The following is a 72,089-nucleotide window of genomic DNA, read 5'->3' as shown; positions in this document are numbered from 1 at the left end:
ATCACCGCTCCATTTTCTGTCAACCAATCCATCCCTAGGATGACTGATATGTCTTTCATGGGTATGATGAATAGGTCCGCGAAATACACACAGTCACATATGGTTAGGACTTGTGCTTCTTTCACGTGGGTTACTAAGATCGTCCCCCCCGCAGATAGAATAGTTATAGGGGTTTCTAACTTAGAACATCTAAGCCCGAATTTTTCCACAAATTCCAATGCAAGAAATGATGTGGTTGCTCCAGTATCAAATAATACTTTGCCAGGATGAGTAAGAATGCTTAGCGTACCTAAGACTGTTTGATCCGACTCTTCCGCTTGTTCCAAAGATGTGCAATTCAGCTTTCCATAAGGCTTTCCCCTCTTATTGTTGTTGTTGTTGTAGTTGCGGTTGTTGTTGTTGTTGTTGTTGTTGCGGTTGCTGTTGTTGTTTCCACCTCGTCCTCCAGAGCTCTGCCCGCTCCAGGATGACTTGTTTGGACACTCCGGCTTGATGTGTCCTTCCTTCCCACAACCATAGCAGATGATTCTGGGCTTCTGACAATCCTTCTGCAAATGACCCTTTAGGCCACAATTGTTGCAGATGATCTGGTTAATTGGGTTCTGACTCTGACCTCCCCGGTTGTATTGATTACCAGTAGTAGGTCGGTATCGGGGTTTGAAACTCCGATCAGGTATTGGTTTACTGATTGGGTACTTCCTTGGCTCTATACGAGCCCTCTTCCTTCTGTCCTCCTGGACTTGCCTGTAGTCATCCTCGAAAGTGATTGCCGAGTCAATCAGTTCCTGGAATTCGGCAGTCCGTGCCAACCTCAGTTGCATCTTCATGTATGGATTCATGCCTTTCATGAACCGCTTCTTCCGCTTCTCCTCTGTGTCTACATCCTCAGGTGCATACCTGGATAACCTATTGAAATCCCGAACATACTGCATGATTGGTGCAGTATTCTGTCTCAGTTCTTCAAATTCCCTCTTCTTCAGCTCCACCACGCTGTCCGGAACATGAGCATCCCGAAACTTCTTCTTGAACTCCTCCCAGGTAAGTACCTTATCTGGAGGATATACTGCTACAAGATTCTCCCACCATGACGCCGCTGGTCCTGACAACAGATAAGTGGTATATCTAATCTTCTCCTCATCGTTGCAACCCACGGTCTTCAACTTCCTTTCCGTATCCATAAGCCAATCCTCAGCATCCATTGGTTCTGGAGCTGATGTAAATGGTAGTGGTCTTGCATTTTGGAAGTCCGATAGTGTCACTCCCTTACCTTCATTACCCCTATCATTGATGACATGGGTAAAGAAATCTTGCATGTTCTTGCTCTGGCTTTCCTGGTAACGCCTCCTATCTTCCTCCATTGATCTCATATACTGTTGGAAGTCTGGGTGCAACATTGTGTGTGGTGGTGGTGGTGCATTCTCTGCTCTAGCTGCTGCATCTGCCTCCTCTTTTTCTCTTGCTTCCCGCTCTCTGCGAGCCTCTTCGGTTTCTACTAACGCCATTTCCCCCTAGTCCTGTAACAAAGAGCGATTACTCATAATTACACCATGCGAATGTGTTCTGAGCTCAACTCATTGCCCAGAACTAGTCACACAATAAACTCAAGAAGCAAATCCAAAACAAACATTTATTATGTATATACACCGTATAATACATAACACACTCACAAACTTTTATTACATGTGGTATATATATAAACCACTTATTTGGCTCAAAGCCCAAGCCAACGGGAATTTAAAATACGCTCTATTACAATACCACCTAGATTACTTTATTCTTCCCTGGAGCTCTACTCCTCATCGTCTTCATTCGCCTCCGCATACATTCCTGGGGTCCATCCGGTACAGCGACTTGTCTTTCGGACACCATCCGGAACAAAGGTCCTTCCAGTAGGTATGTAATCTGAATCGGACGAAGTGCCGAGACAGAGATCAGTCATGCCTAAGTAGCTAGACAATGACTCGTACATATCCCTAGTAGGATACATACCTCCTTCTTCCGTCATCCATGAAGGATTTCTATTCACCTGACCCCTCATCTTCTTCTTCTTCTTCTTTTTCTTGGTTCCAGAACTCTCACCTACTTCGTACTGTGATGGTTTAGATAATCCCATCTCCAAATCTAAAGAAATGGAATCAGTACCTTTCTCTTCCTGCCCGTAGTGTTGGTTAACCCCACCACTCTCATCTCCTGTATCACATGGAATTGGCTCCTCCTCATCACCGAAAGGTTCCCCGAAACGCCAACCCGTCGAGTTTTCGATCGGCGACTCCGAGCAGTTTATGTTCCATGAGTGATCTCCCCCATATCCCGTATCATACAATGCTGACACGTGTGGATAGTGCGGGACAAAGTTGGGTGTAAGTGGATCTTTCTTGGGCAACTGGTCACTCAAATCTACATAGCTGTCTAGGCTAAAGAACGGTGTAGTATGTTGTGGTTGTGCCCTCAAATCATGCATCTGAGCTTGGACTTTATCAGGGTCCGTGAACTCAGCTAGCATGTGGTCAATCTCACCTCTCATCTTCATGTGTAAAAGATACATCGTAGTCAATAAAGACTTACAGCTATCCATGTGCTGTGCTGCAGCTTCAGGACTTCTGTGTGCTAACACCAAATGATTAAGAGTGGGATCCTCATCTTCCTCGGCATGAGGTATATGAGAAAACTCTGAACATAGGAGTTCTACTGACTTGTGCTGCCTTATCTCAAGGATTGCCTTGAATAGGCCCATATGGTAGGCTGTGGTGATAGTTTTGGCTTCTCCGTATGGCATTATACGACTCATCAGCAGTTTTTCCGGTAGTTGGACCGATACTCTGCACTTGGCTAGGATTTCCCCATCATAGTAGGTATACTTGATAACAGGTATCCGTGGATCACAATGAAGTTCCTTTAGCATCCCACACAGGAGAGCTGTTATTGGTCCATCATAATCACCGAGCCAACCCTCAACCTTCCTCAAAGTCCTCTTAGGAAACGTGTACGCCATTATGGCTGTATACAAAAGCAGAATATTAGTAGTGATACTGCATCATAATAGCTATAATAAAGAATTATCGCACTAAAATATATGGTTTTGCTATTCTCAAGTGAATAACCACCATATTTCTAGAGAATCCTTTACTATTTCTACTAGACTCCTACAGGTTTCTTCCCTATACTAGGTTTTTCCAACCTAAGGTCGCAACATTTGCTCTGATACCAGCTGCGGTGACCCAGCATACCACTGCATGTTGTAGTATACAAGTCGTTGATATGATCTTTGCGAAGGGACTTCTTCACAATTTGCCATATCCCTCAGAGTGGTACAACAGAAACATTGCAGGTCATAACACTCCATACTTTATTACAAACATTGTCTTAACAAGTTGGTATTCTCACAGGTCCTATGAGAACACCCTAAGATACTACTTAAGTGCGATTACAACTCATAACAAATATAAAGAGCTCAACAACTTATTTAGGTAAGTTCTACGTTGCTCGGCTCTATGATGCTACGGTGTGTCACTACTCCTCCACCTCCGTGTCATCTGGTCCGTAGACTATTCCATAGTCTACGACTTCCACTCCGCCGGTAAGATCAGGTTCTTCGTAGACCAGCTCGTAGCTTCCTTCTGGTGCTCCATCGTTGATAGCCTCCACTTCCGGATCACAGTCTAGCAAGGGTGTCGAAAGAAAGTGAGTACAGAGGTACTCAGCAAGTTCTAAAAGAATAAAAAGGTGTTTGATGCACTAGCTACGACCATTGATCAGGAAATCGCAGGTCAATGCATGTTTTGAAAACATTTCTTCAAAAGGTTGCTTTTATTATGAAAACTATGCCCGTCAGTCTTCACAGTTGACCGTAACTTCGTGGAGTTCCTTTCTGCCCGCGTTCGCTTCCTTCCGGAACAAGGAGTGACGACCACAATTTGATACACTCTGCAGAGGTGCGTTACTTTTCCCACAAGAGATCTCACCCTTTTTGCCATCCGCAGGGACTTGCCCCCGTTCACACTTCCTTTGGTGTGAGGCCAGGTATAAAGATCCAAGCCCACACCGCCTTCTCCGCGACTGCAAACCCACCCTTTTGTCCACCCGCACACCTCCAGTAGACTTCCCCCGATAATACGGCTTTACTCATGGTGTACTTTGGACAATCCTTCATAGATCGTAGAGCCATCATCACTAATGGATGGGGATTTAAAAGGCTATCCCAACCTACGGCAGTGCCTCCAACACCCCGCCGGCTCTACCAATCCGTTGGCGTGCAGAAGGGAAAAGATACGACTGGCTTCCCCAGAGCCATTATAGATCTCATGGTCAACGCGATTTGTACGGCGCTAGAATCACTGGACGGCATTGGTAATTTAATCCTAGGGTGATATAACCCATTGCAATGGAACCTCCACCATATCAACACATACCATGGTTCCATTGCCAGCCACATAGTCATATTCATAGTTGGAAAATAACATTTCATTTGCGATGCAGGAATGATAAGTATATAGCTTTGCATTAAAGTAGTAGAAAATAATCAAGTTGACATGAGCAAGGGTGAACTTGCCTGTGGACTGCGAGATAGTGCAGTTCAATGCAGTTGATGGAACCTGGACCTCGGGTTCTGTAAGAAGCATCATTGTCCGGTAAGGACAATGTTATAAAATCCAAATAATGCAATCATGGATGGATTATTTTATGTTGAATCCCTTTACCCCAATGAGTTATTACAATTTAGGGTTGTATTAAAGATTTATGTCTTTGACGGTAATTTACAATTGATTTAAAAAGTATTAATCATTGTAATTCACACAAAGTACAACAATTCAAAGTAAAATGATTTTACTTAATGATTACCTTAGTCATTCCAAAAATAATTTGAAATTATAGAGTAACCTCTATAGTTTTTGGAATAAAAAGGAATATAGTATTTTTTTCTGGGAAAATACCCTTTTTTAAAAGAAATGACTTGGAATAGTAGAATTTCATTTTAAAATGTTTGAAAATAAGTATTTGAACTTATTTGAGATTTTTCCTTGAATTTTAATTACAAGGAAATAATAATTTTAAATTCCAAGCTATTATTTAAATTCTTAAAATTCATAATTTTGAATTTGTCTCATAAGTTCATTTCATATTTTATTCTTGTTAAGATTTATTTTTCATTCATTAATCCAATTTTTAATGGATTTTTAGAGTTGTATTTGATTTATTAAAATTTAGTAAAGTTCTGGCCTTTTATTAAATGTTAAAAGACCAAAATACCCCTCTGGACCTCTATTGGGCCCAGCCCAATAACTTAACCCAGGGACGGCCCAATAAGGCTGGCCCCCTTTTGGGTTCGGTGGCGCCGAAGCGGCCCACCTCACTCTCCTCACTCGGCCCTCTCACTCGCTCGTCTAACCCTAACCGTCTGGCGACTCCCGTGGCGATGGCGTCGCCGCCATGGCCGCCGCCCTGCTCCGGCCATCGCCGTGCTCCTCCGCCGTAGCCACCTACCGATCCTGAACCGCCGCGAGCAGATCTATCGATCTGTCCGCGCAGTTTTTCCCTTCTCGTCCTCTCCTGGCGAATCGCCTCCGATCTGGATCTCGTGGAGAATCGCCTCGACGAACTCCGGCGAGATCTCGTCCTCGCCGACGATGGGTACGTGCCTGGGGTTGACCTGGCGCGGGTGCTGCTTGCAGTACTCGTGCCGTCGCCTCAGGTGCTGCTACGGTGGTGTTGGTTCGTGTCTGGGTTCGCCGGCGTAACGTCGGCGCCTACCCTGGACTTGCAGCTGTTAGGGCCGCGCGAGCACTGCCTCGCCATGCCCTAGCCTCTGCTTCCAGGCGCAAGTAAGTGTGCATCCCTCTTCTCTTCTGTGCGCCTCCCCTTGTTACTGTTCTTCTTCCTCCTCATGCTCTGCTGCTCTCTGGTGATCCTATGATCACACAGAGCCATGCTATTCCTACGCAATTTGCCTGTGCTTCTGTTAATTGCAAGTTTATGGCCCAATTACCATTTACTGGTACTGGCACATGCTGCTATGCTTGCTGTTCATGCTGTGCTTACATCTCTGCTGCTCCTAGCATGCTCTACAATTGCCATGCTCTACTGTGCTTGCTCAAGAGCTAACTATGCCATGCTATGATTGGTTATGACTTGCTTATGCTTACTGGACTATCATGCTTGCTTGTCTAGGTGTACTTGTGTTGCATCTGTGACACTTGTGTGTGTGCCAGTGGTGCCTGTGATATGCTTCAGTACTACCTCTGCAAGCTAATGATCCATTGGATCATTCCTTGCTTGTTGGCTAACCTCTCTGTGTAACTTGGCTTGCTATAATTGATCATTTGATCAATTGATTGTCAGTGATAGCTTACTGGCTAATACTGTGGCTAAATGATTCAATTATCTGGTGATGCTGATGCTCAAGCATCACTGTGCTGTTGCTTACTTGTGCTGTTGCTTATCTTAGCTATCTAGACTTGCTCTAGTGGCTATGAATTAAATTGTGTTGCTTAACAGTATGCTACTGTCATGCTTAGCATGGATCTGTGATAAGTTCATGCTTGTATTACTTAACTTATGATGAACTGCTTATGCAGTGATGATTTAAATGACTTGCTTGTATATGAATTTGCTGTTCATGATTCTTTTACAAGCAATTAGAGTCTGAATCCATTTCTGGATAGTGATGTGATCTATTTGGCTTTCTTTTAATTGGTGCTAAGTGTGATGTGACCTCAGTAGCCTTGCTACTGACTGGTTGCTCACCTATTTGATTGGATCTTGTGGGCTACTCAACTTTGCTTGCATATTTGGGGATCATACTAACTATGAATGCCAATATGCTTGCCTGTGATGAAATCTAGGGTTTTACTGATGGTTATGTGCCTAGGATTTTCTGTGTAGTCTATACTAGCTGCTATTTATTGCAATCCATCTACTGGTGCTATCTGTGCATCAGATCTTGCTTCTGTGCACAAGATCTGTATCTGGATGGTTTCTAGTTTGGTGGCTTTTTTTAGACTAGCAGTGATCCTTGGTGAAAACCAAGTGATGATTCACCCTGTTGAGCATCTGCTCAACCCCATGACTATGTTCATGCATATGATGGATTAGATCCATTGGATCTTTTCCAGGAACTAGGTATACCTTGTTCCAGCTCCTAGAAAGAAATGTTTTGTTGATGCAGACTTGGGTTTGTTCACAGCCCTTCACCTCCAGATCTTGGATGATCTTCACAGGTCACCATGATTTCTGGTGGCTTAAGTGGTTGTGTGGTTTGGTTCTGTTCTTGCTCAAGAACTGGATGAACTGAGCTTGTTCTTGCTTCACCCTTACCTGGTGAATCTTATCTGGTCGACTGGTTATGATTTCTAGGGTTTGTGCTCCTTTTATATGAACCCTGCTTCTTTCCTTGCATTGACACACAAGCCTGGCTTGCTTGGTGACTAAGCTGATGCATGGCCTTGCTGTTGCTGCCCAGCACACTTGAGCTGTGTGCTCTCATATGCTGAAACTTGAGCCCCTGGTGTGTGCTCAGGTTTGGTCTGCTGCTGCCCTTATCTTGTGCTGTCCTTGGTTTTGGACAAGCACAAGTGTGCTGTGACAGTTTGCACTGTCCAAACTGAATCTTGTGTTATTTGCTAACTGTCCAAACTGAATCTTTGGCTAACACTAGCATTCTGGCTAGGATTTGTTCTTTGTTTTGCAGGTTTTGAAGATGAATATGACCATGAAGATATACTCCAAGTCATTTAGTCTAGGTTTTAGTTTAGGAGCAATATTGTAATCTTTATTTATTTCTGTTTATTATTCATCCATTCTTGTATCAAGAATATTGTAAAGACTTTGTAATCTGTGTTGGAATATCAATAAAGCCCAAGTTTTTGTTTATGAACTTTTGCTTTATGTAATATTTATATTCTGGAATAAATATTGTATTTATTATTCACTTTGAAATTCAAAGTTGTTTGAATTCATAAGTTGTGTTTTAAATTATGAATTCTATTTTATATTGTTCAATGCTTATTGTTAAATGTATTAACACTTGTCAAATGAAATCAATTCCCCAAATCAACAAGATACAAAAGAGATCATGTCGAAATTTCCCTAACTCACATTGCCTAACCCTAAGTGCAAAAATGAGAGAGAACCTCGATCCCTCTTAGGTTTAGTTGCAATAAAGCGCGAAAATTTCCCCCGTTTTGCAATGAAATGCACATCCCATTTCTAAATCTACCCTTCGTTGTTCCTATGTTCTGGGTTATTACAAGCATCAATGTTTTATCCCTAGTGGCAACAGCACAACACAACCTTAGAACTTTCTGTCACTGTCCCAGGTGTCAATGCAGGCATGAACCCACTATCGAGCATAAGTACTCCCTCTTGGAGTTACAAGCATCTACTTGGCCAGAGCATCTACTAGTAACGGAAAGCATGCAAGATCATAAACAACACGTAGATATAACTTTGATAATCAACATAACAAGTATTCTCTATTCATCGGATCCCAACAAACGCAACATATAGAATTACAGATAGATGATCTTGATCATGTTAGGCAGCTCACAAGATCCGACAATGATAGCACAATGGGGAGAAGACAACCATCTAGCTACAGCTATGGACCCATAGTCCAGGGGTAGACTACTCACTCATCACTCCGGAGGCGACCATGGCGGTGTAGAGTCCTCCGGGAGATGAATCCCCTCTCCGGCAGGGTGCCGGAGGCGATCTCCTGGATCCCCCGAGATGGGATCGGCGGTGGCGGCGTCTCAGTAAGGTTTTCCGTATCGTGGCTCTCCGTACTGGGGGTTTCGTCACGGAGGCTATTTGTAGGCGGAAGGGCAGGTCAAGAGGCGGCACGGGGGGCCCACACCATAGGCCGGCGCGGCCAGGGGTGGGGCCGCGCCGCCCTAGGGTTTGGCCACCCCGTGGCCCCTCTTCGTCTCTCCTTCGGACTTCTGGAAGCTTCGTGGAAAAATAGGCCCCTGGGCTTTGATTTCGTCCAATTCCGAGAATATTTTGTTACTAGGATTTCTGAAACCAAAAACAGCAGAAAACAAGAAGCGGCACTTCGGCATCTTGTTAATAGGTTAGTTCCAGAAAATGCACGAATATGACATAAAGTGTGCATAAAACATGTAGATAACATCAATAATGTGGCATGGATCATAAGAAATAATCGATACGTCGGAGACGTATCAGCATCCCCAAGCTTAGTTCTGCTCGTCCCGAGCAGGTAAAACGATAACACAGATAATTTCTGGAGTGACATGCCATCATAATCTTGATCATACTATTTGTAAAGCATATGTAGCGAATGCAGCGATCAAAACAATGTATATGACATGAGTAAACAAGTGAATCATATAGCAAAGACTTTTCATGAATAGCACTTCAAGACAAGCATCAATAAGTCTTGCATAAGAGTTAACTCATAAAGCAATAATTCAAAGTAAAGGTATTGAAGCAACACAAAAGAAGATTAAGTTTCAGCGGTTGCTTTCAACTTGTAACATGTATATCTCATGGATATTGTCAACATAGAGTAATATAATAAGTGCAATAAGCAAGTATGTAGGAATCAATGCATAGTTCACACAAGTGTTCGCTTCTTGAGGTGGAGAGAAATAGGTGAACTGACTCAACATTGAAAGTAAAAGAATGGTCCTCCATAGAGGAAAAGCATCGATTGCTATATTTGTGCTAGAGCTTTGATTTTGAAAACATGAAACAATTTTGTCAACGGTAGTAATAAAGCATATGCATCATGTAAATTATATCTTATAAGTTGCAAGCCTCATGCATAGTGTACTAATAGTGCCCGCACCTTGTCCTAATTAGCTTGGACTACCGGATCATCACAATGCACTATTTTTACCAAGTGTCACAAAGGGGTACCTCTATGCCGCCTGTACAAAGGTCTAAGGAGAAAGCTTGCATTGGATTTCTCGCTATTGATTATTCTTCAACTTAGACATCCATACCGGGACAACATAGACAACAGATAATGGACTCCTCTTTTATGCATAAGCATGTAACAACAATTAATAATTTTCTCATTTGAGATTGAGGATATATGTCCAAAACTGAAACTTCCACCATGGATCATGGCTTTAGTTAGCGGCCCAATGTTCTTCTCTAACATATGCATGCTTAACCATAAGGTGGTAGATCTCTCTTACTTCAGACAAGACGGACATGCATAGCAACTCACATGAAATTCAACAATGAATAGTTGATGGCTTCCCCAGTGAACATGGTTATCGCACAACAAGCAACTTAATAAGAGATAAAGTGCATAATTACATATTCAATACCACAATAGTTTTTAAGCTATTTGTCCCATGAGCTATATATTGCAAAGGTGAATGATGGAATTTTAAAGGTAGCACTCAAGCAATATACTTTGGAATGGCGGAAAATACCATGTAGTAGGTAGGTATGGTGGACACAAATGGCATAGTGGTTGGCTCAAGTATTTTGGATGCATGAGAAGTATTCCCTCTCGATACAAGGTTTAGGCTAGCAAGGTTTATTTGAAACAAACACAAGGATGAACCGGTGCAGAAAAACTCACATAAAAGACATATTGAAAACATTATAAGACTCTACACCGTCTTCCTTGTTGTTCAAACTCAATACTAGAAATTATCTAGACCTTAGAGAAACCAAATATGCAAACCAAATTTAAGCATGCTCTATGTATTTCTTCATTAATGGGTGCAAAGCATATGATGCAAGAGCTTAATAATGAGCACAACAATTGCCAAGTATCACATTACCCAAGACATTTATAGCAATTACTACATGTATCATTTTCAAATTCCAACCATATAACAATTTAACGAAGGAGAAACTTCGCCATGAATACTATGAGTAGAAACCAAGGACATACTTGTCCATATGCTACAGCGGAGCGTGTCTCTCTCCCATAAAGTGAATGCTAGGATCCATTTTATTCAAACAAAACAAAAACAAAAACAAACCGACGCTCCAAGAAAAAGCACATAAGATGTGATGGAATAAAAATATAGTTTCAGGGGAGGAACCTGATAATGTTGTCGATGAAGATGGGGATGCCTTGGGCATCCCCAAGCTTAGACGCTTGAGTCTTCTTGATATATGCAGGGGTGAACCACCGGGGCATCCCCAAGCTTAGAGCTTTCACTCTCCTTGATCATGTTGCATCATACTCCTCTCTTGATCCTTGAAAACTTCCTCCACACCAAACTCGAAACAACTCATTAGAGGGTTAGTGCACAATATAAATTGACATATTCAGAGGTGACACAATCATTCTTAACACTTCTGGACATTGCATAATGCTACTGGATATTAGTGGATCAAAGAAATTCATCCAACATAGCAAAAGAGGCAATGCGAAATAAAAGGCAGAATCTGTCAAAACAGAACAGTTCGTATTGACGAATTTTAAAATGGCACCAGACTTGCTCAAATGAAAATGCTCAAATTGAATGAAAGTTGCGTACATATCTGAGGATCATGCACGTAAATTGGCATAATTTTCTGAGTTACCTACAGAGGGATTTTGCCCAGATTCGTGACAGCAAAGAAATCTGGAACTGCGCAGTAATCCAAATCTAGTACTTACTTTTCTATCAACGGCTTAACTTGGCACAACAAAACACAAAACTAAGATAAGGAGAGGTTGCTACAGTAGTAAACAACTTCCAAGACACAAAATAAAAACAAAGTACTGTAGGAAAAAAAAACATGGGTTGTCTCCCATAAGCGCTTTTCTTTAACGCCTTTCAGCTAGGCGCAGAAAGTGTGTATCAAGTATTATCAAGAGATGGTGCATTCTCAGCGGGGTGTGGAGTTTTCTCAACCAGGCATAATATATTAGATACATAAGTTTTAGCATCTCCCTTTTCATTAGTCTTAGGCGTGCTACTCTCATCAAACAAATTTTCAGGAACAAGCCAAGCATAGTTATTTTCTAGTGCATCATTCATAGCTAAGAGTTTACATGGTATTGGTGCTTTGATCTCCCCACCATCATCAATATTATTAGTGTATCTTATTCTATCCATGTCCATCCTTTCAAGGAGACTAACAAAATTAGTATGAGAACCAAGCATATTAAATTTAGCAAAGACCTTTCTAGCTTCTCTTGCTAGACCACCAAATTCTCTAAGAAGGGTTTCTAAAACAAAATCTTTCTTTTCCCCTTCTTCCATATCACCAAGTGTGAGAAACATGTGTTGGATTATAGGATTAAGATTAACAAATTTAGTCTCCAACAGGCGAACTAAATGCGCGGCAGCAATTTCATAAGTAGGCGCAAGGTCTACCAAGTGTCTATCTTCAAAATTTTCAATGGTACTAACATGATTGAAAAATTCTTCTATATTATTTCTCCCAACTATAGACCCACGTCCTACCGGTATGTCTTTTGTGGTAAAATTAAAAGGAAACATGATGAATCAAGTAAAGTAAATGCAAGTAAACTAATTTTTTTGTGTTTTTGATATAGCAAACAAGATAGCAAATAAAGTAAAACTAGCAACTAATTTTTTTGTATTTTGATTTAGTGCAGCAAACAAAGTAGTAAATAAAACTAAGCAAGAAAAAAACAAAGTAAAGAGATTGAGAAGTGGAGACTCCCCTTGCAGCGTGTCTTGATCTCCCCGGCAACGGCGCCAGAAATTTGCTTGATGCGTGTGGTTGGCACGTCCGTTGGGAACCCCAAGAGGAAGGTGTGATGCGCACAGCGGCAAGTTTCCCTCAGTAAGAAACCAAGGTTTAATCGGACCAGTAGGAGTCAAGAAGCACGTTGAAGGTTGATGGCGGCGAGATGTAGTGCGGCGCAACACCGTAGATTCGGCGCCAACGTGGAACCTGCACAACACAACCAAAGTACTTTGCCCCAACGAAACAAAGTGAGGTTGTCAATCTCACCGGCTTGCTGTAACAAAGGATTAACCGTATTGTGTGGAAGATGATTGTTTGCAGAAAACAGTAGAACAAGTATTGCGATAGATTGTATTTCGGTATAGAGAATTGGACCGGGGTCCACAGTTCACTAGAGGTGTCTCTCCCATAAGATAAACAGCATGTTGGGTGAACAAATTACAGTTGGGCAATTGACAAATAAAGAGGGCATGACCATGCACATACATATCATGATGAGTATAGTGAGATTTAATTGGGCATTACGACAAAGTACATAGACCGCCATCCAACTGCATCTATGCCTAAAAAGTCCACCTTCAAAGTTATCATCCGAACCCCCTCCGGTATTAAGTTGCAAAGCAAATGACAATTGCATTAAGTATGGTGCGTAATGTAATCAAAAACTACATCCTTAGACATAGCATCAATGTTTTATCCCTAGTGGCAACAGCCCAACACAACCTTAGAACTTTCATCCTTTGTCCCTGTGTCAATGCAGGCATGAACCCACTATCGAGCATAAGTACTCCCTCTTGGAGTTACAAGCATCTACTTGGCCAGAGCATCTACTAGTAACGGAAAGCATGCAAGATCATAAACAACACGTAGATATAACTTTGATAATCAACATAACAAGTATTCTCTATTCATCGGATCCCAACAAACGCAACATATAGAATTACAGATAGATGATCTTGATCATGTTAGGCAGCTCACAAGATCCGACAATGATAGCACAATGGGGAGAAGACAACCATCTAGCTACAGCTATGGACCCATAGTCCAGGGGTAGACTACTCACTCATCACTCCGGAGGCGACCATGGCGGTGTAGAGTCCTCCGGGAGATGAATCCCCTCTCCGGCAGGGTGCCGGAGGCGATCTCCTGGATCCCCCGAGATGGGATCGGCGGTGGCGGCGTCTCAGTAAGGTTTTCCGTATCGTGGCTCTCCGTACTGGGGGTTTCGTCACGGAGGCTATTTGTAGGCGGAAGGGCAGGTCAAGAGGCGGCACGGGGGGCCCACACCATAGGCCGGCGCGGCCAGGGGTGGGGCCGCGCCGCCCTAGGGTTTGGCCACCCCGTGGCCCCTCTTCGTCTCTCCTTCGGACTTCTGGAAGCTTCGTGGAAAAATAGGCCCCTGGGCTTTGATTTCGTCCAATTCCGAGAATATTTCGTTACTAGGATTTCTGAAACCAAAAACAGAAACAAAGAATCGGCACTTCGGCATCTTGTTAATAGGTTAGTTCCAGAAAATGCACGAATATGACATAAAGTGTGCATAAAACATGTAGATAACATCAATAATGTGGCATGGATCATAAGAAATTATCGATACGTCGGAGACGTATCACCTCTCAATACAAAGAAGCGGGAAAAACTCCAATATCGAAAACGCAACAAGTATTTCATGTGGAATCCGTTTTCGACGAACTAGATATTGTCATGAGAATAAACACAAGCTCTAAAACACCATGTGGATAATATCCAAATAACAACCAAGGAAGATGATGCAAGGATGCAAAGGTTTGACCTCTCTCCAAATGATACTACCGAGTTACTCACTCGAGAACCCTTGATAGTGCGGCAACTAACCTATAACCCAGTCTTTTAACTAAACCACGAGACCGGTAAGAAAGAAACTCTATCAAGACCAAACCTTAACCTTGCGCATTCCACTTGAGGTTGATGATGACGATCTTGACTGCAACAAGATGGAACGTCTTTCTTGATTGTGCTTGCTTGATGAAGTATTGTGGATTGCTCCCCCACACTTCACTACGGGAGCTCTTCTTTGGTGCATATTCACATATCCATGAACACCACATAAATGGCAAGCTTCAAGCATATGATATCTTCGAGTTGGCTCATCTTGAACTTGCACCTCATTTCTCTTATTGCAACCTTGAAGCCAACATACGGTTCAAGCATTGCCTATGGACAACTCCTACACATATGACTCAATGCAAACATTAGTACATATGGATTGTCATTAATTACCAAAACCACACATGTGGACACTATGCACTTTCACCATGGAAATAGGCAAGATCTGTAGACTTTGCCGTGTAATTCCCACTTGCATGACGCTTCCAAACTATCATGTCATCCCCAATCGATATCTAAGTGTGCTCACTTTGTTGCCATAGGTAGAGGTATTGGCCAATTTCATGGATGCCGATGATGTCATGAATGTCTTGGGCCCGTTGGTTCGCTATCAAGCCATCAAACACCGTCCTCGTTTTGTGTCTGTTGTTGGGGATGCATGCATATAGTTCTGGTATGATTTCTAGAATGTCATGGCTTTGTATCCAACGGTATTCCCGAAATTTTGCAGTCATGGCATTGCCAAGAGTCATGGTTGTCGAGGCAAAGAACAAGTCCCTCTCCTTAGTGGTGAGTTGCAGATCAAGGACGCACCATGCTCAATTATTCTCAGTGAGGCTCAGCAATTGCCAGCATGTGAAAGGCCAAGCTTGCGTATTCCAGGTCTTGGACTACGAGGTTGTCATGGGAGGTTGTTTTATTGTTTGATTCCTACGTGGCCTACATGCGGCATGGGTATACTCCTAACATTGGATCAACCACAATAACGATAAAGCAAATTTCATTGGCATTATTTTATACTAGTCATCTTTACTTATCGATTTTTTTGTCAATGCAACATCCAATTAGTATTTTGTCTCCATATTTAAACGAATTTTTTTTGTACCACACTTTCTATGACAATCTTTTCATATAGATGTTTATTTAAAATTGTATTTTGCAGCATAAGCAAATGTTTATTTTGTTTTCTTGACATTTTGTATGAGACATACCTAATAACTCTTTTGCTAAATGAGATTTCCCTTTCCTTATATTTAGTGAATATACATCACTTTGTGGAGTAATGTATTTGGAATGTGTTATAGTGTATTTTTATTGGTTTGCAACCTTTTGTACCTTTAAATATTTTTGTACCTTTAAATATTCTGGTAGAGAGTTCCAGTGCATGTGTTTTAACACATATATTGCCACGATTTCTATAGTTGTGATGTTTATCTTAATTAGTTGTCATTAAAGAAAATTATAGCTCATTCTTCGTTCTTTTGTGCACAAATACAACTTTTTTTTTATCATCACTAGTGTTAAATAGTTGGTTGGCTCACACGTTTGATTCATACTTGATAGCACAATGGAATTGCTTGTAACAAGCACACTTGGTAGCAAAATGCAATTTAATCTATGGTGTACATAAAACCTCAAGGCATGAATATACTACTGTTGTACAATAACTTAGCTTTATAGTATATCTTCTATCTTTCTATTCTTAATAGGTGATCCCATTTTCCTGCACATGCAAGGTATCCACCTCATCATCCACCTCCAAGCAATCATAGCTTGCCACCTAAGATAATTTGCCACCTAATCAAAAGAAAAAAAAAGCTACACGATTCTGCGCCAATCTCCACAATAGCAAAGCAATTATCGGGCAGGCCATCCAACATGCATCAATTAATAGTAATTTTTTGAAGTTCACGATCCTTCAGTTTTTTCTACCCGTTATCAAACCTCCACAGATCATACGCACTTCAATACTCCAATATTATGCACAGGCTCTTCCCCTTCCCACCATCTTATGCTATAAATCTGCTCTGCAGTAATCGCCTCCTCTTCATTCACTCCAATCCTCATATATCTCCTTCTCTTTCTAACCCCACCATGAATCTACTTTGCGCACCTGCGTCGCGCCTCTGGTCATACGGGAGCCGCCATGTCATTGCTTCAACCGCCAGCCGCCTCACCGTCTAGGCCTCGGTTACAGCAGACGCACTTGCCACCTCTATCTACCTGTTCGTATGTGGCCGTGCTAGATTGGCTATCATCGCAATCATCCGTAACGATTGAGAATTTTCCATGTTTGACAGTAACTACTTTTCCTCTTTTAGTTGTGAAAACCTGGAGTTATTGAGCAGGTGCGCAGGGGATGCGACAGGATGTTATTTACACAACCTCAACGCTATGCGGGGAGTAGGACAGGGATTTATCTAGATAAACTCCATCACTGTAGGTGCAGAGAATAGTCGATGTATCATATGGTTTGAGAGGTTGGCATTGACGAATCGGCATTGACTACACGAAGTATGATTCCTTCAGTTTTACTCTTCACTTTTCTGTGTGAAAATTGAGAGTTTTTTTTACATACGAGTCCACTGCTGCAGGTGCAAGGTTTACCCGATTACTTATACTATATCAATTTTGGGTATTTTTTTTGGCAATTCTCCTACTTTTCCTATCTATATTAGTTATCCAGGTTGGGCATAATTCAGTAATAAAGTTGCACCTATATACATCGCCTTCAGAAGTATCAGAAGCTGTACAAGCTAGGTACGTATCAAAAGTTTTTTCTTTTTTACATTTGTTGCCAACCTTTTCTTGATCTATCACACAATCTGACCAGTGCCCATTACATTTGCAATGCCTTATAAAGAAGGCTTCGATGCAACTAACTACGGAGTATTTTGTTTTTATCTTTTTTGTCTATACAACTGTTGTCTTTCAATTATAAGAGCTAAAGAACCATCTTTTTTTTTTATCATGCCTTTGGATGTTCAAACAAAATCACGTGGGTCCTCATACTTTTGTGCGTGGCTGCATTCATGTATTGCAGGTGTCTTTGCCTCTGGTCGATTTCAAATGTTTCATAAATATCTGGTGTACTCTTCCAAAGCAAATGAAATCGCCTCTGAGATTATGACCCATATGTCGGGCTTCAGCTTTTTGCTACTCCCATTCTCTGTTATTTTAATGCTCATTTAATCTTCTGACGTTCCTTCTTTGTAATGCCTACTGCATGTGTCTATCAACGCCAATGGCAAATACTTTATCCCCCAGTGCTGCTGAACATACCCCATTCCTTTTTGAATAATGCATCTCATCTCGCTTTTAATAGTCTAAAGCTTAGATTGTTGCAAACAAAGATTGAAGCAAACATATGCACGTATTTGCCAAGCATGCATAATTTTCCCAGGCATGCAAGTCGGGCCAATATTCATATGCTTCTCTTTGAGTTATATTGGAACATAACTTTGGACCTTTAGACCATACCTCGAACTCCGGATGCCTTTCTTGGTGGCTACATTCCTGGAATTTAGGTGTGCTTTTTTTATAATTACCTATAAACCTCATTTGAAGTCATTTTAAGACAACAAAATGTCCATATATTCATATAAGAATTGTTTGACTGCTCATACAAACCAAGCAGGGTCGAAATGTCATGTTCATGCTAATCTAGCAAAATGTGTGTGCTCAGCATTGCGGATGTGAATGACATCAAATGTTCACAAGGTCCATCAATTTATTTATTTATTATGTTCAACATGATATGTATATCCCCTCAAAGCATTTTATGTAAGATACAAATCCCGCAGCAACACGCGGGGTATCATCTAGTTTCTAAATAGTTGGTCCCAATTTCCTGGTCTCTCGTGAGGCCACGTCACCTCTTTTCCCACCAGGTTTGTAAAGCATCGCTCCAGACGGGCTTCTCCTCGCTTCCTCACCCGATACTATACATGGGCTGACACCTGACAGTCCGTTTCTGGCCTCGCAACGTCACTTGCCGACTCGCTCGACCAAGGAAAGAAACAATCTATCCGTTTATCCAAAAAAAAAACAGTTGTCCGTCTTCCTCATCGCACAGCGGCCGTGACGGTTCGTCCTCCTCCCCTAAAATTTTGCAGCTTTCCAATCACGACCTCGACCTCCTCCTCACAAATGCTGATGAAAACACCTCATACTAAATCCCAGTAATTATGATTGGAAACTGCTCGATGCAGCTCATCCGCCGCCGCCCTCCTCCAGCTTAAAAAGCAAGCCGTGCCATCCGCTTGAGGCACTCAAGTCTGCCCCCGCCACCACCACTACCACCGGCCTCCATGCTGGTAGATGACCACTCTCCATTCAAGTTCCTTCTGTATTTCTTTTCAATGCCTCAATATGTCTTCCAAATCTGAAATATTGAGCTCCGGCCGGAAATCTGCCTGCCCAGATTTTATTGGATCGATTTTGTATGCTGTTAACTCAGCACCACCTGATTTCTCGGTCTGCTCGGTGAAGATATCTTCAGATTTATTGATTGCTCTGTCTCCTCGCTGACTTCTCTCTCTCCTCGCTCAAGCTAGGAAATACCAGCTATCATGGCATGTACTGGATGCAGATACTACATAGCACCTACTTTTATTGGTACGCGAAATCTTGAATTATCTCCTGCTCTTAAATTTTGTTTTACATTGGCTGAGCACATGTACCTATTGTTTGTTATCTCCCATGAGTTAATTAATTAGTTACATTGTAATCTTCTCTCCTGCAATATTCCGTCAAATGCATGTGTTCAAACATATATTCGCTGCAGACCACAAGAATGGTACCTCTTCTTTTCAGTTCACCTGTGTGCGGTTGTAAAGATGGATGCTCCCAAAAATCCTCCAAGTCATCCTGGTAGGCATTTCATCTCACGCAGCAGTGGATATGTCTCTCTTTTGTCAATAAATTTAAAACATAATTTTTTTTTATCTTCCAGGAACTATCTTCGAACCCATAAGGACCAAGTCATTCATCATGTAAACATTGTGGTTCTGTACTGTTGTGCCTCTTCAAACATATATAATGATGTACTTATTCCATCAGATTCAACAACAATTTCGAATGATGACTATTTTTTTCAGCCACTCTACAGCCAAAAGAAGCATTGAATTTACTGAACATGAAACACCAAACAAAGCAAGGTACAAGAAGACTAAAGTTTTTCATTAAGAAAGAGTATGTATGTCCCATCATATCACATACCAAGTATCACATTTGTCATTCTTATTTGTTTATCGTCAAACAGCATTTCCGACAAGAATGTTGCAGCAAACATCTAACAAAGGCAGGAGGATAAAGAATAAAATAACATAAGTATGCTCATTTTCATATCCAAGCAAAATTATCAAAAAGTTTAGTGTATCGTTAACCTGAGCACACAAGCATTATCTTTTCTAATAGTGCTATTTTTCAAATCAGATGCAGGGCATCATCAAGCACGCATGGAAAACTCAATATTGCGATGGCTTCTACCTAAATTAGCTATGTAGTTGCTTACATGAAGAGTTACTGATTAATGCATTCACTCGCTTCTATTGTAATTCGGAATAACTCAGAATGGTCTGTATGCGCTATTTTCTGGACCTATTAGTGTGGTTTTAGACCTTTGGGATGACAGAATTAATAGGATGCTTACATTTTCTGTATGCTCTATTTTCTGGTGTTGTACCTTACAAAAAAAACACTAGGAATATAGAGTGTTTATGCACCCTTTGCTGGTCAGTTGTCTACTATCCCTGATGCAGCAAGGAAAGGTACCGCAGGGCCCCAAGACGGAGCTGCTGACAAATACATGTGTGCTGCTCCAGCGGCCATCATCATCCGGCTTTGGTTGGTAATGTCCCTTAGCATCGTGGTGAGCATTTGGTGTGTGCATAACATAAGTACCTTAATTATTCTTCTAGGAAAACTGTCACGGATACTTTCTTTCGTTTGGCAACCATTTTAAAGCTGCTGTAATACCAATTTAAGGCACCAGAACACCCCTCTACATAACAAGAACAATAGCAATTCATTTTTCCATATCAACATACAAATACAACTTTCGATACACACACTTCTCCCATCAGTGATACATGGATCAACAACGAGGCAAAAACATGTGCCTACTCAGCCAACGATACCGACTATAAAATAATAAAATACGCTCCTTTAAATCAAAGTTTTCATAAAGCTACGTATATAAATTTGTATTCTGATTTCAAAAAAAAATTGTATTCTGTACATCGCTATAACATCTCGCTGCAACGCGCGGGGTATCATCTAGTATTCAATATGTGTAAGCCCCCCTCCCTACACAAAGGAGCACCCTCTCTTGTGGCCCTAGGAGGCCTGCATGGAACTGCAGGGAAAAGAAAAATGAGTTATTTTGTGTATTTCTGCTTTTAGCTCAAGTATTGTACTCCATCGATTCATAATAAACGGTGGAGATTTGGTACTAATTTAGTACAACTTATGTATTAAGATCCTGAAACTTATATCGGACCGGAGGGAGTAGCTTTGTTACTTATGTGTTTTACGTATGTGGACCCATAGGCCCGCCTAGGCCCAAGGCCCAAGCCGGACCCAGATCTGCAGGTCGCCGTCACAGGGGAACCACCGCCGGGTTGACCACCTCCTCGACCTCCGTCGTCGCACCGAGCCCATTGCAGGGGGCCACAACACCGTGCTGTCGCCGAAGTGCTGGAGCTCGTCACCACCGCCACATGGAAGGATGCGCCACCCGGGAAGAAGCCCCGATGCCGCCGTCTCCGCCCGGGCTTTGCCCGTCGGTGACCTCTGGCGGCGGTGGGGAAGAGGGGGAGGGGGAGAGCCTTAGAGGCGCCGGCGCAGTTGCCCCCATGTCGCCTAGGGTTGGGCGACACGGGGGGGGGAGGGGGGAGTAGCTTTAGTTTGCTTGGCCGCTGTTTTTTTTTTGCATGCAAGGGGGTGGAGAATATAGAGATAAATGGCCGGTTCAACGCATTAATTTGATGCTAACAACTACCTTTAGACTTATAATTCTGAAATACTACCTCCGTCTCGGTTCACAGGGCCTAATCTGAAAAAACATTTGTCCCACAATAGCTTTTCACTAAGACCTGCATGCATTTAATTAAAATTAGTAACCTCCTCTAATTACTCCCCACCTTCTCTTTCTTCTTTATTTTAGCTCGCCAAAATAACCTAGTGCATGCGGGTGGGTGGAAATCAAACGAGTTTTCATGTGGGGCTGGGTGCATGCGTGGTGTGAAAGAGATTGAGTTTGGCTCTTTGGCTGCATGCACAGTGTGAAAGGGATCGATCTTCTCCTAGTTATTTGCACCATTTGCACCATTTAACGTCCAATCAAATGCTGCCTTGGTTCTGATGCAAAATTACGTGAGCCCTGTGAACCGGGACGGAGGGAGTATCTGGTTTTAGCCTCCAGCCCTACATTCCCATCGAGATGGAGTAATAGGGAAGCTGATTGTGTGACACACGAGCTAACTAGAGAAGCTTTTATTTCTAGTACTAGTAATTGAGGCATTTGGGATGGTAATCCCCTAGTTTTAATCTAAAGGTCCTAGTTAATGATGTAATTATGTTTAATGATCAATAAAGCTAGTCTCGTGGCATCTCCTAAAAATAAAATAAAAAATAAAGCACCCAGCTCTTGTGCTCCATCACCCGACAAATTAAGGTAAACATAGTAGTACTAGTAATACTTTTCAATTCAAATTATTGTGACGATAAGCCATGATACTGTACTAGTACTATCATATTATGTGAGAAAAATCAAATTTCGAAAGTCAAAATTCCCATCTGCCCTTTCCATCCGCCCTACCTGTCAGCGACAACGTGTGCTGCTCCGTCTTGCTTGACATCTGCTCTCCACCACGACACGACTCTTCTTCCTCCTCTACATCAGCCAGCCACCGCTCCACCATCCCGGCGCCCACACGCAGCGGAGCTCCACCAGACGCAGCGCCATGGCGTCCATCGACCCGGAGACCGCGCTCGCCTACAAGTTCCCCGAGGTAACCAACCCGGTCGCGTGCACCTCCTCCCCTCCCCTCCCCGTCCGTTCCCCCCGAGTCCGCGCCTCACCTTCTCTCCCCCGCGCAGGTCTCCTTCGCCTACGACGACAGGTGCGGGCGCCGCTCACCGCGTCTCCTCTGCTTGATCCGATCGCCCCCCCCTGCTCACCTCGTCTCCGTGCCCCCTGCAGGGACGTGGCGCTCTACGCGCTCGGGGTGGGGGCCTGCGGCACGGACGCCGTCGACGACAAGGAGCTCCACTTCCTGCACCACATCGACGGCCAGCGCCACATTAAGGTCCCTCCCTCGCTCAATCCCCTCTCGTTGCTGTGCGACTTGGTTAGTTGGTCGACGTGACGCTCTGATTGCGGCGATTCCGTTGTTGGAATTCATTTTTGGGGAGAAATGGCTGCGCATCATTTTACAAAAATTGTGGAATTGTTGATGAAGAGTACTACATGCTAGGATTGAGATGGCTCGTACTTAATCAAGGGGGAATTGATGATGCGAATAATCCTTTCACTTTCTCTGTTTACAGTCCACATTAAATTGGAATTTGCCAGCTCACACTTACCCCAACATTTTCGCCAATGCCCGGTAGACCGACCGTGGACTGCTATCCGTGAGGGTGTTATCTTGCTTGCTTTGCTTAGGCATGAGATTATTACGTACTGTAGCTGATACGCATCGACCTTAGGTTGTTTTCTAATAGCTCGAAAGCTCATTTTGGGTCTTATGTTGACCTTTCATGTCAGTAAGTCGTCCTAATAAGTTAATTAGATGTACGAGGAGCTGCACGTTCTTCTGGCTGCTGAGCATAATCTTGTTGTGGAGAAAGAATGTTAAATTAATTCATGTTATCATGGAAATCATTAAGCTTCCCTATGAATGCGAGTTATGATTTCACTTTATTTTGGTTCTGGGACTACAAGTCCAATAAAATATACACTTGTTAGACAACACTTGGTGATTGCCATTGACTTGAGAGTAAAATTAAGATAATTATATAGCCAATAAATCAAGGAAACTGTACTGATGAATTATGTTGAGTCATCTGAGGAATCCATCTGGTTGTCATCTAATAAATATAACAAGTCAAAGATGCATCTTCAATTCTTCATGTTACGCCTTCTCTAAGCCCAACTGATCTCGGTACTATGGCATCCTTTCACATGCATCTTCATGTTACACCTTCTCTAAGCCGATCTGATCTCGGCACTCTGCCATCCTTTCACATGCATATTTGCGTTTCTTTTAACCTGACACAGTTAGTCTAGCATCTGTTCCACATGGCATCCCAAAAATTGTGCATGAAATGTTGAAAGATCGAGTTGTAGTCACTATGATGAAAGCAATGTTCTATCATACTTATGCTCATGGTTTTGTTATATATATTAAATTGCAGGCTCTTCCTACATTTGTTTCTTTATTTCCACTCAAGAACAGCAATGGACGCGGGATTGTTAACGTGCCTGGCATTCAGTAAGACTTACCTGAAGCAGTCTCTTTTGAGTTTTAGTTTCCATTTACTCTGTGGTTACACACTTCCCCTAATTTGTACAATTCTTATTGCTTCTTATTTTTCAGTTCCCTAGATTTTTCTTTTTAGGATTTTTGCAGCTAACATTATAGTTGGTTACATTTTTTTTTTATGGAAGTTGATGTATTATGTTAAAAGTACTTTAGCTTATTTTCTTTATTTTTTCAGCTTCGATGAAAGCCTTCTATTGCATGGTCAACAGTACATAGAGATCTACAAGCCAATTCCTTCATGTGCTAGTGTAAGTAGCTTACCATCATTGTCAAAAGGTTTTGTTTTAAGATCCCTGTGCTTGGAGGCTATGCATGATATAGGTGATGTCTGATTGACCCAGTATTTATTCACTTGTTCTGGTGTAGAAGTGGCTTGAATAATTCCTAGTGACTGCATTGTCAAATTGTTTTTCCATGTGGATATATGAACATGAGCCATTTCTTCACTGATAGTTAAGCTCTTCTAGTTGACTTTACATGTGCATGCATGTTAGTTATGATTTGATGATATTGTACCTTACTGCTGAGGTTGTTCTCTAAATTAAAAGATAGAACATGCTCAGATTGCTTGTTAATTAATTAGGCATTAATGGAAAAACTATTGGTATACTGGTACTGTGGTACATACTGGAGATTGCTTCAAGTTATTGGTTTTATGATGGAATATTTTTCAGAGTTCTCATCCCTAGTGTCCACTAATTGAAACAATTTCCTGTTGTTTTTCTTTCTTCAGGTTGTAAACAAGGTTAAAGTAGCTGGTTTGCATGACAAAGGTACAAGAAATGTGCTTATTCCATAGTGCATATACAATCGATGATTTGTGCTCCTTGCCTTTTTCATTCTGAAAATTACGGTTTCATCTTTTATGAGTTTTATGATTGCTTTGATACATGTATTGCTATATATGGATGTCAGTTGGTGGAACTATGACTAAGTTTGTACATGTTATCTTCCAGACCAACAATAGTCTTTACAATCATGAAAAAAAAAATCTGCAGCTTTGCTTAAATACATGGGTGTAATAAATGCACAACCTACTATCATGCTGTGTTGAGCCTTCAGCTTCGTATTTGTATATTTTAATTTGTAAGGGTTAAGTGCTCTGTTGAAAAACAATCTCATCTTGTCCATTTGATCCTATGCTACTACCAATTGCTTCTTTTCAGCTTGTCTCTCAGCTATCAGTGTCCATCCACTCCTGCAGGAGAGTGTGGTCAAAGTGCTATACCCTTGAGTCACCATCGTTGACATTCTTTTAATCCTATGACCACTTACTTGAAGTAGTACAAAAACAACCCTAAGGGATTATATTCAAATTTGTAATTTTTTTTTTGAGGCAGCATTTTAATGTGCAGGGAAGGCAACTATTCTCGAGATCGAAACTACCACCCACCTCAAAGATTCTGGTGAAGTGTTATGTATGAATAGGTCTGTGATATGGCTCTAAGGTTCAAGCCTTCCAATTTTATTTCTGTAAAACTCTAACGAAGCAATGCTGTTAACGCAGGAGTACTATTTTCTTGCGTGGTGCTGGAGGTTTTTCGGATTCTTCTCGGCCATATTCGTATACGACTTATCCTGCCAACCAGATTTCTCGCATATCTATTCCGGATTCCGCACCTTCCGCGGTGTATGAAGACCCGATCCAACAATCTCAGGCATGCTACTAACTCTGCCTCTTGTACTATTTCTTTGTGCAAGTATTTGTGATTGTTGGTAAGAAAATACACCTTGTGCCTTGGAGAAACTATGGAAACCATACAAGTATGTATTGTGTAACTATGGTCTGTGTTGGTTTACGTGCTCAACTGCTCATCTTACACTAATGATCCCAAGTTCCATGATGTCATCTTGTTAATATGTAATTGTTCTGCCAAGCCTGATTGCTTTTCATTTTCAATCCAGGCACTCTTATACAGGTTATCTGGGGATTATAATCCTTTGCATTCAGACCCTATGATTGCACAGGTTGCAGGGTATGTTACTTCAGTGAAATCATCTTTATGTTGTTATTGTTTCTGAATTCTTACATCGAGAATGCATTGCACTTTCCATGTTTTCGCAACATACATTGTAGAGGTAGTTAACTAGCCAATATTGGGGACCTAAAGAGTAATGTTCACCAGGAAATCAAACCATGTTTTTTCTCTTACAAATAGGCAGACAATGTTCCAGTGTGGATGAGAAGTAATGGTAGCTGCCACCTGCCAGAATTGCTGGGTGTTTTCAGTTTTGAGATGATTTAGGTTGCGTCCTAATGCCAGTGAATTTTCGTGTGTTTATATTCACATGATCCAACAATGCCTATTTTGATGTGTACGAGCTGCATCGTTTTCCATCTGAGACCAAGATTTCTGTGTGTCAAGCTTTAGTTTTCTTCTGAAGACTTTATCTGATAAGAATTTGTGCAGGTTCACTTGTCCAATACTGCACGGTCTGAGACCAAGATTTCTGTGTGTCAAGCTTTGGTTTTCTTCTGAAGACTTTATCTGATAAGAATTTGTGCAGGTTCACTCGTCCAATACTGCACGGTCTCTGCACTCTCGGGTTCGCGGCCCGGGCAGTCATCAAGTCCTTCGGCAACGGGGATCCAGCAGTGGTGCAGAACATCTTCGGTCGCTTTCTGTTGCACGTCTACCCCGGGGAAATTTTAGTCACTGAAATGTGGCTGGATGGGCAGAGGTAATGTTACTAATCTAGCTAGAACTAACTGAGTTCTGTGTCTGCTGGTTTCTTTGCTCACGATCCCATGTGGAATGATTGGCTCTTGCAGGGTGATGTACCAAACTAAGGTGAAAGAGCGAAACCGTGCCGTGCTTTCTGGATACGTGTTGCTCAAACACAGCCCGTCATCATTGTAAGCGCTGCATCATGTCCGTGACAAACACTCCATTGTAAAACTAATAAAGTATCCTAAGAGATGGCAAGTGTTCTGTACTACTAACCTGCAGACGATATACTTCTAAGTATGCACTTGATACTTATTTGAAAAAAAAAATCGACATGTGTCTGTTAAGCCTTCACACAAACGGTGTTATCGTCGTAAGTTGATCTTCGCATACTGGTCTATCTGTTCGGTATAGAAGTTATTCTTTGATAATCCTTGTCGGCCACCTTTCTCAAGTGCAAGCTGATGTTTCTGAAATCTTTGGTGTGCTCTAGCCTCTAGGGCTGGCTTTAATATTGGCCTGAAGTGATTTCACCACTCTAAGCGTTTGGGGTGCAATTTTCGCAATTAGTTGTGGGCTCAACCCATTTATTTCACCACAAAGTTTTTGTTTTTGGGGCGCAAAATAATTAAGGACCTATCCATGCGTTTACTCTTGCAATTGCTAAAGTACACGCTAACACATTATTATCATGTGCAGTACACACTAAAACATCATTGTGGTGGACTGTAAAGAAGAAATATTCTATATGCACATGTTCTAAGTGGCTTTTTGCAAAGGTGAAAATCATGGATTTTTCCAAGTGCATACCCGTGGATTATTTTCATTTCTTTACAAACTCACAAGATGTGCGAAGTTAGAATTGGTTGAGGTCATAAACTACTCCGAATTCCCGAGAACGCGCGTTCTCAATTGCACGACTAACTAAGAAACAAAAAAACAAGAATCAAGACCTTTACTTAGCAGCGCATTGGCTTCTCTCCACGATCCATCAGAGTGACCGGAATATGCGAGATGATGAATCTGAAAGCAAAAGAAAAAGCTGGACAAAGAATCGTAACTCTGAAAGACATAGCGCTCATAGCAGCACGGCGCGGTCTCCTACGTCTATACATGGTGCTTTTGAAGCTTTTTCTCGAGTTCGCACCAGGCATATCTGGGTCGTCCGCCTTTACCATGGGCAGGTGGCACGTGCATGGTTCTTCCAAGTCCCAACGTAATGAAATTTTGGAAAAAAGACAGGTAAGAAATGGTGTTCTGAGCAAATATGTCTGGAATCTTTCTTGGATCCCATCCGGATCCAGCACATTCTTTGACGCGTCACAACGAAACCTTGTTTTCCGAAATAAATTAAACAAGTAAAGTTCATTTTTTCTGTGGGGGGTAAAAAAGGCTCATCATCCTCCCCTACCAATCTCCATCCTTCTCAAAAGAAGATCAAGCTAGCTTGCTACTCAAGTACGGCAGATTTTAGCTTCCATACATGGAGTATATTTCGCTTTTACTGTCAACCGACAGGTGGAGCATGAAAAATTGCACCTACGTTACGCTCCGTCTACAGCATCATGCAAAAACATAAATTAAAAAGTTGTGTACATATGTTGATGCAGACGCTGGGGCTTTGCTCCCATTTTGAAAAAAAAAAAACATCGTGCAAAAACTTCTCCGGCCTCCGATCGCCCTAGCTACTCCTACTTGAGAGAAAAAGTCCACATCAGTCCCTGGATTGGATGTGCACACAAATAAACGATGCGAGGATCTATTTGAAAATTACACCGTAGGGTTTTTCCCTAGGGTTTCCTGGTCAAAAAGAAAAACACGATCGAGAACGAGGCACGCTAGCTTCGGGCACAAAGGATGCACATACCAGGGAGATTGAGAAAAAAACTGGTGTATTTTTCCTTTTGACAAATCTATCCCTTTGATGAAACCGATCCCTCGTCTGACCTCTTGGCAAAATTATTTCGAAATCAGCTCTCTCAGCCAATGGCGGAGCTGGAATTGGCACTAAGCGATGTCAAAAGGCCAAAATAAGAGGCAAACAAGGCTAAGTGAGGTCATTTACTCATTTGATAGTACTTACTGGATCAAAACTGTGTACTCATAGCTAGAACCTATGGTGCTTAGAGCATCCCCACTCATCTCCCCGACGAGGTCCCCGAGCGACGTTTTTTTCATCCGGACGGCGTAATTCGGTCCAGTAGCGCCCCCGGTTCCTCGATTTCGTCCGGATTTGGCCCTTAATCCATCCGGCGATCCCACGCCATCCCCGGTACCCCGAGGCGCGCTCGGGGAATCCGGACGAAAGAATTTGGCGCCAAACATCGTGTGGACCCTCGTAGTCGGCGACTGGACCGCCAAATCCTGTCGATTTCCCTACAATTTGCTTGCATATCCCCATTCTCTCCCGCCGAATCTGTGTAGCCATCTCCATTCTCCTCCTCCTATGTCTCGTCCACCATCATGCCGCCGAAGCCGAGGAAGTCGCGGCTGAAGAAGGAGCGGCCGCCGGGTGTATCCAACGCAGAGTGGGCGGCGGCAGAGTAGCCATCGCACCGACATCCTCCGACCCACTCCGGCCAGTTCTTCTTCGTCTCCGGCTCCTACCTCGTCTTCCTCACCGTCTACGACGTCGACTGCCGCCGCTGCGACGTCGGCCGCCGCTTCGACCACGGCGTGTGAGGAAACTGGGACGTCGGACACCGCCGTGCCAGACGGGACTCCCGATGCCCCTGTTTCAGTGTAATTTTCCTCCGATCGCCGATCTGTGGCTGATCCTTTTGCCGATCAACTGGCCGTATTTGTAGCGGGACGACGATTTGTTTGAATTTCGACTATATCCGGCGAACTCCGGGTGGACGACTGGAAATATGGTTCTCCCCATGACTTTATTTCGTCCAATCCGGCGGTTGTTTCGTCCGGATTTCGGCGTGGGGAGGCCAAACGAGTGGAGATGCTCTTACCAAATTTTTGTGATGTCGCTTGACCACATGAATAACTGTTGAGAACGGTGCTGAAGTTCTGCACCAAGATCGTCCGGTGCCAAGCCGCATTGCGTTGAACTGAGGTTGGTGCTACCGTGCTAGTGCCATTGGCGCCGAGCTACTTAGCTCTTTCCCGCTCAACTTCTTTGACGCAGGTTCATACAACTTCGGCACCCATTCTAAATGCCGACGACCTTGGGGGGTCAGATTCTGAAATAGCTTTGCCGAGGGGGCGGACAGAGGGATTTGTTTCGGCTAGGGGTTAGATTTGTCAAAGAAAAAAAATACACAATTGATGTTGAAAGTGCATGGAGCCCCCATGTGTGGTTTTGGTAATTAATGACAATCCCTATGGACTAATGTTTGCATTGAGGTATATTTGTAGGAGTTGTCCATAGGCAATTCTTGAACCATATGTTGGCTTCAAGGTTGCAATAAGAAGAATTTGATGAAGGATATCAAGTGTCAAGTATGTCTTGAAGATGAAGATGAAGTGAGCCCTCAAGTTACTTCAAGACATCAACATGATGAAGAATGAAGAAATGAAGTGCAAGTTCAAGATGAGCCAACTCGACGAGTTCATAAGCTTGAAGCTTGCCATGGAGAAATGAAGTGCTAGTTCAAGATGAGCCATCTCGAAGAGATCCTTTGATTGACTCTTGCCATCCATATGGTGTTCATGGATATGTGAAGATGCGCCGAAGAAGAAGCTCTCCCATGGTGGATTATGGGGGAGCAATCCACAAGACTTCGTCATGCAAGCACAAGCAAGAAAGGCGTTCCATCTTGTTGCGGTCAAGATCGTCATCATCGAGCTCAAGTGGAATGCGCAAGGTTAAGGTTTGCTCTTGATAGGGTTTCTTTCTCACCGGTCTCATGGTGTAGTTGGAGACCAGTTTATAGTTTAGTTGCCGTACTATCAAGAGGGCTCTCGAGTGAGTAACTCGATCGTATCGTTCGGAGAGAGCTCAAACCTTTGCATCCTTGCATCATCTTTCTTGGTTGTTATTTGGCTATTATCCATGTGATGTTTTAGAGCTTGTGCCTACTCTCATGACAAGCTCTAGTTCATCGAAAACGGATTTTGCATTGATCGCTTGTCGTGTTTTCGAGTTTGGTGATTTTCTCGGTTTCTCATGTTGAGGTATTGCACCTCTAAAAATCATAGAAAATCACCCCCCACTGATTTCCATATTTCCACTTTTTGTTGGGTAGCTCTTGTTGTCCTCTTTCCAACAAAATTAGTTTCATCTCGTTCTGATTCTTCAATCTCAAGATATTTGCATTTCCATATTTGAGTTTAAAAGAAAGAAGAAAAAGAAAAGTAAAAGAAAGGAAAAAGGGGAGGAGGGGCTGCCGCCGGAGGCACGGGCGGTACCACCGGCCTCACCATGGCCGGAGCCTCCGGGCTAGGTACCGCCCGTGGTACCGGGGAGCCATTTGTGGCTCAGTACATGTGCCAGGGAGGTTGGAGCCCCGGCGGTACCTTGGCCGGTACCCCGGTCGGAGGCTCCGGCCTCCCCTCCCTGCCCGCAGCTCGCCACCCCCGCCGCCTCCTGCCAACACTGGCCGGTAGTACCGGCCCAACCTGGCCGGTACTACCGGTCCTCTTCTTCCCCGCGCGCAGCACTCCAACGGGCAGAAATTGGGGCATCCTTTTTAAGCCCCTCTCTCTCCTTGTTTTTTATTGCTTGCTTCTTCTTCTTCCTCCTCTCTTCTCAAGCTTTGCTCCACCATTGTTTGTTCATACTTGAGCTTGAGATCTTTCTCCCCAACCAATGTTTCTTGCATCTACTTGAGAGAAAGTTTGAGGGGATCTAGATCCACACTTTGACCAAACCAAAGCACCTCTTTGTGAGGGAATCTTTGGGATCTAGATCTTGGAAAATTTTGTGTTCTCCTCTTTGTTCTTCCTCTCTTATTCCCCCAATAGCTTTTGTAGCTTTGTTGGAATTTGAGAGAGAAGGACTTGAGCATCTTTGTGGTGTTCTCGCCATTGCATTTGGTGCATCGGTTTGAGTTCTCCACGGTGATTCGTGGTGGTGAAAGCAAGAAGGTTGTTACTCTTGGGTTCTTGGAACCCTAGACGGATTCTAGGCCTTTGTGGCGGTTTGTTGGGAGCCTCCAATTAAGTTGTGGATGTGTGCCCCAATCTTTGTGTAAGGCCCGGTTTCCGCCTCGAAGGAAATCCCTTAGTGGAACCGTGACCTAGGCCTTTGTGGCGAGGGTCACCGGAGATTTAGGTGAGGCGCCTTCGTGGCGTTCGGTGTGTGGTGTGAGTACCGCATCTTGGGGTGAGGCCTTTGTGGCGTTGGTGTGCATCGAGCAACCACACCTCAAGGTGAGCCTCTTGTGGCGTTCGGGAGCACTAAGCAACCACACCTCTCCACCGGAGATTAGCAGTCGCAAGAGTGTGAACTCCGGGATAAATCATCGTCTCCCGCGTGCCTCGGTTATCTCTATACCCGAGCTCTTTTCTTATGCACTTTACCTTGTGATAGCCATCGTGCTTGAAGTTATATATATCTTGCTATCACATACTTGCTTGTATTGCTTAGCATAAGTTGTTGGTGCACATAGGTGAACCATTGCTTAGAATAAGTTGTTGGTGCACATAGGTGAACAATAGTATATAGGCTTTGGGCTTGACAAAGTAAACGCTAGTTTTATTCCGCATTTGTTAAGCCCATCTCGTAAAAGTTTTAAATCGCCTATTCACCCCCCCCTCTAGGCGACATCCGTGTCCTTTCAATTGGTATCAGAGCAAGGTCTCTCATTCTTAGGCTTCACCGCCTTGAGAGTAAAGATGTCGGCTAGAGGATTAGTGCACGATAACACTCTTATATTAGATGGCACAAATTATGATGTTTGGAAAATTTGCATGCTTAGTCATTTTCGGGACATTGACCCTCATATGGAGAAAATTGTAGATATAGGTTTTTCTCCTCCTATGGATTCACAAAATCTATCTTTAGAGGATGAGAAAAATTTATATCTCAATTCTCAAGCTTCTTATGTTCTTATGAATGCTTTGCGAGATGTAGGTCTTTTTCCATACTTGCCTTTTTGGAGCGCTCATGAGTTATGGACAAAAATTCAAGATAAATATGATGTGTCCAATATTATTAAGGATGATTGTATTGCTTCCACTTCCGGCCGTGATGAGTTCTCATCTTCATCCACTTCACCAAAGTGTGTCAAGACACAAGGTAATGATATGGTGAGTGGTGATGAAAATTGCAATGTTGATATTGAGCTTTCTATTGATGATTCTTCATCTCTATCTCATTGCAATGTTTCATCTACGGACTCAAACACTTCTAGCACTAGAAATGATTTACATGCTTGTGTTGATAGTCCTTGCATATCTTGTGTAAGTTGCTTGAATAAATCTAATGATGATATGCTTGCTTTGTCTTGTGGCCATGATAAAAATGCTTCTATTTCCTCTAGTTGTTGTGTGACTAACATTGTAGAGGAAACCAAAATTTCTATTGGTCAAGACAAGATCTTGAAAGAAGCCTCAAGTAACTCCTCATCTCTATCTCACGGTTCTCATATGTGCCTTATTGTAATATCCCAGTATTTGGGGTTACAAAAATAGAGGAAACAGATGTGTGCATTGCATTCATGCATAGAAAATCTGGGGAATTTTCGCGCTTTAAAGTAAAACAGTCATAGTAACTGAAGTTTCACTTGACCTTGGTGGAATTGAAGTAGCTCATCAAGTCAAGCGCTATAAACCTCAATGTGACTTTAATAAAACCTTGTTTTGGGTAGAGATGATTTGATCTAAGGGGTTAGATCAAATGGAATTAAAATCAACACAAGAACTTATTAATCAAGGAGCAACTACTTGATCTTATTAAAAAGGACTTGAGCATCTTTGTGGTGTTCTCGCCATTGCATTTGGTGCATCGGTTTGAGTTCTCCACGGTGATTCGTGGTGGTGAAAGCAAGAAGGTTGTTACTCTTGGGTTCTTGGAACCCTAGACGGATTGAGCATCTTTGTGGTGTTCTCGCCATTGCATTTGGTGCATCGGTTTGAGTTCTCCACGGTGATTCGTGGTGGTGAAAGCAAGAAGGTTGTTACTCTTGGGTTCTTGGAACCCTAGACGGATTCTAGGCCTTTGTGGCGGTTTGTTGGGAGCCTCCAATTAAGTTGTGGATGTGTGCCCCAATCTTTGTGTAAGGCCCGGTTTCCGCCTCGAAGGAAATCCCTTAGTGGAACCGTGACCTAGGCCTTTGTGGCGAGGGTCACCGGAGATTTAGGTGAGGCGCCTTCGTGGCGTTCGGTGTGTGGTGTGAGTACCGCATCTTGGGGTGAGGCCTTTGTGGCGTTGGTGTGCATCGAGCAACCACACCTCAAGGTGAGCCTCTTGTGGCGTTCGGGAGCACTAAGCAACCGCACCTCTCCACCGGAGATTAGCACTCGCAAGAGTGTGAACTCCGGGATAAATCATCGTCTCCCGCGTGCCTCGGTTATCTCTATACCCGAGCTCTTTTCTTATGCACTTTACCTTGTGATAGCCATCGTGCTTGAAGTTATATATATCTTGCTATCACATACTTGCTTGTATTGCTTAGCATAAGTTGTTGGTGCACATAGGTGAACCATTGCTTAGAATAAGTTGTTGGTGCACATAGGTGAACAATAGTATATAGGCTTTGGGCTTGACAAAGTAAACGCTAGTTTTATTCCGCATTTGTTAAGCCCATCTCGTAAAAGTTTTAAATCGCCTATTCACCCCCCCCTCTAGGCGACATCCGTGTCCTTTCAGATGTATGGAGAGCTGATTAAGCTAGCTAGGAAGCTACTTAGAGCATCTCCACTGGCGCCCCCGATAGCGGCCCCGATAGCATTTTGGGGGCCGGCAGTGAAAATGGACTCGCACCAGTGCGTCCCAAATGGCGCCGGCCAATTTTGGAGCCCAATAGAATCGCCGGCAACCCCGTGCCGGCCCCTTCGCCAAGGGCGCGAATCGGGCGTGCCGGCACCTCGCGGCACGTCTGAAAACAAGTGTGGGCTCCGCCTGGCAGCCAAACACACCGTTTTCCCACCTCCTACACACGCCCGAGCCGACTCCCACCCCTCTAGATCGCCACCATCGCCGTCACCGCCACGCCCACCCTGCTTGCAATAGACACTGCCGACTGTCTAGAAACCGCCGTCCATCGACACGGCCGCCACCCCCTCGACCGGCGGCCGCTGTTTCGCCCGGAACAGAGCTCGCCGCCACCGCGATAGTATCGCCCCACCCGCAAGGTGTTCGTCTGATTGCCGCGATGGACAGTGACGACGAGATGATGGTGCAGCTGTTCACGGAGGAGCAGAACGCTCAGGCTGTTCGGCGGCAACAACAACAGCTGATTCTGACGAACATGATGCGCGTTCGTCAGCCTTTCTTCATCGTGCCTCGGTGCGGCGGCTCAAAGCCAGGCAATAGGAGGAACATCAACCGACATCGTGAAGCCGACGCAATGCTGCTTAACGCCGACTACTTCAACGACGACGCGACTCATTCACCGAAGGAATTTTGGCGCCGGTTTAGGATGAACAAGGACCTGTTCTTGAAGATTGTCCACGGCGTCAAGGAGTACGACACGTACTTCATGGCCAAGAAAGATTGCACAGGTTTGTGGGGCTTCACCTTAATTCAGAAGTGCACTGCTGCAATGCGCTGGCTTACATAAGGAGCTCCTCCAGATACAGCCAATGACTACCTATGGATGGCAGAGTCGACATGCACAGAGACTCTCTACAGGTTCTGCCGAGCCGTCATAGCGGTGTTTGGTAAAGAATATTTGAGAGCACCAAGAGCAGATGATACATCTCGGATCCTGCAGAAGAAAGCAGCAAGAGGGTTTCCTGGGATGCTCGGAAGCATTGACTATATGCATTGGGGCTGGAAGAATTGCCCTTTTGCTTGGCAGGGGATCTACAAGGGGCATACTGGTGAGTGCAGTATCATTCTTGAGGCGGTGGCAGACCAGGAGCTTTGGATATGGGATACATTTTTTGGCATGGCAGGAACAAACAATGATATCAACGTGTTGCAGCGCTCTCCGGTGTTTGCCAGGCTAGCTGAGGGGACAAGCTGCTGTCGTGAACTTTGAGGTAAACGGCCACGCATACAACAAGGGGTACTATCTAGCTGATGGTATCTACCCGACGTATGCTACATTTGTGAAGACAATTCCCTCTCCATCAAACGAGATGGAAGCCTATTTTGCAACATACCAGGAAGCAGCACACAAGGATGTTGAGCGTGCTTTTGGGGTGCTTCAGCGGCGTTTCGCCATTGTCAGGTACCCTGCTCTCACTTGGTCTGAGGCACAGATGTGGGAGGTGATGAACTCCTGTGTGATCATACACAACATGATCATTGAGAGCGAGCGCGACGCACCTGTGCAGGATGCTCATCCATTTGGTTATCAAGGGTCACTAGCTGAGGTAGAGCATGTGCCCAAATAATTTGCTACTTTTCTTCATATGCACAATGAAATTCGAGATGCGGGTGTCCATGCACAGCTGAAGGCGGATCTAGCTGCGCATTTGTGGGCGAGGAGAGGAGTAGCGAATAATGCATGATTTTATTTCTGTTTGTTTGCCTGTACCAATAATTTAAGTATTATTTGTTTGTTGGGTTGTATGAATAATTTAAGTACTATTTGTTTGTTTGGTTGTATGAATATTTTAAGTACTATTTATTTGATTGATTGTATGAATAATTTAATTCTATTTGTGTGATTCTATGAATAAAATGTGATTGATATGTTGTTTCAAAATATTGTAAAAAGAAAAAAAAAACTTGGGGGCCGCTGTTTGGGAGGCGCCGGTGTAGGAACAGCGTCCCCAAATAGAGGATGCACTACCGGCGCCCCCCATACAGCAATGCGGACGCACCTGTCGACGACTATTTGAGAACCGCCGGTGAAGATGCTCTTAGGGCATCTCCAACCGCGCGACCCAAACGGACGCGCTGGGCCGTCCATTTTGGGCCGTTTGGGTCGCCGCCCGGACACGCGGACAGCGCCCCGCGTCCGCGTGTCCGTTTGGGTCGCGCGCTGCGCCCAACGCGCGGACGCATCGCAAATTGGAGAAACACGAAAACAAAATGAAAATGGCAAATTTAAACGATATTTGATTAAACATATGCCCTATTTTGGGCAAATTTAGTACATAGCCCTATTTTGGGCAAATAAAACTAACAAAAGAAGCCCCTATATGGGCTTTTAAATTTAAACTAATTTAAAAACCCTCTATTAGGGTTTGGTCGGCGGCGCGGTGGCCGCCGGTGCGCCGCCTAGCCCCTGTGGGCGTCGTCGGCGACGTCGTCGTCGTGGACGACGTCCCCGGGCGGCGAGGCGCTGTTGTGGCTCGACCGCGTCGGGATCGCGGCCACGGAGACCACGGGGCCTCCTCCCACGACGAGTGGGGGTCCGGAGCCACCCGCGCCGCCTCCTCCCGGAGGCGCGGCTGCGCCTCTCCGCCGGTGGCGGCGCACAGCCTTCGGCGCCGCCTCCTCCGGCGGCGGCACCCTTTTGTCCTCTGGCGGCGCCGCTCGTCGGCGCGGCGCACGGCCTCCTCCCGCCGCGCCGCCTCCTCCTCCTCCCCGTCGCGCACTGGCGGGCCTGGGCGTAGAGCTCCCGCCCTCCGCCTCCTCGACCTCTGCCGGGCCGCCTCCTCCATCTCGGAGGTGCGAATGGCCGCATGGAGGTGCGGCCATTTCGCCTCCTCCTCCGCCGCCGAGATGATCGGGGGCGGCGCGGAGGTCCGGGTCCTCCTCCGAGGACTCCGGCTTGGGCTCGATGAGGGAGAGGCGGCGGTTGCGGCAATGCCGCACCGCCGCGGGGGACCTCTCCGATGTGGAGGCCGCCGCGGTTCCCCGGCCCGCAGCCGCCGTGGCCGACGCCGACCGGCTGGCCTCGTCGTCATTGGCTCCGGGAGCGAACCGTCGCCCGGGGCCATGGCGGCGGTTTTGCTCGGGGAGTGGAGTGGGGGCCGGAGTGGAGGGCCGATCCCCTCCGGTCCCCATTTATTAGACTCCTGGTCACCGACGGTGGGCCCAAGGGAGACGAGGCGACCAGCCATGCGGACGCGAGCGGACGGCGCGTGCCATCCGCGGCCACGCAAACCTAGCCCAGATTTGGGCCGGGTTTGCGTCGTTCCGGACGCCGCGGCCGTCCGCTTTTGCGGTGCGTCCCCGCGTTGGGCCGGGTTTTTGTCCGTTTCGACCCATCCGGACGCGCGGGCGCGGGATGGGTCGCCCGGTTGGAGATGCCCTTAGTGATGATCGAGATGGAATGGCTTGGTAGAGGCTAGAGGGGTGGTTGCCTGACCCGACAAAGTCGTTAGTACTGTTCCGCCGTCCTCTCCCGACCGGCCCACATCGCCCACTGGTAATGCGACGCAGTTACTCTTGGGGGACAAACATACTTCACACTACAGTACGAGCTCGTTTGTACTCTGTACCAATCTGTTGCACGCCATTGTTTGTCGCCGACCCCACATATTCTACGACCCTAGAAGTATTTGTTGCATGTACGCACAAAGTACAAGCCACACTTATGAGTTATCACACACGCACTCTCTCTTTCTCTCTCTCGATCGAGTGGCAGAATGAGAAAATTAACCAACTAAACTGGCGCCGTCTGATCTTGGATTAGGACTAGCACTAATTCTTTTGCAAGACTCGATTAGTACTCCCTCTATTTTATTGAATAAGGCATCATTTTTTGCCTGTTTTTTCTTTGATAAAAAATTACTCTAAATATAAAAACATTATTGGTATAAAATTAGCATCACTGAAAAATTCTTTTTAATTCCTCAAAATTTTCAGTTAAAGTACTTTTTTTTGAAACGGTCACCAGGGGGAGAGGATCCCCACATGAATTTCATTTCTTTTTTGGAGAACATTTTACATGGTACAGGATGAGAGGTGGTTTCGCCAAAGCATCAGATGTGCTTTGTGATCGCTATTACGGAGTCTATGGGAACAGAGGGCTAGGTCCTCAATGATCCTAGAGATAATAAGATTATAAGTAATATTTTGTTGCCTAAAAATCAGTGAGTTTCTAGCATCCGAGATTCTCCACATGATGGTTGTCATGGCGAAGGAGCAGATGTCGTGGTGAAGCATGGCCTGGCGGCTGCGAGTCCATAGGTCATCCTGGTCGAATGAGATGTCAGTGATGTCGATCTTGCTCCATACTTCGATGGCGGCGGGGTAGGTGATGAAGAGGTGGTGGTGGTCCTCTGGTGTGCTAGTGCAGCGCGGGCATGAGCTATCGTCGATGATGGTCTTGCGTGCGAGCAATGCTCTAGTGTTGAGCCTATTATTGGACAGCAACCACATGAAGAAGCAGATCTTGTGTGGCAGGCGAGATTGCAAGAGCGGCATGGCGGAGGTAGTACATTTTAAATACGTGTGCCTCTTATTCATTGAAACCAAGGTAGTATACTAAACTAGCTCCATGTGAATATCTGATCATGGGGGCTGGGGCACTAAATCGAATGCATGCACGTGAAATGGCAAAGTGTGGGCCGGGTCGGCGTCGCGCGCGTCTCTCGCAATGATGCCTGCCCCCATGCATGGCCTTACACCACCAACTAGTCATTGTGCACGGTATTATTATAGAAAATCCAGATCTACTGTATTACAGAAGTCGAGAATAAGTATAGTGGATGTATGTATAGGTTTGAAAACTCACATTTGTCCAGGAAATATCCTGAATACTCATGCAAAATTTTGGTAGAAATTACGTTGTATTTTGAGCTATAGAAAAAAAAACAATTTGTGGTTGTATGTATAGGATTTTTTGTCAAAACTTTGTCTTTTTCATATAGTTCAAAATACAATATATTTTTAAAAACCGGTCTACCAAACGAGGGCTTAAAGTATGATTATGTTTTGCCGGTCTTGAATTTCATTGTTTCTCGGCACATGCTTTAAATATTGAATCTGGAAAAAAAAAATGAACAGCTTACAACTCAGGGACATCCTCATTTTCTTTCGGTCGCAAAATTCAAGGATATATTTTGGCAAGTACGAACAATTTTTTTAAGTAGTTTTATACTTCTAGATATACAAAATGACAAGATAGACTTGGTGTTGCGAATTCCTGATGTTAATTTTGCAACTAGAAGACCGTTCTTCAGAAGCAAATTGGCCTCTCTTCACAATCCTTGAAAGCTACTCTCTTTGTTCCATATTAGTTGACGTTGATTTGGATGTTTTTGTGTATAAATACTTCTTGGAGTAGCTAGGTGTAATACTCTTTTCGTTCAAATGAATAAAGCTCGCTCGTTTTCCGTATTATTTTGACCCAAAATTATTTTAAATATATAAAGGTTGTTAGAATTTTTTTTCTTAAAGGTTGTTAGAATTGACATCATTAGAAAGTGTTTCTCAATACGAATCTAACGACACTAATTAACTACAATATAATAAAAAAATTACTTAACTTTTAGTCAAAACTCATCTTAAAATAAGGAGGTGTACCTTTTATTCAAAGAAACTCGAAGGTACTATGCGTCTATGCGACGACGAGATTGAGAAAAGGTCTGAGCAAAAGGGAAAGGAGAGGATCTGAAACCCCGACCGAAGCGAAGAACACGGCACAGTCTCCTACGTGCGCGGTATGCTTTTGAAGCTTTTTCTCGAGTTCGCACCAGGCATATCTGGATCCTCCGCCTTTGCGGTCCTACTCGTACGCAGATGGGCATACATCATACGGTAGATCTTGATTTTGCAACTGAACAAACTTGTATAGGGTCAATGCGAGGACGAATTGGTCAATGCGAGCAAACGTCTACTCCATAACGCGATACTGCTAAAAAACATCTTGAAGCACGTAAAACGATGGCCAACTTCAGGGCTCCATGGCAATATATATACTTCTCCAAGAGTCCCCAACATAGGACGTCTCAACGCTAAGTTATGTGGAGAGCTAGCAAGACCAATCCTCCTCTTCTAAAAAAAAGTAGACCAATTCTAGCTGTTAAAATTATTCTACTACTCCATCCAATACAAATTAATGGTCGTAGTTGCCTAGATTTATTAAACCTGCGATAACTAATTTGTACTAACCAATTCGTAGTATCATACTGGTGGTGATCATTCCAGCTTTCTTGGATCCATCCAGGTAGTATCAGAAGCTTTTCCTTGTTTTCATTTGCCTGCGAGTAAAACTAATAAAAGGGTTCATCATCCACCCCCTACCAATCCACCTTCCTCTCGTCTCAAAAGAAGAGGAAAGCTAGCTAGCTAGCTACGCATGGTAGTTTCTGTTTCCGAGCAGTGAGCAACAGCCGCCGATTATTGCTAGCTCCCACACACATCTTGTACATGTAGCGATCATGTGTACATATATAGAACCTACATGTCGCTACCAGAAATATCGCCTACCGGCCCTACATCTACATGTGCACCATCAACACTAGATGGGAGCACATGCTATATATGGCAGTTAAGAGATAAAATCAACTTATTTAGTTCGTGCAATGCATGCATGTATCCGTATTTTCTTTGAACTTACATAAATAAAATGAAATGGATGGTTAATTTGTTGAACTGTTCGGTCGGTGTATGTGTAGCAGATATTTAGATAGAGAGGAAAGAACTAAAGAAGGAGAGCTCTAGTTGTCGTCGCGCCAAAGAATAGGAACTAAGGTATGTTTGGTTGGTACCCAACCAAAATTTTGGCAGCCTATCTTATCGTATTTTAGTTCTTACTGGTTAATACCCTAAATTTTGATTGCCTAGGAAAGTTGTGCACCTACCTCACATTGCCTTCACAACTTGTGCCAATTTTTTGGCCAAAATGAGGCCAAGGAATCCCTAACCAATATTTTGGTTAGCCAATGGATGATGGCAAACATTGGTAGGGCATAACATGGCATGAACTAAACATACCGGTGTACCGAGATGAGCGGCCACAATGCAGGATGTATGCTTTGCATGCACGTTTTGCCATAGTTGACAACACATTTGCAGGACAAGTGTGCAACTAGTGTGCCGTCACATTGTTATGCCATCCTGCACAATACGGTGGAAACAATACAACGATCTCGACAAACTGATCGTGTGTTATAAAAGCGACAAGCAAATAACGAAGAACGATAAAAGAAAACGCAGCGGAGACACAAGATTTAACGTGGAAAACCCCTTCCAACACAGAAGGGGGAAAAACCACGGGCGCCAGCCAGCAAACTTCACTATATCGGGGAGTGTTTATAAACATCGTGGGTTATCTTATAATTTGATAAACCCTAGCCGGCGGCTTACAAGCCTACCGGCGACGGGCCTCGCTCCGCTCGTCAGAAGTTAATCTCCCTTTAGCATATGAATTTGGATCACAATATAACACCGTGAGCTGAGTTGATGAACGGAAGTGAACAATGGTTAATAGTCACCTTGTGATCAAAATCCTGGTTGTACCATTGGCATTCTATAGATCTGTCACTCTGTTAAAATAGATAATTTGTTATTTGGTTAAATATAAATGGATAGGTTGCAAATTTCATCTGTAGCTTAATTATGAGTTAGGAGCCCTATTCTCTGGGAGTGCTGACTGTCACGAGGAATTTGTGTGGAAAATCTCGACCCTCCTCTAGCGGGACATAATTACAACTTGAAATATCGTCCATCCGACCATTGCACATCATACGTCCACCTACCTTGCAAAGTCTTTTTTGCTATTATAGCATTGTTGCAACATTTTTTCCTGTTGGTGGGTTGAAACCTTACAATTAAAGTATCACACCACTTCAAAAAAAACTAATGTAGCAAAAAGTTATGAGTATGTGGCAAATCTCTGCCGATCGCAACAAATCCCCATCCGTCAAAGCAAATCTTAGAGCTAAACGTCAATACACGTACGCATCATTACATGCAAATATTTGTGGCACCCCACTCGGCCCCACGACAAGATTTGCAGCATTCACTGAAGCAAACAATTTTAGCGGATGCCTAGAACTGTCGCATCATCTCACCCATGTTCTTGTAGCAAAACGAACACTAGTTTGTAGCAACTCAAAAGAACATTGTATGCAACACCGAAAACTCGCAAATTACTAACCTTGTTTTTCCCCCCAAAACTTGAACCGTGGGACAAAGCCAACACTGCGAATTAACCCTGCAGCCTTCCACGTACAGACACTATAGCTAGCTAGAAGACTGATAGAGCTGTGTAGAGGCGGATGGAGACGTGGTTGGCCGGCAAAGTTGTGTACTGTTCCGGCGCCCCTCCCATCAGATCAGCTCAAATAATGCGATGATGCAATTGCTTTTGGGAGACAAACACGCCCAGTATGTTACGAGCCCTAGCTCTACATGTACTACGAAGTGTGAGCGAGCTTCATATATATATCGCCCGTCTATCGGCTCTCCGTCCATGGCGACGCCGCCGTGGCCTATCCGCCGCTGGCACACACACACTACGACTATGGAAGGGCAAGAAATGATCTTATCTTTAACAAAAAAACAATCTTTTCATCACTGGGTTTAGCTATGGGCTCTCCTTTCGCCGGAGGGATTACGGAATACCATGGTTTCTGGATGCACACGGTTCCTGGTGGTCGCTCAGGATATCTTGTGCCAGACTGGTTGGCGTCATACTATAGTAGGCTACAATGATGGAGACTGGCTTTTTAGAACTTGGGTGCATGTGAACCCACTTTTTTAAAAGTGCGTTTGTGATGTAAAAATATGTTTTAAAAATCGAAACACAAAATGAATGCAAAGGTGATCTTAAACATGTGCCCTGGACATGAGTTTCGTGACGAAAAAATCCTTTATTTTGCCTCGGTAAAAAAGTAAAATTTTGCAGGGCTATATAGCAGTATATATGTGACGTATTTTGTCTTTTTTAGATTCTGAAATAAAAAAAGTGGTTTCTCCGCGAAAACTTTCTACGCACACATGGAACATGCATACGTACCCCGTTATTTTTATTTCAGAATTTTTTAACATTTAGAAAATGAATTTCCTACCTGGGATCATGTGCACCCAGGTTCAACTGGGACTTTTCCACAATGATGTGTAGTTTTACTCTGCTCTTTTTATTCCGCTGGTTGATTTTTGTATCAACTATAGGCGATGGTTGAGATATGTGAGTTGTAAGACTTAATACTTTTTTGATATTAATAAAAGGTCGTATGCATCATCATGATGCAGAAACCGGGGTTAAACTCCCCATTTCGAAAAAAAAAAACTACGACCATGAAAGTGGTTGCGCATGCACACACGTGAATGTGGCAAAGCAATGGGCGCGCACGGCTATCGGAATGATGCATGTCCCCACGGCGTACGTACTAAGCTAACCTATGATCCAAATCCCATCATCATTGCGTCGCGCAAGCTAACCCTGCGTGTCATCAGTGGGCACCGGTTCATCGTGGGAGTCAGTCCAAACAATAGTACGCCTTTTTTTTTCTTCAAAAGTTAAGCCAAGTAAAATTTAACTGAATTTCTAGGACAATCTTTTGACAACTATGCTATTTTATAGATATCATATCAGAATATATTTCATGATGTATCGCGTGTTAATGATTTTTAGTAAAAAACTTGATCAAACATCACATGGTTTGACTTTTCAAAAATAATACTTCCTTCCATCATGTGAAACTTGTCTTAGACTTGCTTAAATTTAGATGTATCTACATACTATAATATGTCTAGATACATCTCATTTTTTGACAAATCTAAGACAACTTTCGTGATGGAGGGAGTATATGGCTATATGCCTTATTAATTGGAAAGTCGAAGTATCATGCATTTCATGTATGGATATGTCACATGCATTGAAAATATCATTGGATTCTTTTCGAAAGAAGTTTTTGACAATGTAACTTTTGTCGCATAAATGTTCCATTTTTTTAACTAAATTAATTTTTTTTAGAAGTTCTTAGTGGTCTAACAAATCGGCACGGACGGAGTAGGATACATAGATACTCCATCCGTCCCGGTGTATAGGTCATGTGCATATCTTTAAATCATCAATTTGACTAACATAATCTAAAGTATGTATCCTGAATGTATCTCAATATAAATTCAAATGTTATATTTTTAGTGCTATATTTTTTTGTTGTGCAATTTATATTTTATTTGTAAAATTGATAACCTAGGGATACACACATGACCTCCAGATCAAGATGGAGAAGTTCTACATCATTGGATGGATTATATGATACTACCCACTATAACTAGTGTGTATGTTTATAGCATGAGTTCCACATAACCTATTCTTTGAACTATTAAAAAACAATATTTCGGAGTTTAAAAAGATTTGGAGAAAAAAAAATCTAGATGTAAAAATGATTTGCTCTACGAACAAAAAAAATCTCAACTCGAAATACTCGTATTCTGGGCTGCATGTTGTCAATTTTGATAGGCCAAGAATATAAGGTTTTTCGGATTAAAATTTTGTATGTTTGTAGAGGACATCATTATCTACATCTTGTGTTTCTTTTCAATCCTTTTTTCAAACAATGAATGAAATGAGTTTTTCGAACTTTGAAAGAAGGGCTCCATGTAGCTTAGCTCTTTTTTTTTGACGCAAAATACAGTGGGGAAGACCCCCACTGCGTCATTTTCATATATGGTGCCCAAATGATGGCATGGTTATATACATATGGAGGGCAAGATAAAAAGAGAGAAGAAATAAAAAAAAAAAAAAACAAACACCTAAAGATTACAAAGTATCTATCCAAGCTTGCATTCCTTCTTTCAAACTAGGTTTAACTCTGTGTCTCATCTCTTGTATAGTAGCTTTGAAGAAATAGTAGCATTCCTGGACACTTTTCTGTTCGTCTTCAAAAATGATCTTGTTCCTGTGATTCCAAATACTCCAACATCCGGCCATCATGGCAATTTTGAAAAAAGAATTACCAGATCTGGTAGAATTCTCCAAGATCATATCAATAAGATGAAGATCTGTGTTCCATTCTTCTCCTATTTTCCACTGTAATAACCGATCAAGTCGCATGAGAAAAAAAGATGGACTAGTGTTTCCTCGGCATTCTCCATACATAACACACATTTGCTGGATTGTAAGTTAAAATTCTTCCTGGATAATAGATCTCTGGTATTGAGCCTGTCTTGCAATAGGAGCCAGAAAAAGAATTTAATTTTTGGTAAACAAGGGGACTTCCAAATCCATTTGAAGGGTTTAGGAGCAGGCGGTTCTTTGATCAAATCCATATATACAATTCTGGTAGAAAACTTGTTTCCTCCAATAGTAAGATTCCATTTATCATGAGAGTTGCTGCTGTCTATGATGGAGTTGATAGCTATGTGGAGGTCATTAATTTGCTGAACTGCAATCATAGATAGGGGTAATTGGAACTGGTCATATAATTCTTCCAGATTCAGGTGTTTTACCTGATGTAGAGTAATCTCCTTGTTCTTTGCAAAGGAATATAGGTGGGGGAAACTCTCCTGCAAAACCATATCATACCATTTGTCTTTCCAGAGAATAATAGAGTTTCCTGTTTGTGGTATGCAAGTTGTAATTTGCTTGAATGTCTGAAGATGAGATATACAATTTTTCCACCAAAAAGAGCCTCTGTTATTCTTGGAAATATTGGATAAACCATCATTGTAATAAGCTCTCCATAAAAGATTCACCCATGGTATATTCTGATGGTTATAGAATTTGAACAGATTCTTGATCAAAAGTGCCTTATTGTGTTCTCTCAAATTTAAAACTCCCAATCCACCTGATTCTTTTGTCTTACAAACAGTATCCCACTTTACCAAACATTTTCCTTTAGAGCTCTTCTCAATTTCTTTACCATGCCAGAGGAATGTTCTAATCGATTTTTCAATATGGTCAAGATGTGTATAATGTACTTTTAAAGCACACATGATAAAATTTGGCATTGCTGAGATAACAGATTTAATAACCACTAGCCTGGAACAGTGAGATAATAAATTTGATAGACCTGCTAGTCTTCTGTCAACCTTAGTAACCATAGGTGTTAGATCTTCCAAGGTAGGTTTGGTAGTTCCCATAGGTAGTCCTAAGTATGTAAAAGGCATAGTTTCCTTTTTGCATCCAAATAAAAGTGCCAGCTCATTGCATCTATCCTCAGTAATATTTATTGGCACCATAGAAGACTTATGGTAATTGATGTTAAGACCTGTGGCATCAGTAAAATCTTTCAGGATCCGTTTAAGTTCCATAATCTGTATTGGATCAGCTGGCATGATTAGCAATGTATCGTCTGCATATTGTAGAACTGGATAACTTTGACCATAAGATTCATTAATAGGTAGAGAGATAATGTTATTTTCCCATGCATGGTTGATCATAATCTGGAGTAGTTCTGCCGCAGCTACAAATAAAAGTGGTGACAGTGGGTCTCCTTGCCTTACACCCCTCTTACATCTAATGCTTTTTCCTGGTACTCCATTCAGTATAATAGAGGTAGAGGCCGTGGTCAATATCATCTTGATCCAGGATAAGAATTTATCTCCAAAACCCATGTGTTTGAGCATAGTTAGAACAGCACTGTGCTCTACAAGATCAAAAGCTTTTTCAAAATCCAGTTTGATAATAATGATCTCTTTTTTGGATTTATGGCAAATATAGAGATATTCAAAAGCCCATGCTATGCAGTCTTGAATTGTTCTGTTTCTGATAAATCCATACTGGTTACTGTGAATCAAAGGTATAATAACATCTTGAACTCTGTTGGCAATTAATTTTGTCAAAACCTTCGGGCCATAGTGACCGAGAGATAGGTCTAAAATCGAGGGATAAGCAGGATGTGACTTTTGGTATTAATGTGATATAAGCAGTATTGATACTAGTAAGATCTAGACTTCCATCATAGAATTTGTTGCACATATTGTAAAACTGATGCTTCATTATATTCCAGAATTTTTTCATGAAAAGACCATTAAATCCATCTGGTCCAGGGGCTTTGTCATTTGGCATATGCTTTATAATATTATCTATCTCTTCATTGTCAAAGGGAGCTTCCACCATACTTAAATCTTGAGGGGTGATCATGCTTTGTAGGTCAAAGTTCCAAGATGTGTCTTTTGTTTGGCCAAGTCTTCCTTTAAAGGAATTCCATAAAATAGCAGCTTTGCTTTCATGGTCTGTAAATTCCATCTCTTGTTCATTTTTCAATACTGCAATGAGGTTGTGCCTGTAGTTTCTGGTAGCAACAGTATGGAAAAATTTTGTGTTCTCATTCCCTAATTTTGCCCACCTGATGTTAGCTCTTTTTCTCCAATAAATTCTCTTTGCCTCCAGTAGTTTTGTCAAGTGCTTCTTGATGATTTTTCTGAAGTTTTTTTCCATAATAGTGAGATGTCTCTGTTCCTCAATCCCATCTATGAGTGCCAAAGTATAACTGCAGTTGTCTATAATACCTGACAATTTAGATATATTTTTACTCCATTTTTTCAGAGCATACCTGAGGTTCTTGAATCTGGCAGTAATGTCTTGTGCAGCATTATGATATAATCCATTATTGAACCATGCTTTTTCCACCTCTTCAGAAAATCCATCAAATTCTATCCAGTATTCTTCAAACCTGAATATATGAGCTCTGGGAATCTCTGTTCCAATTTGAATTAAAATTGGTACATGGTCTGATCCTAATCTTGCCATAGGAGTTGCCAGGGTATTGGGGAAGTGAACAGTCCAACCATGTAGCTTAGCTCTATACAACCTTATGAAAATCGATGGAAGCTCAAAGAAGAAAAGGTAAATTTCAGAATATCATGTGGGCTACTTGTGTCTATGAGTCTATCGGGCATGTAATCAAAACTTTTTTATACAATAGAAAAAAAACGCCGATCAACTACTCAAGTTTACACGGACAGCAATGAATGAAGCCGACATGTGGGCCCAGCGCATCTTAGTCACGCTTGGGGTGGACCCCACCTGCCAACCTCCCTGCGGCAACGGACACAGCGGAGACAGTTTCGAGGGTATCCCGCGACCAACCGCAAAATCCAAGTGGCAATAAGTAATGCTGACGTGGTGGTCCTCCTCCTTGTCTTCACTTCACTTAATAAAGTCCGCTTCTTTCTGACTTCTTTACTCTCCGTGCGAGGCTTTGCATAGTTAATGATGCTGGCTGCGTGGTTAACGTTAACCTTCCGTACGTTTTTTACTCCTACTATCGAACACGAACTACTGATATCCAGTTCTAAATTAATTAACTCAACTTTATTAAAATACGTAGTTTCAAAAAAAAAACTTTATCAAAATACGTTGTGTACTTAGGCAAAGCTGTGTCAATTAGTATGAGACGAAGGGAGTACTCCTCCGTCTTTAAATCAGTGTACTTTTAGACATGTTTTGTGTCAACTTTATTACTTTCAACTAACTCTCTTAAAAAGTAAAAAATTACGCATTTTAAGAAAAAAATTGACTATAAATTTGGTCAACCAAATTAGTAGTTAAAGTTTTTATCGAAATATGTAATTGCCTTGTAAAGCTGAGTGGAGGGAGTAGCATTTATGACACTAAATTAATATCGCTAGATTCATTTTGACAAGTAGTTTAATAGTATAGTTATTTTGATGTCATATAAGTTACTATGTTTGTGTAAAAATTTGGTTAAACTTAAAAAAAATTAACTTCCAAAAAAGGGAAATGTACACTTATTCGTGGAGGGAGGGAGTATCATATTGTTTTGCTATTCTTTTTTTTTACATAAAGGCGGATTGGTAGTTAAAAGGTCTAGGCAACTTTTGGGAGCTCCATCTTATTACATAGTATTTCAAAACCGAAGAATATAAGTGTATCACAAAGGAATACTGCAGTTTTAAAGAATATTTTGGTTTAGAGAATGAAAATAGGTTAGGTCAAAAGTTTTCAGAATAGCAAAAAGTGCAATTTTACGAATACTTCAAGTTTTTGTAACCACAATATTCATTGGATCCAGACATCATAAAGTATTCGATACTTAGGTAATTTTAGAAACCAAACTAGTATTCTCTAAGTACTTACAAAATACTTTGATGCCAAATGATGCCTTAAGCATTAAACCCTGCCTCTTCATAACTATGATACACATAGCCGATCAAATTCTGAAGAACAAAAGATAAAAAAATAAAAGGCACATTACAAGTAATCCTAAAAGAAACTGCACATGCGCCTAAGACGATGGAGGTAAAATCCAAAGATTACCCTGAAATCCATGTTGGATAAAAACATCCCTTGATGTATCCTTTGACTAGGTACACACCTTCATAAACATGTCACAATTTTCTACACGCTATAGCAACGACCATGAACAAAGTAAAGTTGTGCACAGGTAGATAACCTAGTAGAGAGAGAATAATTTTTATCATTAAAAACCTTGTCAGTACTGCATGGCCATAGAGATCATATAATGGCAATCGTTACTACCCTAATAAGTATTTTAATCCTATGGTCCACACCATTTAGCGAGTTTCTGAAAATACTATCGGCGTTGCATGACGGATATGAGGCGGAACAAACTTTGGTAATGTACCATATAGATCTAGCAAATTTGCGCTCAAAAAGTAATTCTTTACTAGTCTTGTTACGATGACAGAATGTAAACTTTGTACTTTCATGCCAATTTTGCGCTTTACAAGGTAGTATTTGGTGAGAGTTACCACTATGAACACACCATGCAAAAAACTTAGTTCTTAGCGGAATCTTCATCTCTCAATATTATTTTGTTATTATCCACTAGCATCTCTGGTTGAATTAAGGCACTATACATGTATTTTATTGAGAATTTACCACTCTCATATAGGTTTCATCGATGTTCGTCAGTCCCTTGTGTCAACCGGACCAAAACCAAACGCTGCAACAAAGCATTGCATGATGCAAGCCTAGAACCGAGTAAATTTATTTTGAGTGTTACATCTGGTGAGAACTCCAACACCTTTGTGATCATATAGCTCATGTGAGGAACAATGTTGTACATAGTTGGATATTATTCTCAGAGTGTAGTGTTGACTAGCCACTTATCCTCCAAAACCTTATTTCCGAGCCATCTTTAATTATGAATGAATCATATGGGAATTATTATTCTTTGTCGCCACGAGACCATCCCAGAAATGCAAGTCCCTATGTTTCCAATAAACTTGGATAGAACACTTTGAGGCTATGTATTTTCTTTTTAGAAGAGTCTGCCACACACCTTCTTCGGTGAGAAGCTTAAAAAGCCTTTTAGCTAGAAGAGCTCACTTTTTTTTTACCTCAAGATCATGAATACAAAATCCTTCTTGATCTTTAGGATGTCAATCTACATTCTATTTAGCCGGTCGATATTTTTTCTTTACTATCACATTGGCAAAAGAATCTTGATCGGAAACAATCCAATCTCTACAAAAATCCTTTCGGATGCTTGAAGAAATAAATCATATACCCCAATACCATTTCTTAGTACCGAATTAATGAGAAATGATATTCCACGAAAGGATAGTAATTTTTCTTTCCAATTACTTAGTATTTTTTTAGCCTCTCATCGACATGTATCAATTCAACATTTGACAATCTCTAAAAAATTATTTGATCCCTAAATATATGATAGGAGACTAACCATGACCACAACCAACAAGTTTGGCGTGGTGGGTTGCCTTGTCTTGAGCCTCTCCGAGGCAAAATAATTCGTTTTTATGAAAATTTACTTTGAAAACTTAAAGTTGCTTGAAGAATGATAATATTAATTTCAGAGTTGCATGTTGTTACCATCCCCGTGATTTCATTCTACAAAGCGTTACTTTCTATAGATCAGTCCTTGTAACTATGTGTTTCTCAACATATATATTGTATTGTGTTGCATATGAATGTGTTTAGATTGTGAAATTCGACGAGTCCATATAGCTAAGAGCATCCACGTAAGGTATGTGTACACTAATGGAAGCTCATATTTACATGTGTGTTCCGTGGTTTGATTATCTATTGACGGTGTTGGCTATATGTAGCGGTGCTAGCTGCGTCTCCATGATGTCCCGCAAAACAAAAATTAGGTAAAATCTTGATGCTATATATTATCTAGAGGTGGAAATGGATTAAGAGGTAAATCAGGAAAATATGTAGTCCCTCCGTTTCACTAATACAAGAGGGAGTACTATCTGTAGTATTATAACAAAATATAGGGTATCTTTGAAACAAATATGGAAGCAAATAGTCCCGGAAATAAAAGAGCCAGCACCGAAGATACGTGTATCGAAGGGTGGCACATTGAAAACCTTCTAAAAGGTGAAGAAATGCAAACAAGGTAATAATAAGGCTAGGTTTATTTTCCAAGCCGAGGAAGGCTGTATCCCGCTGAGGCTTGGGAGCATAAACAAGGCGGCCGCCATTGGCTTTGGCACGGCAATACACCTACGTACCAACTTGTTGAGCCATGTGAGAGGATAGGCCGGCGCCCGCAATGCTCTAAGAAGGAGGTGAATGAAGAGATAACAAAAGTTGGTCTTAGGCCAGCTGTTTCGCTCAGTAGCCTTGCAAGAAAATGGAAATCTTTTATGGTTACGCGCATGGGAACTCCGTTTCGGCATGTATTTCCACCCGAATCGCTCGCAATCGCTCCAAAGATAATATATCGTCTCCGCTAAGCCTTTCCGTTTTGGTTTTTTCTAAAAGGGAACTAGGTTTTCGTTCCATCTTCACGCCTGCCACCTGCCGTAGCACCCTGTTTGGCAGAACACCTACTACTCTTTGCATTTTGATATATAAGCTGGATGCATTTCTACATGAAAGTTTGACTAATAATTTAGCCCTATAAAATGTGAGTTATATGTAACCAAGAGCATATTTTTGAGAACATCTTTGAAATTTGCATCCAATGGCGTTTTTGTGGTGACATAAGTAAATTCATGCAAAAGTATAAGTAGATTGTATAATCTTTATGGGAGGGTGATCAAAGTTATCTATATTTACACCTATATTTGCTTTGCTAAGGATCTAAGAAAAATTTAATTTGCCAAGATTTGGTTAATAATCTCTGCGGCTTTTGCTCACCGTGACACGCGCATAGAAAAAGTTGAAAAGAAGAAGCGCGGGCGGCCACATCAGTCCCCTGCTTGCGCTCCCGTCGCTTTCCCCTCCTCCTCCGCACCGCATCCACATCGCCTCCAGATGCGCCTCCGCCACCACTCCCGCCGCCTTCGCCGCCGGACCTAGCTCGAGCCGTCGCCAATGGCGAGCGTGTCGGAGGACGAGGCCGGCTCCGAGCGCTGCTGCGGCAGCTACAGCCCCAGCGCCGACGTCAGCGGCTCCGAGACCTCCAGCGACTGCTCCGCCGCCAACGCCCGCCGCTTCCCCTTCTCCTCCTCCTCCGCCTCCGCCTCCCGCGGCCTCGCCTCCTCCTCCTCCTCCCACCTCCCCACCCCCTCCTCCGCCGCCGCCGCCTTCTTCCTCTCCAAGCCCGCCGCCGACCTCTCCGGTACGTGCCCCTCCCCCCTTGCTTAGATCTCACTCCACCCCGCAAATCCTCTGCTACCACTGCCTTTTCCGAACGCTCCTCACGCGCTCTGTCGGTGCTCGTGTTTGCCAGAGATCGACATGATGAAGGAGCGCTTCGCCAAGCTCCTCCTCGGCGAGGACATGTCCGGCAGCGGCAAGGGCGTCTGCACCGCGCTCGCCATCTCCAACGCCATCACCAACCTCTCCGGTAACCCGCCCGCCCCCGTCAACCAACCAGTTCACCCGCATTATTATCCCCGTCCGTGATTTCCTTCTCCTTACCAAAAATACATTGCGTTCGTTTCCAAATTAACCCAGCGACGGTCTTCGGCGAGCTGTGGAGGCTGGAGCCGCTGGCGGCGCCGAGGAAGGCGATGTGGACGCGGGAGATGGAGTGGCTGCTCTCCGTGGCCGACTCCATCGTCGAGCTCACCCCGTCGCTGCAGGAGCTCCCCGACGGCGGCGGCCAGTTCGAGGTCATGGTGCCGCGGCCCCGCAGCGACCTCTACATGAACCTCCCGGCCCTCAAGAAGCTCGACGCCATGCTCCTCGCCATGATCGACGAGTTCACGGACACCCAGTTCTGGTACGTGGACAGGGGAATCGTGGTCGACGAGACCTCGTGTCCGTCGTCCTCGTCCGCGGCTTCGTCCTGCGGCGGGCGGCCGTCGTCGGTGCGGCAGGAGGACAAGTGGTGGCTGCCGTGCCCGCGGGTGCCGCCCAAGGGGCTCCCCGAGGACGCCAGGAGGAAGCTGCAGCAGAGCAGGGACTGCGCCAACCAGATACTCAAGGCCGCCATGGCCATCAACAGCGACGTGCTTGCCGAGATGGAGATCCCCGAAGTCTACTTGGAGACCTTGCCAAAGGTAACGCCACTTCTCTTCACTTGGAAGCAGCATTCACTGCTGTGCTATCAAATGTGCTTCTCTACTAGTTCTGTCTATTGTAGAGTTATAATTATTCAGTAGTAGTAGCATACTACTTCAGTTGCTGGTAGGAGAATACCAATTCCATGGAATTATTATTTGAACGGGACCACTTACATGCTTGTAAATGTAGCAGCTCCATTAACGTGTCTAGTACTCCTCAATACAAATGGTGTGCACTATAAGTGCCGGCCGCCTGTTTGTCTGTCGAATTGCATGAGCTAGTCTTGTTGCTCTAGCTGTTGTCATTCTCGGTGCAAGTTTTTTCCAAGAAGAAGTTTATAGCAACCCCATCTATTTATTCCATGTCTAGTATAATTTGATAGAACTGAATCTGCCACTGCCATCATACTTCAGCCCTCATCGAGTAACCATGCCTTGGTGTATCAATATTCCTCTCTTTGGAGGCTTGAAAGTTGTGTAATGCAACCACTTTGTTATTTGTATTCCGACAAGTTTATTACTTGCTCTTTGGATGGATACTGGCAACTCTATGTTAGGAGTTTCTGACTATTCCACTCACATTGGACTGTTTGTTGCCTTTCTTCTTAGGTGTTTTTAGTATCCTAGCCTGCATCTAATATACCTTTGGTCAGCAGATGTGTTTTCTGGTAGGCGATTGAAAATAAGTTTAATCACTGTATAGAATTGCAGAAGTTTGGGCGAACACATTGCTGACTGTTAAGCTCAAATGTGATGGCTCTTAGCAGCTGAAGAACTTCAATGTATAGACTATAGACACTTTACTCTTCATAGCCTTATGGAAGCATATACTGGGCTAAGCTCAAATCTGCTAACCATATTGTGCAAAGCTATTGTCAATGCTGCATTTTTTTTTCTGTTCAAACATGTAATGCAGTGACACAAGTAATTCTTTTAGCAGTTGCTAAAGCAAATATCAGTTTCATTCATAATAATGTCCTGGTTTCTTCCGCAGAGTGGTCGATCTTGCTTGGGTGAGATAATTTATCGATACATAACAGCTGAGCAGTTCTCACCTGAGTGCCTCCTCGACTGCTTAGATCTGTCGTCTGAGCACCATACACTTGAGGTAGCCAACAGAATAGAGGCTGCCATCCATGTTTGGCGACTAAAGGGCCAGAAGAAATCGTCGCCTCAAGCCAAATCAAAGAAATCCTGGGGTGGAAAAGTGAAGGGTCTAGTTGGAGATTCAAAGAGTAACGTTCTGTCCCAAAGAGCTGACGGCCTATTGCAGAGCTTACGGTTACGACACCCTGGTCTGCCACAAACTTCCCTTGACATGAACAAGATCCAGTATAACAAGGTGATTCTTCACATCTACTCATTTGAACACAATGGTCTTTAAGTGATGGTCATGTTTCTTTTGCAATTTATTTACTCAGAACTGATTCTAATCAGACCTGGAGCATGCAAACAAAGTTATACTTAGAACGTTGCTCTGTTAACACCACTAAATTTCTAGATAACTCGAATAAACACAAATATTCACCCTGTTTCTTATTTGCTTAGGATGTTGGCCAGTCGATACTTGAAAGCTACTCGAGGGTCCTGGAGAGCTTGGCTTTCAACACCATCGCGAGAATCGACGACGTCATTTACGTGGATGACGCCACAAAGAAGTCTGCTGCTGCTGAGACCGTTTCGATCTTCAACCGTGGCTCAGGCATGCCAGTGCAGAAGAAGATCTCCCCGAGCCCGTTCTCGGTTCAGCACACACCGTACGCCTCTCCCTTTGCCACTCCCACTTTCTGCTCCTCCACTCCGGTCGCAGGGAACAGCCCCGGAAGAGCGCAGCCTCCACTGAGCAAAAACAACTTGCAAGTCAAGCACGAGATTAAAGTTGAGAAGCTCTTTGCCGGCGATCTAGAGAAGGTCTGGACCTACGCCGGGAACCTGAGCGCTCGGAAAGAGGCAGGAGACGCTCCTGAGAGGGATTGAGTGGAGGGTGCTGAAGCAAGCAAGGTCTGACTCTAGGCATGCCTCATCAGGAAGGTCGACAGGTATCAACGGTCCTGATCCGGTCGGTAGAGCTAGGTTTCATTCTGTACAGATGCAACATCATTTTTTTGTGCTTTCTTAGCGCGATCCGTGGACTGTGTACCCCTGCTCACAAGTAATGTGGTAATCTTGATGGCGTCTAGTTTCGTGAGGGCTGCCTCTGTCATCTGTGTAGCCTCCTTGTTCATGTCTATACTAGTAGCTAGCAGGTTGAGTTCTGCAGCAAGCCGGCAGGTGATCGAACTCCGGATGCTGGCATGCTACTGCTGTTTTTTTGTGTCTCTGAAGCTATCAGTGCTGTAACGGTAAACGGTTAACTGCACCTGCAGTGGAATACTCTGCCGTTGTCACCATGTCATGTATTCTGATATCTGATGTATGCTTGTACATGAATTGAACTAATGAACTGATCTAATCTAGTTCTTCGTCTTTTCTTGCTTACTATTAAGTGATGTGTGTACTGCTGCCATTCTGTGCAAATTTTTTTTTTTTTTTTTTTGAGCTGCCATTCTGTGCAAATTAGCTTAACCAGTAACTTCATTCTCCGGTCTGTGAAGTTAGCTTATCTTCTCCCTGGAAGAAGGCAAAGCAGAGCACACCTCACTTTGTACCTTCTCACATGGCATCGTCAGGTGGAAAAAACAGTATACTTGCACTGCAAATATACCAATCCTTTTGCCCTCACTCTCCTCTCTGATCTCGTCGTTCATCTGGTTCAAGGCAGCATCTTGCTCGGTAACTTGTCCCTGCAACGCAAGTCTCCGGATAATCTTGCAATCTCACAATCAAAATGCCACGGTATAAGTAGAGGCAATGCAACGCGGTGGTGCTGCAAGATCGCAGGTTGCTTCATCCTACTTTGACAGCAGTGATTGTGCTAGGAAGAGAGAAGCAATTTGCCTGTCGTGAGCGGCATGGGCACGCCGGCGAAGGAGGGGACGGCAGCGGCGGTGCCGCAGATGAAGCTGCTGGTGGACAAGCGGTCGCGGCGGGTGCTGTACGCGGAGGCGCGCAAGGACGCCGTCGACTTCCTCGTCGGCCTGCTCCGCGTGCCGACGGGCCTCGCCGCGCGCGTCATCGCGCACGCCGCTGCCGAGAACGCCGACGACGCGCTCGCCGTGCCGGGCTCCCTCGGCACGCTCTACGCCGGCGCGCGGGCCCTCGACGACGCCTTCTTCGTCTCCGCCACCCCCGACCGCGACGCGATCCTCTGCCCGGCCCTCCCTTCCGCCGCGCTCAAGCTGCTGCTCCGCGGGGACGCCTCTTCGCTTCTGGCGCCTGCGCCGTCCCCTCCTCCTCCGCCTCCCCCGCCGCCGCCGCCGAAGCGGTTCTTCCGCTGCGCCGGCCCGTACGGGACGTCGTGCCGCGGGAACCCGACGAGCGTCACGGACGTGGCTGGCCTGCCGTGCCCGGTGTGCCGGCAGCCGATGACGGTGGAGATGCGGTGGAGCCCTGGCGACGCGCACGGAAAGCTGGCGCAGGCGGCGGCGCAGGAGGCAGCGGCTATGGCGAAGGAGGCCACGACGGATGTCGGCGGAGGGTACGTGAAGGAAGTGGTGAGCTACCTGGTGATGGACGACCTCACCGTCGAGCCCATGTCCACCATCTCCGCCATCATGCTGCTCAAGAAATTCAAGGTAGCAGACTGCTCTGCCTTGGAGGAGCTCACCGTCGACCTCGGCCACAAGGAGGCCGTGCTGCTGCTCAAGGCGGCGCTGGAGTCCACCACGGCGCTCACGGACGTCTTCTGCGGCGGAGTCTCCATTGATAGGCTCGAGTGACAAAGCGAGAGCGAGCACGTACAATGAAACATGACCTACTATCTGCATGTAGATAGCGAAATTGTATACAAATTGCAAATATGCGAATGCATGTCTAAGTATAACACATAAAGTACACGACACATTTAAAAGTACATGTGCCAAATGCTGCAAATTCGTGTTTCCTACAACTCAAGTGACTAGATTTCTATCGTTTCATAGTTGATTATGTGGACCCTTAATCTGGCAATTTACTAAAGAAAGAGTGCGGTAGCATACACTTTGTGTGCTAAGGAAAAGAAGGGTTGTAATACCTCTATCTATAAAAAGATGTCGCAAATTTGTCTATATTTAGATGTATTTAGACACTTTTTAGTTTATAGATACATCTAAATTTAGATAAATCTCCGACATCCTTTCATGGACGGAGGAAACATTTGTAGTTGGAAGGATCATGTTGATTTGTTTTTGCTACCTTTTAGTTTTATACATGTTTGGCTAGCTAAGAATTAGCTTAGAGCTCGGTCAGCTCAAAAATCGTTCGATTTACATTGCAATTTGTGCTTCATGTGAGTTGCAAATGGATTACAGCTGGGTTTTTTTTGGATTGCAAATGGGTTGCAATTGAGGAAAAATGACCTTGACCATATCGTTGATCCATGATAGCTGGAAGTTGCAAGTAGGCTGCAACTTTCCAAGAACTAAGCTAATTCTTGATCCACCAACACCTACTCGCTCCCTTCTATTTGTTACGAAGTTGGTCTTTACAAATTCGTACATGGTAGTTACACTTTCTAAAACCAAATTTACCCCTTACTTTTTTCTGTAAAATTTTGTGTTTCAAATGTGATATTGAGTAGTTGCACTTTCCATAATATATTGGCATGTACTTCCTCCTCTCCATAATAACTGTTGTGGTTTTAGTCCAAACTTGAATAGAAATAAACTAAAACCACAACACTTGGTATGGATTGTGGAGCTACTCTTTTCTTTGTAATTTTTGGTTTAGAAATGTGTGATTTGCCAATTTACACATTTTGAATTAAAAAATTGTACATAATTGTTTCCTTTTGGGTTTAGAATGTGTAGTTTAGTTGTTCATCTCATCTGCATAATGTTATATAGCGAGTCATGAACACAAACATGTTCCTCCAAAATTTAAAAAACCTGCATGCAGCAATAGAAAAGCTACAATAGAAATAGTACATATAGGTGTGGTTCCTATACGACTCCCTAGATTGTTGAACGAGTACATCAGTGAAGAAGATCTGGTGCAGGAACGGTACCGTCAATGAAGCAGGTCACATGTGGTGGACGAGAGAGTTGTCGAGCTAGATCTGTTGTCGTTAACAACATCATCGGTAAAGCGTCTCTAGTGGGGTGGACGAGACCGCATCTAAATCGGCTCCTATAGATTGATGGATGAGTATATTGTTTTGGAGCGCACCAGGAATAATCGAGTGCGGTGGATGACTGAGTCGATCAAGCTGGCTGTGTTGGATTTTTCATCCCGCTTTCAGCGCCGGCAGCGAGACAGGGAGGCATAGTAGCCGGTGAAAACCGAGCCGAGTCCAGTCATGGCGGGCGATGGCGGCGTCTGCGCCGTTATCTTGTTGAAGGCATCGTCAAGCAACTATCGCTAACCTACTTGTTCCGGCGGCGAGATGGAGGAGCTTGGAAGCCGGCGATGGTGTCGCCGGTGGAGGGTTGGAGTGGCCAGCCCAGGATGGTCGCCGACGTGGGGGTCCGACCTGAATAAAGGCGGCGGTCCTAGGGCCTCTCTTGCGTGAAGAGGAGGACCTACCGGAGGCCTGGACTCGTGATCTGGCTGGAGTGTTGAGTTCCGGAAGGCTCCGCCGATGAATGTAACAGTGCTTTTGCCTGGAGTTTGTTGGATCGGAGGTATTCGGTCGTGCGCACCCATGTTTTTATTCCGACCGATTGGTTCTGGAGGGAGTGGCACGAAGCTCTTTTTCTTTGATTGACATCAAGTGACTATGGATCCATGATGAAAGTCGGAAGAAGAGAATTTCATGAAGGCCGGAGGGGAGGACTAGCTAAGGGAGGTTCAAGTCTTTGCGATGTTGAGGGACTTGCTTGGTGTTCCGGGCTTCACAGCAGCGGTATGAAAGTGGGGGCGACAACACAGGTGAAGTGCAGAGTCCTACCTTTCAGGGTGAAAACCCAAGGTCTGGCCTTAATTGGTTGTGCCTGGCAATGTCCTTGGTGGAGGCATTTGTTTTGAGAGCGGGGACTAGTCTGTAATTCAGGTGTTGTCTTGGCGGTGGATGTATTGCTGTTGTTAGGCCCAAGTACTGTAGCGGGACTTTTGTTTCTTAGTTTTGTTTTTTTGTTTTTGGCTGTGTGCATCCGTAGTGCCATTAGGGTGGTGCGTTGTTGCAGAGGCTGGGTGTAATTGGTATCTTCTTGATATTAATATATTCCCTTTATCGAAAAAAATGTGATGTCGAGGTGAGGCGGGTAGGCTCGCAAAGTGCGGTGGGGATGAAGGGAATATGCCCTAGAGGCAATAATAATTTCATTACTTATTTTAAATTCAAAATTAAACGTTTAATTCTTTATGCTAGAACAGCTTTGGTTCCGGATACATGATTCGGCAGGAAAACTCACAAGCTAAACAACAAGTTGTTCCTAGTCCCGTCTCTAGGATTAGCTTACAGGTTGATTGATGATCCCATTTTTCTGATCATGGGTATTTTTACTATAGCAAGGATATTGTTCAACTGTGAGAGTACATTGTTAGCATAACAATGATACTGAACCAACCCCATGTCTTTATACTACGAGATAGTATCATCACACATCGTTAGTACAATCTCACCATGTTAACTTATATATAATTTCTTCGACCGTGAGAATATCAAGCGTTCACATATATTAAGATGTACTTTGGTCATTGTTTGTCGCAGTCGTAATAGGTGGAATTACACGGTAATGTTCAGGTGCATCTGAAAGTATGGTGGATACTCCGATAGTGCAAGAGCAGGATATTACTCCTCCTGACGATCGATATATACAACTCTAGGAATTTTTGGTATCATAGTATCACCATATCCTCTGTGCAGATCATGTGCATACTGGACTACATATACGAGTAAAGAGTGTGATACTGGAATGAGGATGACAGGTATAGTGGTCAAAAGAGTTTGCATCACGAGGATACCAAAATCCCGCCTTGGGTATTTCTTTGTATTGTGAGTGGTAGGATTAAAATATGGACAAACACAAGGTTCGCTCGAAATCTTTCATGTAAGTGTAGGAGACATCAACGACGTCCATGTTCTGCAGTTGGTTATTGGTATGAAAGAGTTTTAGAGCAATCTCTTCCTATAACCGAAATTACTGTGTTACACGCTTAAGGCAAAACAATGTTTAGGGTAAGTAGTTCTATAGATGGTAAGTGGTTGAGAAATCTATCCAAAATAGTTCCAGTGACATCGAAATAATTATATCCAGGAACGAATGGAGTAAAATTTACTTATCCTAGCTATTATGTTTCATATTATACATAGAATAATTACAGGCATAAGGTAGACGGTAAATTTTAAGATTCGACCTTCCATATTATATTTAAAATGTGCATCTTTACAATACCCTTGCTAGAAATTAAATATTATTTGAAACAAAAGTAATATTCATTATTGCAATAATTTTTTGTTACAAACAATGCCAAGAAAACATTTGTGAATTTAATCTATTTTTTCTTATGATCTAACATACTAACATTGAAACTGTTACATTCCTTCATCGATTAGTAAGGTTATAGTGTATTTTTATATTCTCACAACTACTTTAGTATCTTACATATCTTGGTATAACCCTTTTTCATTCAAATTGTTGGCAGGTTATTATGTACACAATTTACCTTTTTTACTTATTTATAATCTATTTATCCTACCTATTATGTTTTGTATTATACAAAGACCAATTACAGTCATAAGGGACCCGGTAGATTTTAAGGCTCGACCTTCCATGTTATAGCTCAAATGCGTATCTTTGCAATACTGATGCTCTAAATTAAATATTGTTTGAATAAAAAGTTATGTTCATTATTGCAGTACTATTTTTTTTGTTTCAAATAACTCCAATATAACCTTTGTGAATTGAACCTATTTCCCTCAGATCTAAAATAATAATATTGAAACTTTTACATTCCTTCACGGATCAATATGCGTCATAAGTGGGTCATAGTGTATTTTTATGTTCTCACAACTATCTTAATATCTTATATATCTTGTAGATATCTCTATCTCGTACTTATCTAAGGAATATCTTGAGAAGGTTTTTCGTTGTCCCCAATCCTAGCTTGCATTGATCCAATGGGTATCAATAAGTGGATAAATACGATAGTTGTGTGTTGTCCCAAGACCCCAATCCTAGTTTGCCTTCATAACTTGCTTTGACCCAATGGATATGAATAATATAGCCGTGTCCTTGTTTTTTACCAAAATTATGACAGAAGTGCCCGTAGAGTTGCAAGATTTGAGACCAACATCTGACCCGCAATCTTTGGATGAGAGAGAAACTGTTGGTATCGAGTCTGAAACTTAACCATCCGGTATGATGTTACATAATCTCCAATATATAGATGATGTATTTTAGGGAACACAATTTGGAGTATAGGGTACCTCTTTCTGGGTTTTAGGGCAGGAAATATTGGGCACCAAGTCTAGATGATGTAAAATAGGGCACAAGTGAAATTCCACATGATGTAAAAATAGGGCAGCACGCCTTATGTCCTATATTCACAATTTCAAACATATGTTTGAAAATATCATGAAACTCATCTCTAAATGAGTCTAAGAAACAAATAAAATACAAATAGCACTTATTATTACATCACACAAATAGTTCATCATTATTGCACAAACAATTCATGATCAAGTTCAACACAAATCAGCTCACAAACACTTAAACCACATACAACATACAATTCATCAAATACAACATGAAGCTAGGGCTTTTGTTTGCCAATCCATGACCACAACTCCTTGATGAGATCCTTTCGAAGATCATCATGAGTATTAGAATAGCAAATGTAATGGTAGCACTCAAGAAAGTGGGCGATTGTTCTTGCCTCCAGTTGGGCCCAATGGATATGAATAAGATAGTTGTGTCCTTGTTTTGACCAAAATGATGACAAAAGTGCCCGTGGAGTTGCAAGATTTGAGACCAACATCTAACCCACAATCTTTGGATGAGAGAGAAATTGTTGGTATCGAGTCTGAAACTAAACCATCCAGTATGATGTTACATAATCTCAAATAGATCGATGATGTATTTTAGGGCACACAATTTCGATTATAGGGCACGAAATATTGGGCAACAATTTTAGATGATGTAAAATAGGGCACAAGTGAAATTCCACATGATGTAAAATAGGGCGCCACACCTTTTGTCCTATATTCACAATTTCAAACATATGTTTGAAAAATATCATGAAACTCATATCTAAATGATTCTAAATCACAAATAAAATCCAAATAGCACTTATTATTACATCACACAAATAGTTCATCATTATTACACAAAAAGTTCATGATTAAGTTCAACACAAATCAGCTCACAAACACTCAAAGTTCATCACATACAATATACAATTCATCAAATACAACATGAAGATAGCGCTTTTGTTTGCCAATCCATGACCAAAACTCCTCGATGAGATCCTTTTGAAGATCATCATGAATATCAGAACAGAAAATATAATGGTAGCTGATACGTCTCCAACGTATCTATAATTTCTGATGTTCCATGCTTGTTTTATGACAATACCAACATGTTTTGTTCATACTTTATATCATTTTTATGTGTTTTCCGGAACTAACCTATTGACGAGATGCCGAAAGGCCAGTTGCTGTTTTCTGCTGTTTTTGGTTTCAGAAATCCTAGTAAGGAAATATTTTCGGAATCGGACGAAATCAACTCCGGAGATCTTATAATTTCAGGAAGCTTCCGGAGCACCGAAGAAAAGTCAGAGGGGTGCCAGGGGGGCCCCACCTCACAGGGCGGCGCGGCCCAAGGGGGGGCGCGCCCCCCTATGGTGTGGGCACCCCGTGGCCCCTCCGACTCCGACTCTCCGCCTATATATTCGTCCCTGACCTAAAAACATCGACCAGTTCGACGGAAACAGAGAAAACCATCCAGAGCCGCCGCCATCGCGAAAGTCCAATTTGGGGGACAGAAGTCGCTGTTCCGGCACCCTGCCGGGACGGGGAATTGCCCCCGGAGCCATCTCCACCGCCGTCTTCACCGCCATCGCTGCCTCCATGATGAGGAGGGAGTAATCCACCCCCGAGGCTCGGGGCTGTACCGGTAGCTATGTGGTTCATCTCTCTCCTATGTACTTCAATACAATAATCTCATGAGCTGCCTTACATGATTGAGATTCATATGATGATGCTTGTAATCTAGATGTCATTATGCTAGTCAAGTGAATTTTACTTATGTGATCTCCGGAGACTCCTTGTCCCACGTGTGTAAAGGTGACAGTGTGTGCACCGTGTGGGTCTCTTAGGCTATATTTCACAGAATACTTATTCACTATTATGAAGAGCATAGTGAAGTGCTTATTTATATATCTTTATGATTGCAATATGTTTTGTATCACAATTTATCTATGTGCTACTCTAGCAATGTTATTAAAGTAGTTTTATTCCTCCTGCACGGTGTAATGGTGACAGTGTGTGCATCCGTGTTAGTACTTGGCGTATGCTATGATTATGATCTCTTGTAGATTATGAAGTTAACTATTGCTATGATGGTATTGATGTGATCTATTCCTCCTACATAGTGTGAAGGTGACAGTGTGCATACTATGTTAGTACTTGGTTTAGTCGAATTGATCTTTCATGCACTCTAAGGTTATTTAAATATGAACATTGAATTGTGGAGCTTGTTAACTCCGGCATTGAGGGTTCGTGTAATCCTACGCAATGTGTTCATCATCCAACAAGAGTGTAGAGTATGCATTTATCTATTCTGTTATGTGATCAATGTTGAGAGTGTCCACTAGTGAAAGTGTAATCCCTAGGCCTTGTTCCTAAATACTGCTATCGCTGCTTGTTTACTGTTTCTTTGCGTTACTGCTGCAATACTACCACCATCAACTACACGCCAGCAAGCTATTTTCTGGTACCGTTGCTACTGCTCATATATATTCATACCACCTGTATTTCACTATCTCTTCGCCGAACTAGTGCACCTATTAGGTGTGTTGGGGACACAAGAGACTTCTTGCTTTGTGGTTGCAGGGTTGCATGAGAGGGATATCTTTGACCTCTTCCTCCCTGAGTTCGATAAACCTTGGGTGATCCACTTAAGGGAAAACTTGCTGCTGTCCTACAAACCTCTGCTCTTGGAGGCCCAACACTGTCTACAGGAAAAGGAGGGGGCGTAGACATCAGTAGCACTCAAGAAAGTGGGAGATTAGTCTTGCCTCTGGTTGGGTGATACGCGTACAGCACGCGTCCGTTGGGTACCCCAAGAGGAAGGTGTGATGCGTACAGCGGCAAGTTTTCCCTCAGTAAGAAACCAAGGTTTATCGAACCAGTAGGAGCCAAGAAGCACGTTGAAGGTTGATGGCGGCGAGATGTAGTGCGGCGCAACACCAGGGATTCCGGCGCCAACGTGGAACCTGCACAACACAACCAAAGTACTTTGCTCCAACGAAACAGTGAGGTTGTCAATCTCACCGGCTTGTCAGAACAAAGGATTAGATGTATAGTGTGGATGATGATTGTTTGCAGAAAACAGTAGAACAAGTATTGCAGTAGATTGTATTCGATGTAAAAGAATGGACCGGGGTCCACAGTTCACTAGAGGTGTCTCTCCCATAAGATAAATAGCATGTTGGGTGAACAAATTACAGTTGGGCAATTGACAAATAGAGAGGGCATGACCATGCACATACGTGATATGATGAGTATAGTGAGATTTAATTGGGCATTACGACAAAGTACGTAGACCGCTATCCAGCATGCATCTATGCCTAAAAAGTCCACATTTAGGTTATCATCCGAACCCCTTCCAGTATTAAGTTGCAAACAACAGACAATTGCATTAAGTATGGTGCGTAATGTAATCAATAACTACATCCTCGGACATAGCATCAATGTTTTATCCCTAGTGGCAACAGCACATCCATAACCTTAGGGGTTTCGTCACTCCCCGCATTCACTGGAGACATGAACCCACTATCGAGCATAAATACTCCCTCTTGGAGTTACAAGCATCAACTTGGCCAAAGCATCTACTAGTAACGGAGAGCATGCAAGATCATAAACAACACATAGATTGATAATCAACATAACATAGTATTCACTATCCATCGGATCCCAACAAACACAACATATAGCATTACAGATAGATGATCTTGATCACGTTAGGCAGCTCACAAGACCCGACAATGAAGCATAATGAGGAGAAGACAACCATCTAGCTACTGCTATGGACCCATAGTCCAGGGGTGAACTACTCACTCATCACTCCGGAGGCGACCATGGCGGTGTAGAGTCCTCCGGGAGATGAATCCCCTCTCCGGCAGGGTGCCGGAGGCGATCTCCTGAATCCCCCGAGATGGGATTGGCGGCGGTGGCGTCTCTGGAAGGTTTTCCGTATCGTGGCTCTCGGTACTGGGGGTTTCGCGACGAAGGCTATTTGTAGGCGGAATGGCAGAGTCGGGAGAGTCACGAGGGGCCCACATGCTAGGGCCGCGCGGCCAGCTCCTGGGCCGCGCCGCCCTACTGTGGCGCCGCCTCGTGGCCCCACTTCGTCTTCTCTTCGGTCTTCTGGAAGCTTCGTGGCAAAATAGGCCCCTGGGCGTTGATTTCGTCCAATTCCGAGAATATTTCCTTACTAGGATTTCTGAAACCAAAAACAGCAGAAAACAACAACTGGCTCTTCGGCATCTCGTTAATAGGTTAGTGCCGGAAAATGCATAAATATGACATAAAGTATGCATAAAACATGTAGATATTATCAATAATGTGGCATGGAACATAAGAAATTATCGATACGTCGGAGACGTATCAGCATCCCCAAGCTTAGTTTCTGCTCGTCCCGAGCAGGTAAACGATAACAAAGATAATTTCTGGAGTGACATGCCATCATAACCTTGATCATACTATTGTAAGCATATGTAATGAATGCAGCGATCCAAACAATGTAAATGACATGAGTAAACAAATGAATCATATAGCAAAGACTTTTCATGAATAGTACTTCAAGACAAGCATCAATAAGTCTTGCATAAGAGTTAACTCATAAAGCAATAATTCAAAGTAGAGGTATTGAAGCAACACAAAGGAAGATTAAGTTTCAGCGATTGCTTTCAACTTATAACATGTATATCTCATGGATAGTTGTCAATGTAATGTAATATAACAAGTGCAATATGCAAGTATGTAGGAATCAATGCATAGTTCACACAAGTGTTTGCTTATTGAGGTGGAGAGAGATAGGTGAACTGACTCAATAATAAAAGTAAAAGAAAGGCCCTTCGCAGAGGGAAGCATTGATTGCTATATTTGTGCTAGAGCTTTGGTTTTGAAAACAAGAAACAATTTTGTCAACGGTAGTAATAAAGCATATGTGTTATGTAAATTATATCTTACAAGTTGCAAGCCTCATGCATAGTATACTAATAGTGCCCGCACCTTGTCCTAATTAGTTTGGATTACCGGGATTATCATCGCAATGCACATGTTTTAACCAAGTGTCATAAAGGGGTACCTCTATGCCGCTTGTACAAAGGTCTAAGGAGAAAGCTCGCATTGGATTTCTCGCTATTGATTATTCTCAACTTAGACATCCATACCGGGACAATATAGACAACAGATAATGGACTCCTCTTTAATGCATAAGCATGTAGCAACAATTAATATTCTCATATGAGATTGAGGATATTTGTCCAAAACTGAAACTTCCACCATGGATCATGGCTTTAGTTAGCGGCCCAATGTTCTTCTCTAACATTATGCATGCTCTAACCATTTTATGAGTGGTAAATCTCCCTTACTTCAGACAAGACGAACATGCATAGCAACTCACATGATATTCAACAAAGAGTAGTTGATGGCGTCCCCAGGAACATGGTTATCGCTCAACAAGCAACTTAATAAGAGATAAAGTGCATAAGTACATATTCAATACCACAATAGTTTTTAGGCTATTTGTCCCATGAGCTATATATTGTAAAGATAAATAATGGAAATTTTAAAGGTAGCACTCAAGCAATTTACTTTGGAATGGCGGAGAAATACCATGTAGTAGGTAGGTATGGTGGACACAAATGGCATAGTGGTTGGCTCAAGGATTTTGGATGCATGAGAAGTATTCCCTCTCGATACAAGGCTTAGGCTAGCAAGGTTATTTGAAACAAACACAAGGATGAACCGATGCAGCAAAACTCACATAAAAGACATATTGTAAACATTATAAGACTCTACACCGTCTTCCTTGTTGTTCAAACTCTTTGCTAGAAATTATCTAGACCTTAGAGAGACCAATTATGCAAACCAAATTTTAGCAAGCTCTATGTATTTCTTCATTAATAGGTACAAAGTATATGATGCAAGAGCTTAAACATGAGCACAACAATTGCCAAGTATCACATTATCCAAGACATTATAGAAATTACTACATGTATCATTTTCCAATTCCAACCATATAGCAATTTAACGAAGAAGAGACTTTCGCCATGAATACTATGAGTAAAGCCTAAGGACATACTTGTTCATATGCAACAGCGGAGCGTGTCTCTCTCCCACACAAAGAATGCTAGGATCCATTTTATTCAAACAAAACAAAAAACAAAAACAAACCGACGCTCCAAGCAAAGTACATAAGATGTGATGGAATAAAAATATAGTTTCACTAGAGGAACTTGATAATGTTGTCGATGAAGAAGGGGATGCCTTGGGCATCCCCAAGCTTAGACGCTTGAGTCTTCTTGATATATGCAGGGGTGAACCACCGGGGCATCCCCAAGCTTAGAGCTTTCACTCTCCTTGATCATATTGTATCATCTCCCTCTCTTGATCCTTGAAAACTTCCTCCACACCAAACTCAAAACAACTCATTAGAGGGTTAGTGCACAATTAAAATATACATGTTCAGAGGTGAAATAATCATTCTTAACACTTCTGGACATTGCACAAAGCTACTGAAAGTCAATGGAATCGAAAAATCCATCAAGCATAGCAAAACAGGCAATGCGAAATAAAAGGCAGAATCTGTCAAAACAGAACAGTTCGTAAAGACGAATTTTATTGAGGCACCAGACTTGCTCAAATGAAAATGCTAAAATTGAATAAAAGTTGCGTACATATCTGAGTATCACTCACGTAAATTGGCATAATTTTCTGAGTTACCTACAGAGAATTAGGCCCAGATTCGTGACAGCAAAGAAATCTGTTTCTGTGCAGTAATCCAAATCTAGTATGAACCTTACTATCAACGACTTTACTTGGCACAACAATGCACAAAACTAAGATAAGGAGAGGTTGCTACAGTACTAACAACTTCCAAGACTCAAATATAAAATAAAAGTACTGTAGTAAAAACATGGGTTGTCTCCCATAAGCGCTTTTCTTTAACGCCTTTCAGCTAGGCGCAGAAAGTGTGTATCAAGTATTATCAAGAGACGAAGTGTCAACATCATAATTTATTCTAATAATAGAATCAAAAGGTAACTTAATTCTCTTTCTAGGGAAGTGTTCCATACCTTTCTTGAGAGGAAATTGATATTTAATATTACCTTCCTTCATATCAATGATAGCACCAACAGTTCGAAGAAAAGGTCTTCCCAATATAATGGGACAAGATGCATTGCATTCAATATCCAAGACAACAAAATCAACGGGGACAAGGTTATTGTTAATGGTAATGCGAACATTATCAACTCTCCCCAAAGGTTTCTTTGTAGAGTTATCAGCAAGATTAACATCCAAATAACAATTTTTCAATGGTGGCAAGTCAAGCATATTATAAATTTTCTTAGGCATAACAGAAATACTTGCACCAAGATCACATAAAGCATTACAATCAAAGTCATTGACCTTCATCTTAATGATGGGCTCCCAACCATCCTCTAGCTTCCTAGGAATAGAAGCTTCGCGTTCTAGTTTCTCTTGTCTAGCTTTTATGAGAGCATTTGTAATATGTTTTGTGAAAGCCAAGTTTATAGCACTAGCATTAGGACTTTTAGCAAGTTTTTGTAAGAACTTTATAACTTCAGAGATGTGGCAATCATCAAAATCTAAACCATTATAATCTAAAGCAATGGGATCATTATCCCCAATGTTGGAAAAAATTTCAGCAGTTTTATCACAGGCAGTTTCAGCAGTTTCAGGCAGTTTTTCATGCTTTGTATTTGAAGTGGAAACATTTCCAACACCAATTCTTTTACCATTATTAGTAGGAGGTGCAGCAACATGTGTAGCATTAGCATTGCTAGTGGTGGTAATAGTCCAAACTTTAGCTATATTATCTTCTTTTTCATTTTCTTCTTTTTCCCACCTAGCACGCAATTCAGCCATCAATCTTATATTCTCATTAATTCTAACTTGGATGGCATTTGCTGTAGTAACAATTTTATCATTATGATTTTTATTAGGCATAACTTTCGATTTCAAAAGATCAACATCAGCAGCAAGACTATCGACTTTAGAAGCAAGTATATCAATTTTCCCAAGCTTTTCTTCAACAGATTTGTTAAAAGCAGTTTGTGTACTAATAAATTCTTTAAGCGTAGCTTCAAGTCCAGGGGGTGTGTTCCTATTATTGTTGTAAGAATTCCCATAAGAATTACCATAGCCGTTGCCATCATTATAAGGATATATATGGCCTATAATTGTTACTAGAATTGTTCTGGTAAGCATTGTTGTTGAAATTATTATTTTTAATGTAGTTTACATCAACATGTTCTTCTTGGGCAACCAATGAAGCTAACGGAACATTATTAGGATCAATATTTGTCATATCATTCACAAGCATAGACATAATAGCATCAATCTTATCACTCAAGGAAGAGGTTTCTTCGACAGAATTTACCTTCTTACCTTGTGGAGCTCTTTCCGTGTGCCATTCAGAGTAATTAATCATCATATTATCAAGAAACTTTGTTGCTTCACCAAGAGTGATGGACATAAAGGTACCTCCAGCAGCTGAATCCAATAGGTTCCGCGAAGAAAAATTCAGTCCTGCATAAAAGGTTTGGATGATCATCCAAGTAGTCAGTCCATGGGTTGGGCAATTTTTAACCAAAGATTTCATTCTTTCCCATGCTTGGGCAACATGCTCAATATCCAATTGTTTAAAATTCATTATGCTACTCCTCAAAGATATAATTTTAGCAGGGGGATAATATCTACCAATAAAAACATCCTTGCATTTAGTCCATGAATCAATACTATTCTTAGGCAGAGATAGCAACCAATCTTTAGCTCTTCCTCTTAATGAGAAAGGAAACAATTTTAATTTTATAATGTCACCATCTACATCCTTATACTTTTGCATTTCACATAGTTCAACAAAATTATTGAGATGGGCAGCAGCATCATCAAAACTAACACCAGAAAATTGCTCTCTCATAACAAGATTCAGTAGAGCAGGTTTAATTTCAAAGAATTCTGCTGTAGTAGCAGGTGGAGCAATAGGTGTGCATAAGAAATCATTATTATTTGTGGTTGTGAAGTCACACAACTTAGTATTTTCAGGAGTACCCATTTTAGCAACAGTAAATAAAGCAAACTAGATAAAGTAAATGCAAGTAACTAATTTTTATGTGTTTTTAATATAGCAAACAAGATAGCAAATAAAGTAAAACTAGCAACTAATTTTTTTGTATTTTGATATAATGCAGCAAACAAAGTAGTAAATAAAGTAAAGCAAGACAAAAACAAAGTAAAGAGATTGGGATGTGGAGACTCCCCTTGCAGCGTGTCTTGATCTTCCCGGCAACGGCGCCAGAAAAAGAGCTTGATACGCGTACATCACGCGTCCGTTGGGAACCCCAAGAGGAAGGTGTGATGCGTACAGCGGCAAGTTTTCCCTAAGTAAGAAACCAAGGTTTATCGAACCAGTAGGAGCCAAGAAGCACGTTGAAGGTTGATGGCGGCGAGATGTAGTGCGGCGCAACACCAGGGATTCCGGCGCCAACGTGGAACCTGCACAACACAACCAAAGTACTTTGCCCCAACGAAACAGTGATGTTGTCAATCTCACCGGCTTGCTGTAACAAAGGATTAGATGTATAGTGTGGATGATGATTGTTTGCAGA

General features: G+C 42.7%; 3 protein-coding genes and 1 long non-coding RNA gene across 7 annotated transcripts; all 4 read left to right on the top strand.

Moving 5' to 3' along the window:
- Positions 1-18,417: 18,417 nt before the first annotated feature.
- On the top strand, positions 18,418-20,387 carry LOC127302796 (uncharacterized). 4 transcript variants are annotated; one of them, XR_007853114.2, is made up of 8 exons: positions 18,418-18,585; positions 18,711-18,815; positions 19,052-19,116; positions 19,286-19,371; positions 19,454-19,493; positions 19,599-19,658; positions 19,763-19,830; positions 19,936-20,387. It is a non-coding gene; the product is annotated as an uncharacterized lncRNA (long non-coding RNA). The 4 variants fall into 4 exon arrangements; XR_011746155.1 differs by having other exon boundaries at positions 18,682-18,815; XR_007853115.2 differs by lacking the exon at positions 18,418-18,585 and having other exon boundaries at positions 18,596-18,815; positions 19,056-19,116.
- A 1,970-nt stretch (positions 20,388-22,357) lies between these two features.
- LOC127302795 (enoyl-CoA hydratase 2, peroxisomal) lies at positions 22,358-27,076 on the top strand. Its single transcript, XM_051333419.2, has 11 exons — positions 22,358-22,514; positions 22,603-22,625; positions 22,706-22,811; positions 23,920-23,996; positions 24,223-24,295; positions 24,781-24,820; positions 25,403-25,475; positions 25,555-25,705; positions 25,953-26,023; positions 26,556-26,729; positions 26,821-27,076. Exons 1-11 carry the CDS (start codon positions 22,467-22,469, stop codon positions 26,906-26,908), a joined length of 924 nt encoding a protein of 307 aa, XP_051189379.1. The 5' UTR covers positions 22,358-22,466; the 3' UTR covers positions 26,909-27,076.
- A 25,654-nt stretch (positions 27,077-52,730) lies between these two features.
- Positions 52,731-56,446, top strand: LOC127302794 (rop guanine nucleotide exchange factor 1). Its single transcript, XM_051333418.2, has 5 exons — positions 52,731-53,101; positions 53,213-53,329; positions 53,440-53,987; positions 54,985-55,332; positions 55,539-56,446. The coding sequence occupies exons 1-5, from the start codon at positions 52,855-52,857 to the stop codon at positions 55,965-55,967; spliced, it is 1,689 nt and encodes a 562-aa protein (XP_051189378.1). The 5' UTR covers positions 52,731-52,854; the 3' UTR covers positions 55,968-56,446.
- A 333-nt stretch (positions 56,447-56,779) lies between these two features.
- LOC127302793 (uncharacterized) lies at positions 56,780-58,135 on the top strand. The gene has a single exon (XM_051333417.2). The coding sequence runs from the start codon at positions 56,942-56,944 to the stop codon at positions 57,806-57,808; it is 867 nt and encodes a 288-aa protein (XP_051189377.1). The 5' UTR covers positions 56,780-56,941; the 3' UTR covers positions 57,809-58,135.
- The last annotated feature ends 13,954 nt before the right edge of the window (positions 58,136-72,089 follow it).

Source organism: Lolium perenne, chromosome 5 (genome assembly GCF_019359855.2).
Source record: "Lolium perenne isolate Kyuss_39 chromosome 5, Kyuss_2.0, whole genome shotgun sequence".
In the NCBI taxonomy this organism is placed as follows: Eukaryota; Viridiplantae; Streptophyta; class Magnoliopsida; order Poales; family Poaceae; genus Lolium; species Lolium perenne.
Note: the sequence above shows the minus strand (reverse complement) of the source record. Positions and strands in the feature narration are given on the sequence as shown.

What these genes read in the sequence shown, in the direction of transcription:
- LOC127302795 (XM_051333419.2), top strand. Translation starts at nt 22,467, where the DNA reads ATGGCGTCCATCGACCCGGAGACCGCGCTCGCCTACAAGTTCCCCGAG. An exon ending in ATGATTGCACAGGTTGCAGG is followed by an intron (nt 26,024 to 26,555) that starts GTATGTTACTTC and finishes GAATTTGTGCAG; the next exon opens with GTTCACTCGTCCAATACTGC. An exon ending in ATGTGGCTGGATGGGCAGAG is followed by an intron (nt 26,730 to 26,820) that starts GTAATGTTACTA and finishes TGGCTCTTGCAG; the next exon opens with GGTGATGTACCAAACTAAGG.
- LOC127302794 (XM_051333418.2), top strand. Translation starts at nt 52,855, where the DNA reads ATGGCGAGCGTGTCGGAGGACGAGGCCGGCTCCGAGCGCTGCTGCGGC. An exon ending in GCCCGCCGCCGACCTCTCCG is followed by an intron (nt 53,102 to 53,212) that starts GTACGTGCCCCT and finishes CGTGTTTGCCAG; the next exon opens with AGATCGACATGATGAAGGAG. An exon ending in CGCCATCACCAACCTCTCCG is followed by an intron (nt 53,330 to 53,439) that starts GTAACCCGCCCG and finishes AAATTAACCCAG; the next exon opens with CGACGGTCTTCGGCGAGCTG.
- LOC127302793 (XM_051333417.2), top strand. Translation starts at nt 56,942, where the DNA reads ATGGGCACGCCGGCGAAGGAGGGGACGGCAGCGGCGGTGCCGCAGATG.